The 72,089-nt window shown below is 41.7% G+C and overlaps 2 protein-coding genes across 3 annotated transcripts in view; one reads left to right on the forward strand and one right to left on the reverse strand.

Moving 5' to 3' along the window:
* Positions 1-1,121: 1,121 nt before the first annotated feature.
* Positions 1,122-25,733, reverse strand: PLEK (pleckstrin). Of its 2 annotated transcripts, none has more exons than XM_040993295.1 (9): positions 25,600-25,733; positions 16,721-16,876; positions 16,309-16,487; positions 14,818-14,909; positions 11,870-12,054; positions 10,387-10,491; positions 5,174-5,257; positions 4,281-4,350; positions 1,122-3,003 (listed from the first exon to the last, which is right to left on the reverse strand). In XM_040993295.1, the coding sequence occupies exons 1-9, from the start codon at positions 25,639-25,641 to the stop codon at positions 2,867-2,869; spliced, it is 1,050 nt and encodes a 349-aa protein (XP_040849229.1). In that variant the 5' UTR covers positions 25,642-25,733; the 3' UTR covers positions 1,122-2,866. The 2 variants fall into 2 exon arrangements, with proteins under 2 accessions (XP_040849229.1, XP_040849230.1); XM_040993296.1 differs by lacking the exon at positions 25,600-25,733 and adding an exon at positions 20,199-20,286.
* A 32,025-nt stretch (positions 25,734-57,758) lies between these two features.
* The window catches only part of CNRIP1 (cannabinoid receptor interacting protein 1), a 19,285-nt gene continuing 4,954 nt past the window's right edge, over positions 57,759-72,089 (forward strand). The window contains exons 1-2 of the mRNA XM_040993297.1: positions 57,759-58,007; positions 59,871-60,021. Coding sequence (XP_040849231.1) covers positions 57,829-58,007; positions 59,871-60,021 — 330 coding nt within the window. The 5' untranslated portion in view covers positions 57,759-57,828. The remainder of the gene's footprint in view (positions 58,008-59,870; positions 60,022-72,089) is intronic.

Below are 72,089 nucleotides of genomic sequence, written 5' to 3' on the forward strand. Positions count from 1 at the left end.
TGATGATAAATGTCTGTACCAGGCTTCACACAGGATCCAGAGGAAATGATGTTGATGCTCTGCTTAGCTTTATTTAGCATTTACTAACAAGCACAGAGAACCTATTTGTTATTTTAGACTTAGAGAGTTCCTCATTTTGCTGTTTAAAGTCATTCTGTGCGAGTGTGTGTGTGTGTGTGTGTGTGCAAGAGAAACCTAACATCCTTCCTTAAATCAGTACTGAATTCTTCACTTACGTGTATGATTCTCACTTGGCATGCCTCCTTCTGTTTTTCTCTCAGAGAGTGTTAGATCTCTTGAACTGAGCACTCTAAATATTCTGGCTTATTGTTATTCTTGTAATTCCAGAAGTCACGGTCCTCCTTTATTTAGTCACCATTGGTTGTATATTATAGTTTGTCACTCACTGTAAAGTGGAATCCTGAGTCCTGGCTGCCCCATATTTCTTTCCAGGGTCTGATGCTCCTCGCTTGGAGCTGATATGTTGTATAGTTCATTAGTCATATCATTAGTCATTCTGGGGCTCAGACTCTCATGCTTAATTTCTAGGCCAAAAATACACACAACATCCATAGCTGTCTTCCAACATTCATTTTACTAATATAACCTTCATTCCACCAGGATCATCTGTATCAGGAAGCCTTGACCACTCTGCATGCTCATCAGGTCAATATATATAAACCATAAAATGCCAGCCCCAGAGCATAGTATTTTCCTAAACTACCACGTGAGTAATGCTGCCTGGAACTGAGCACTGCACATCTGCTCATTTATACATAGCAGCCCTTGGTGGGAAACTTCCTTTCCTCCAATATAAACAGCTTTATTCATCTTTAATGTATTCTTTCACTAGCCTGAACATCATAATCATGGTCTTGTAGTAAAAAAGAATGAGTGATACTATCTGGCTGGCTGCTGTATACTTATATTCCTTAAACGTTAGCTTTACTTTCTTTATGTTTTTAGTGTTCCCCAGAATAACTGACTTTTTTTTAAAGAATCATAAAGTCAATGAGATGACATGAGATGAAAGACTGTGTTCTGTAATGTCTTCAACAAATGAAAGTGAATTATAGAAAAAGGGAGTCAATGGGAGACAAAACAGTCATCACACCAATAGCTCTAAACCCAATCACATTTATTTTAAAACATAAGATTCTGTCCCACACTAATAATATTGTTAACGGTGAATGCAGAAAACCTATTGAGCATATTCTATGAAGACAATCTGCTAAGGAATCAGAGAAAAAGATAGGTCTTTAACTGCTAAGTCACTGACCAAACAATCCAAGAGTGTTAACAGCCTGGTGAAGACTGTGAGGGAATTAAGAGAGCAAGAAAGGAATTGATAAAACCGGGAAGAACTTCCTATTCTTTCCTTACTGGGGACTTAGAGTTAAATATCTGAAGTTGGAAAATATACACACACACATACAAACACACCCCTAGTTTTATGGGCAGTATCTCAGTTTTGGAGAATTACTAGTGAGTGATCACATTCAAAAGTTGTGGTAGCCTAGTGGCTAAAGTCCTCGCCCCTCACATGTTGGGATCCCATGTTGGGGCCAGTTCGTGTCCCAGCTGCTCCACTTTCCAGCCAGCTCCCTGACTGTGGCCTGGAAAAGCAGTCAAGGACAACCCAAAGCCTTGGGATCCTGTACAGTGTGGGAGACCCAGAAGCTCCTGGCTCCTGGCTTAGCTCCAACCATTGTGGCCACTTGGGAATGAACCAGCAGATGGAAGATCTTCCTCTTTGTCTCTCCTCTCCGTAAATCTGACTTTCCAATAAAAATAGATAATAAATCTTTTTTAAAAAAAAAATAGTTGCCAGCAAATCCAAAATTTGAATCAAGATCACATAACTCTAAAGCTTAAGTAGGAGCTGCTACTACTGTGCTTAAAATATATGCCCACAACTGTTACAGTTAATAGGAGCCTTACAGCCACCTCTGGGAGCTCTCTGCAGACTGGAACCCTTTCAGTGCTGACTTTGGAGAAGCTCATCATCCCATCAACTCAACCCTCTGGCTGGGAGGAACATCCTAGTCAAGCTACCTCACTCATGGAGGAAATTCAGCTGGCCATTCTTTTTTTCCTATACAATTTAACTGAAAGTGAATCACATGGATTTGGGTCCTTCCTCCTAACAATAATAATAAATGGCACAGAATGTTCCCAAGAGGCATAAAGGGAGACTCCCCTTGCCCCTGCTAAAATTAGCCTCAAGTGACAACAGGACAGTCTGCTCTGTTGGGAGATGGAAAAGGCCATTGTCTGCTTTCTAACTTCCTTAGATCTCTTTCTCAAAAGACCTAACTTCCCAGGCCTCACCCTAAAAGCTACCACCATTTGCAATGAGTGACAAAGGACAAAGAGAGGTTCATGTCTAGTACTCAGAGTTCAGGTTGGCAAAAATGTCAAAGGGAAGAGTTGTCTTGGGTCTAATACATCTGAAAGCAACTGAAGGCCATGACATAACCAAGTAACAACATCAGCAGGATGACCAGAGACACCATTGTGTCCATAGGTATTAGAATCACAGGGCTCTATTTTAAGCAGGCTACAGGAGACCTTAGAGAGCTCCTCGTTTAGCTCCTTCATTTCCCACCAGGTGCCCTAAGGTCAGGAGCAATGAAGTAGCCCAGCTATGCCGCACAGCTGCTTGGGGGATGCAGAATGGTGGTGAGAGGATGTAGTGAGCAGTGAGGGGCAGTAAACATAGTGTAGCACATGGTAAGATACACTCAGAACTTCCTGCAGATGAAAATTTCCCACCCCAGACCCTCTCCTGTTGATGTGTCCCAGTAGCAGACAGATCCCAGATGGGGCTTCCCGCAAGAGGGGTTGGGGAGCTGCAGCTGTGTCCTCACTTCCCAGTGCGGGAAGCCACCTGAATGGCTTTGATCCACTCTATGCGTTCATTGGGGCTGGCTGCTTGCAAGAAATAATGCACTTCGTCAGCTGTGATGATCTCAAACAGGTTCTCTTTATCATTCTTCTTGGCTGGTGAAATAGTAAGCAAATTATACATATAGGCACAAGAAAAGTCATCTGTAAATTACAGATTCCTGTGGCTTTTATTGCTCTCAAAATTAAATAAGTTATATTCAAACATATGAATATTGTATGATATATAGACTTGTGGGTAAATCTATATATCACTTGTATAGGTAGGTACATGTAGTATGATTATGCATGTGTCTATGTATTTTTAAAATATAAATGTAACATTGAGGAGAAACAGTTTTTCTCATAGCTTATATGCAAACTAGGTTTCGCATGGTTTCCTACTATAGTATTTAATGAGAAACTCATTAAATTAAACTTTGTCTATAATATAAACCAATGGAGTGAAAATAATATAATAAAGGATATTTGAATATAACATAATATAATATTGCACAATAATATTCACCAGTGCCACATGTATACCCTGAAATAGCATTTTTGTTGAAAGAGCAAAATGCAATAAACTAGTCAATACTGTGACAAGTCTTAGAAAATCCATTTCAAATTTAAAAAGCAATATACTCCATACTGTAAAACTAAAGTAGAATTCTAGACGAAGGCAGGGTAGTGGAGTGGACACATCCAGGGGTAGCAAAACTCCATGCTTTTGTAGCTGTGATGTTTTTCTGTCAGCCTTTATAACATATAATCCCAAGACAGCAAAATGAAGCCCGGTTAGGGCTGTCAAAGCGGCATCTCATCAGTGACACCGGTTTTCTCTAGCTCCCAGAAGTCAGCCAACACCCACAGTTATTGCATGTGCCATATCACAGATATGTCAACTGGGGCAAGCCCCTATGTGTGGAGCAGGAACTAAGCTTCAGCGCAGTTGGTGATTCACTCAGGGACATGTGACTGACCAGCAGAAACCAAGTTACAACCAGATGCACCATCCACTCACCACTGCCTCTCTGCATGCTGTGGGCAATTCCCTGGTCTGGATAAGTAAAAGATCTCCTACTGCGGAGTCCTACCGAAGGACTGAATTACACAATGTCCATCTGAGCCAGTTCTGAGGTTGCAGATTTTACTGAACATTGTTGGAGGACATAGTCAAGACATCACAAAGGCACTTTTCATTCTCTATCAAAGCCTAGAGTGGAGCAGCCTCTGGGAGAAAATAGCTTCTGGTCTCCTTTAAGCTTTTCAGACCTTAAAATCATTCATGCATATGCCCGACTGACTGACTGATTAACATTGGCTCAGGATGCCCAGGAGTAGGAAGAGAGACAGAACAGATGCACCTCCCTCCCACAGCAATCCATTCTTACCATCTGGGTTGCTCTCCACTGAAGTCACCACACAGCCTCTCAAGCGAACCGCTCCCAGGGGATCTTCCCCCTACAGGAGAGAGAAGTAGTCAGTTATGTTCCCAAAACGCATACTATGCTGGTATAGAAACACACAGACTCATTCCAGTATAGATCAAGCGTCCCCAGAGAAATAAAAACAGATTAGCAGGAAACCCTTTCCTGATTTGTACCTTCCATATCCACTTCAGAGGACGCTTGGGAGGCTAAATGAGAAAATTCAACTGAATCTGCACTTCAGATGTGGAGGGAAAGTGGAGGGGAGGTGGAGAAGCTGAGGCCACAATGTCCCACTGAAGAGGAGCTGCAGGGGTTCGGAGCTCTTTGGCTACATGCACCAGATGTGTGAAAGCTTGTATAATCCTCACAGAACAGAATCAAAGGACCCTGCCTTCAAGCAAAGACTGGAGATCCAAACCAATCAGAATTGACTTTATGCTTTGGAGATGGTCCATTTCATCAGGGAAAATATCCTTTTAACAATTGGTAGTCCATATTACCATACTTTAAAAATGCTCTCCCTGAGCTTGGCCTAGAGGAAAAATTGAGTTGTTCTACATATCATGCCAGGGGTAGAGTGTTGGACTGCTTGAATTTCCTTGAAAGATCAAATTAGGACAAACAAAAAAGTTATGCTAAGCCAATCAAATAATAATATAATGATTTTTTTCTTCTATCTCTGAGCTCATCCTGTCCTCAGAAGCCTAAGAAATAAGATCTTTGTATTGAGAGATAATAGACAAGGCAGAGGATGTTGGAAGTAGGAGGGGGTGAGTAGGAAAGGGACGTGTCGTGAGATTGTAAACATAGTAGAAGCTTCTAGTTGAACGGATTTGGAAACCATAGAATCTTACCCCAGCAGGATCGTAGTAGTGCAGGTAGGCAGGGTTTTCTCTCAGAACGAACTTCCTCACTTTCCAGTTTTTCCTCCTATGTCCCTGTATTCAGGATCAACACAAGGAGTAATGAGTTCTGAGCATCATTCTACATGCAGAACCCACCTAAGTCCTTGCCTAGTGGCAAAAACGAAAAGAAAAGATAAAACCTGAAATGCAGAGAACCAAGTTCCAAGCCAGGGCTCTGTCAGCAAACCAGCACAAAGGTTACTTAAAAATGTGGTTGTTTTAAGCAAATGGATTAAATTATTCCTTAGATTGATGTCATTTGGGGGATATCAGAGTGGTTAAGATGTGGCACTGCTCTTCAAGGAGGTCATGACTTTGTGAAATATAAAATAACAAATGCCTAAATCAAGTAATTGATACAGAAAATGGGTTCCAAAGGAATTAAATGAAGGTACACAACTGTGGGTTTAGGATGTCAGCAAAATCTCCATAAAGATCTCAGCTCATTCATATGGGGAAACTCAGGATTCAGGAGAGTGGGAAAGAGGTAGATGGGAAACCCAACACACAAAAGCAGAGGTGAGAACACACACGGCATATGCAGATGTGAATGAATGATGAATGAGACAGTTTGGCTAGAATGCAGGGTTCACAAGGAGTAGCAAAAGCAAGATTGCAAACTTGTAAAAGTGGGCATAGTAACAATAAGACTTGGGGATGATGCCAATGGCTTTTGAGTAATAAAGTGAAAAGATGACACTCACAGCTTCGGGAAATGAATAGAATGGCAATGCACAGTGTGGACCAACTGGGGGCTGGATTAAAGGAAAACTAGGATAAAGATAATAAAGTTAAAAAGTGTCATTAGGAAATGACTCCAGTAATTCTGAAATAAAATAATTAGGGACCAACCTCAGGTAGCAGCAGCAGAAGGGAATGGAATGTAGTTGTAACAGATAGGATGAAAAAAAAAAACAGGACTAGGACTTGGCATTTCCCAACACGATTAAACACTGACATCATCTAGACTGGATTTTAAGGATAAGATTTACATTCTGCTTATCTTTGCTCCCCTGTCCCAACACTGCCAGCAGTACATGAAAGCTGCTTTGCACCTCTTTGCAACTCCCTGAGCCACTCATTTATTTCAGCTAACCTAGAATAAGTTTTAAAATGTCATGACAAGGGGCTAACACTGTGACACAGCAGGTTAATCCACTGTTTAGGATACTGGCAGCCATATCAGAATCCTGCTTGGAGTCCTGGCTGCTCTGCTTCCAATATAGCTTTCTGCTGACATAACTGAGAGAGAAGACTACAACTTTTAAAAATAATTTTGCTTATTTGAAAAGCAGAGTTACAGAGATTGAAGAGAAGTAGAGGCAGAGAGAGAGAATCTTCAAACCACTGGTTCATTTCCCCAGATGGCCATGACACTGGGGAAATGAACCAGTGGTTTGGACCAGGCCAAATCCAGTAGCCAGGAGCTTCTTCCAGTCCTCCCACATGGGTACAGGGGCCCAAGCATTTGGGCTATCTTCCATTGCCTTCTCCATACTGCCAACAGGGAGCTGTATTGGAAACTGGGACTTGAACTGGCACACACATAGGAATGACAACACTGCAAATGGTAAAGCTACAAAGCCACAGCATCAGTCCCAAGGCAGTAGATTGTTAAAAGCCACTGAAATCCTGATTCTGTGGTTTCCTACAGAAAATTCAAATCATTTAAATTATCCCAGAAGCACTGGAGGGAGAACAAGATTGGATGAGGAGAAGATACATAGCTCCTCTGTGAATGCAAATAATTTTTTTTTTTTTAAAGATTTATTTTTATTATTTTTTTATTGGAAAGGCGGATATACAGAGAGAAGAGACAGAGAGGAAGATCTTCCGTCCGATGATTCACTCCCCAAGTGAGCGCAACGGGCCGATACTATGCCGATCCGAAGCCAGGAGCCTCTTCTGGGTCTCCCACGCGGGTGCAGGTTCCCAAAGCTTTGGGCTGTCCTCGACTGCTTTCCCAGGCCACAGGCAGGGAGATGGAAGGGAAGCGGGGCTGCCGGGATTAGAACCGGCGCCCATATGGGATCCCGGGCGTGCAAGGCGAGGACCTTTAACCACTTGCGCCACCGCGCCGGGCCCAATGCAAATAATTTTTATGATTTCTAAAACACCACATATTGAAAGCACCAATGTGTGAATTTTCTAATATTTTTCATTGTGTTTGCATTGGAACAAACGAAATGTGGTTTTAGCAAACAGTGTCTTCTTCAAAAAACTATGTCAAAGGAATATAAAGGTAGCTTTTGAGAATAGGCCAAGGTGTTTTGGCCATGCATATAGTCAAGGATCTCTTTTCCAAGGAACATTTAACTTGGCTGAAGGATAGACCCAAGAGCCCTGTAAACACAGAGACTATTTCTCATTGCTGCATTATATCCTCAGTGGTGTGATGCCTCAGCTTCTGAAAGTATGAATTCCTACTCTTTGCTCTATTTAATACTACCCAAAAGCTGAGGATGCCAAAACTGCCACCCCACACTACTTCCTCCTCATCTGTAGACAGTGTCCTGCCAGCTCATGCAAATGCTGAGTGATCGCCAAGTTATCCTGAATCAGTGGAAGAGGAAGGCAACAGGAGGATGTGAAATCAGCTAAGCCTAGCCAGCCACTATATTCTCTTGAAGCCCTCACTGACATTACAAAGTGGTGTATTGCTAGTAAGTATCTGATCATCTGTCACTTTATATGTGTTTTCTGAAAATGTGAAGGAAAGCATGTATTCCTGGGTTTTCCAAGAATTGTTACTGAACTGTCAAAATCATCTACTTAACATTCAATTTAATTCATTCCACGAGTGTTTGCTGCCTGTAATAGACCAAGAAGGATACTTTTCTCTGCTGTAGAAGAGAGAAAAGCATATGTAACACACTGAGGCTCTCCATCGTCACGTGGCTGATAACTAAACAACTAGCTATTTCATTCTTGTTAGAACAGAAGGAAGTATATAATCCAAGATCCTTCATCTTCTAACTTGCTCCATTTTCCAAGTATGGTTATTTCCCCAGGGATAGAGAAATGAGAAGAATGGAGGAGGAAGAGAACCATCCTCTAGGCGAACACAACAAATTGCAATGAGGTGTAGGACACCATGTCCTTTTTCATGATAAGCTTATGTAGATTAGCTCTGGTCAAATCCTAGTAGAGAACACTACAGTGGTTCTTTTTTCTGGGACTTAAAGGAAAATAGTTATTTAATGCCCTCAGGTGATTCTGACACAAACCAGAGTTACTAACTACTGAGCTCAAAGGTTAAAAAACATTATAGGAGAATATCAACTCAAAGAAAATACATTTTTCATTTCTTCCTCTTTGTCAGCCAGAGAAGAATTATTTCACAGGAAATGCACATAGATTTTTGTTTCCCTATATGGAAAGGAAGGTGGTAAGGATGACTGTGTCAACAGCTGTATTTTGCTATTGGGACAAATTAGCTATAAAGAAAAAGGCTTGGCTGCATAGCAGATCTGCTTGGGGATTGCAAAAATCAAGAGACTCTGATTTAATTGGCCTGAGGTGCAATTATAACAGCTCCCTGTGGGATTCAAAAGTATACCAAGTGGACTAGTTAAGTCTAAATTGTACCTACTAAAGGCCAAGTAAAGTAAGGCAAAGGAAAAATGCCTTAGTTTCCTCGTCACCATTATCTCACCCACAAGAAGCCGTTCCCTCAGCTGATTTTTGACCATCCACAGTCTCTTCCTGAGGTGCGCTGTTTGGATATGATGACTTCAGTCCAGCTCAGACTTTATATACCACTTAACTAACACTTAACTCTGCCTTTTAAGAGTGGTTCTCGATTAGGGCTTATCTAAGAAACTAATTCAAGAAATGGCTGATAACATAGCATTATAGAAGGAATAAATAAAATAAGAAAACATGAAATTCTCTCTCAAATCATTCAAAAGTCACCTTCTACTACTCATAGTCAAAGAGCTGGGAACATAAAATGTTTGGCAGGACTAACGGGGAAACCACCCATGGTCAAACTCTGTCCGCAGGGTAGCTGCCTGGAGCCTTCCCTGCAATCTACTTGGCTAGTTATCTTGTCATTAAAAAAAAAAAAAGATATTAGAATAGTTCATGGGTTCTTTTTAAACCCTTGCTATGTGTTTCTGATGATCCAGGACTCAGAGTGACCAGCATCCACCCTTTGAAGTATAACTGCATACTTTGGATTCTCTTCTTACCCATCCATTCATCACTGAGACAGGTTGAGGGAGTCAAATGTCTCAATCGCATGGGGTGTATAGACTGCAAGAAATGCTCCTCAGAATGGATAGGACCTTTTCTTGTGTACTAAGCAGTGCTTCTCAGCTCACAGCATAGCCAGGAAGGCAAGGCCTTGACCCTCTAAAGCAGCATTGGCTCCTATGATAGAGCATGTTAGTCTCTGTTTCACTCTGAATATTGCCACATCCTCCTGCTACTTCCTTGGGTGAATGTTGGTCCTGGCCTCCTAACTCACTCCCTACCCTTGTGCTTATCTTACTTCTTAGGTTCTAGGGCATTAGCAGCTGGTATCTGGCTACAGCTTGTTAGCTCATGGCAGCCTCTGTCCCCCAGAAAGATGGTGGGTGTACTTGTGGACACCTTATAATTACACATGAGTTTCCCCTAAGACTGTGCCCCTGCCATCAGACTGGTTTTGACCTTTGTCTGCTGTTCTTGTGGAATTGGCCTTAGGCATTCCCTGCTTTGGGTCCCACAGTTCCCTATTCACAGTCTGGAAATGCCAAGCTCTTGCTTTCAGTGACACGAGGTATCCCCATTCTACTTGTAATCTGTTCAGATTTCCTTGTTACCTTAAAAGGAGACATAGGCACAATGTGAGTTCTTTTACCATGAAACATCTGTCTTTTGGATGGCATCTTTTAGACAATTTATTTTCTTCAGCCAATGAAATGGGCAATATTTTTCTTGAAACATTTAATCTTATGGTATTGAGAAAAGAAGTGTTTCCTATATCTAAGGGTATTTTCTGCCTTGCATGGCTTAGACTTGACACTTTGATCACACCTAGCTGTTTTCTATCTTTCACTCTGAGTTTCATTTTCTGAATGATTATTGGCCAGATAAACCAAATGCCATTTGGTCATTTAGGGGGGAAAAAAGGGTTTGGTAAGATAGTCTGGAAGGCAATAGAGATGGCTACTCACCTGCTTCAGTAAACATCCCTGCTTGATAATGACCCCTCTGAATTCTTCTTTCAGAATCGCATCATCATCACTGGAATTTTCTTCACAGAAGAACCCACTGTCTGGCTGTTGGGAAACCAGGCAGCAAGATGACTTTCCCAGTCTCCAACATATATACCATTCCCACTTCTCCCTCCCCTGCAGCCACCACAGCAGCCCCTACTTTTCCTTCTGGCTATTGTATATGCCCATTCTGACCTTTAAAGGTTATTCTCGGCTAGCTCACTGTCCCTCCTCCAGCCTCTCCCCCTAGCTGTTGTTCCTTTCAGGTACAATCTATCTTCCCAATGCCCTTTCATTGTCGAGGGTTCCTAAAACAATATTCAAAGTTTGGCTCACTCTTCCTCACTGTGCTCATTTCTACCCTGAGAGCCTTCTTTCTCTTAGGAAAGCATACCGCTAATACAGAATTTGTTTCATATACATCTTACAATGTTATCACCATTGAATCTTTTGGTACCCAGCCTTGTTCCTGCAGTTTGGGAAGACCAAGTGCAGTTGTCCAGCCTCATCTATTGTCCCTTGCTTGTATATAAATGAGTGATGAATCATACACAGAAAGAAGGGCCACCGTGATTGGTGTTTTTAGAATCATAAATGTATGAAAGGCTAGAAATATCCAGCTCAAAGTCCCCTTTCCCTCTCTCCTCCCCAAATAATACTATTGACAGTGTAACTTCCCCCCTTGAAATGAAATTGCCTAGAAGATTCACTTCACTTTTCTAATAAGGATGCTTCTCTGAAGTAGATTGTTCACTTCTATACTCTGATCCAAAATAGAAACAAAATGACCAAAATCCCCGTAGAAATCCACTGCTGCTATCATTCTCCCATGGCCCAAGATTAGATCTATTTTATGTGATACAGTGTTTCTCAATCTGCAGTCAGCAAATGGCAAGAACACAAGAGGATTATTAGAAGTGATTATATAAGCATATTTTAAATTTGCATTAAGAGTTAGATATTTTAATATGTATTTGGAAAAATACTACTAGCATGCCACACGTAAGCTTCAGGGAGATCAGATTTTCAGCACTTTATCCCTACTAATCCAGCTCCTTTTTCTAGGAGAGTGCTTACCATGTGTAAAAATAATTCATTTTCATTGCTCAGAATAAGAAAAGTATGATATTTTAAAAATCCATTTACACAGCACTGTTCAAGGGAACACCCATTTCCTTTATAAACTGAATCGCTTAGTGATGGCTGGGGCAGTAGAGGTTCAGAATGAGTCCTCCAGTTTCAAGGCTTTGAGTATTTTCTTTACCTCTGCCTGACCTCTTCCTCCCCTGACAACCCAGTCATTTCTCATCTAATAGTTCCCTTTAAGGTTAGGCTTTTTTTTTTTTTCATATACATGACTATAAACTACAGTCAACCTAGAATCTGCCCAGGGCTGCCTCCACTATAAAGAATAAATAGATGGGTAGCCTTTCTCACTTACAAAGTAGTAGAAGGCATCAGGATTATCCAGAAAGGGGTTTTCAGCAGTTCCATCCACTGCAGCCTTGGACAGGTCTCCCGCAGGCTGCAGATAGCCTTCGCTGAGCAGTGATGAGGCAACCATGAGGCCTTCCTGGCGGTTCCGAACGGACTGGTTGGATACCAGCCAGTCGATGACACAGCTACCTGGATGGGGACCATCAGAGGGAAAGTGAACTCTCCTTCCCAAGGAACAATCAATCCACTGACCCTCACCCCAGAACTGGCTGCAGGGCACATGTGTGTCTGCCTTGTCACATCTGCCCTGCTATTCCAAGGAGAAAGCAAAGAAACCTTGTAAAGATTTCTCAAAAACATTTACCCACTCCTTAAGAAAAGGTCAAAGAAACTGGTTTTGAGCTAGCTTATTTATTTATGTATTTATGTATGTATTTATTTATTTATTCCATTAGCAAACACTTATTGAGCAATTGTCAAGGTGAGTTTTGTGTCAGTTCTAAAGAGCAGAATAGATGAGGAGTATTTTAATAAGTACCCATCATTACATCAGCACACTGAACTGCTGGGTCCAATGTGGAGGTGGGGCTGGGAGGACGAAGATGGGGAGGGAGTTGAGATGCACTGTCAAGAAAACACTCATAGAGGAAGTGACACTGGGCCTACACCTAAAAAAACTGAGTAGCTGTTTGCCAAGCATATGAGGCAAGAGCTAAGAGGAATTGGCACATAGGATGAGGGGCACAGCGTGAACAAATGCATACAGGCAGCCACCAGCTCTCAGGAACAGAGAAAAGAGTTGAAAGAAGACCAGAAAAGGGGGGTACAAGGGTTGGAAAAGCTTTGATGGCAAAATGAGAAACTTGGCGGGGGACAGTCATTGCAAGTTTTTAAATAGGAAATGACACAATGAAATGTGTGTGTTCTAAATGCAAAGTTGATGCTATCACTTTTACTGGTCACTGAAGTCAACAGGGAAACCTTGGGGAGCATTTCATCAACTTTATGCCTCAAGAGATGATATAAAGGAATTAAAAATCAAATTGATCCATCAGCTGGGTTATGAGCAGACCAAAACAAAGTTTTGTGTTCACAAAAGTGTGTCCATGATGAAAGTAGCCAGAGAGATAACACAGCAGCACACCCAGGGCACTCCATGCACCATCAGTGGCTGTGCTGTCTGTAAGATCCACAAGACAAGGAAAGTATTTGGTTTGTGAGCTCTCCATAAATTTCATGTATGGAAAACTCTTGCCCATTCTTCTTTCTCTACAAGGATAAGGTAAGTGATAGTACATTTCTACTTCTACTTCTCAGAGTAATGCTGTACTAAAGGCTCAGAGAATTTAAGTGATCTCAGGCCTAAAGCTATGCTTATGTTGGGCCTTCACTTTTTAAGTCTTTTAACTCTTGAGTCCACTCTTGTTTAGCTGGGCATGTTGAACCTGAAGAGCACAATTCACTCAGGTCTCCCACTCACCTGACATTCAAGATCATCCATCACAACCTGCGCCTGCCTGGGTCCCATGTCTGCTGCAGCCTTCATTCCCCAGGCCACCTCATTCCCAGACGTAAGCTCCACTCACGGAGATTTCGACATCCTATTCTGACCTTTAGTGGGAAGCCCCTAAGATGTGACAGCCCAAAACTCTAGAACTCAGTAATACATTACACAGGAAATGAGTCCAGACTACACTGAAACCCCTTTCTTAGCCCTTTGCCTGGGACTCTGTGCTAGTAACCTTAGTTCTGTCACTTAGGGCTGTCTAGCTTTTGTTAGTTTCCCTTACCATTTCCATGGCTTCTTGGTGTCTTGGTTCCAAATATTGGCCCTTATTTTTCTGATGCTAATGGACTGTTGGCTTGACTCTCTAAGGCCATCACAAGCCACATGTTTTTTTCTTTCCCTTCCCAAATCTGACTTGATGGGACATCCTCTCAGATTCTACATCTATTGTACTTTCTCAGAACTTTCTTCCTTTGACTTCTCTTGTCACAATAAGGAAGCTGTCACTGTCGCCCGACCAACCTATTGCCAAACTGTAGGTTGCCTTTTGTGCTGTCTAATGATCCATCAGCACTGTCAGTCTGATTGTTTCTTTTCATGGGCACATATCTGTACACTGTTGTGCCAAAACTCTGTCCTGTATTCTGCCCAGCCTATTCATTAGCAATCACAAGTAACTAAATGAATTTGGGGTCAAATTTCAGCATCACCTCTTACCACCCCAATAACCCTGTGAGTTTTTTTCTCTTTTCTGAACTCACAGAATTTGTTCTGCAGACTTAGGGGATTTTTAATCATAAGAACCAAGTTGAGAAATCATACCATATAGCACTTAGTAGATGCCAAGCACAATTTCATACATATAGTAGCAAGCTGTGAAGAGAGAGCCCATGATCATTCCCTTTATAGACAGGGAAATTGCAGCACAGTATGGCTAAGTTATTGGTGCAAGGCTTCATGGATAGACAGTTGCAGAGCCAGGATTTGAGGCCAGGTGGTATGGCTCCAAAGAGTATGCTTTTAATCACTTCATACTCTGTCTAAACTCATAACACTAAATACCTCACCCTGTACAGGCTCTGACACCCCTGATATTGTCATTTAAGTCTCGCAATATATGTTTTGGTCCCTGTTTATCATAGTAAAGGTTTCATTTTACCAGTTTGTTTTCTATTTCTGTTATTTCTCAATACGGCTCTGTCTTTGAGAGGAAAGGTCCTTTGGTTGATACATTAGAACTTATAAAATGTCTTGAACAATAAAGTTCCTTTCTACTTCCTGTTTCCACGCTGAGGAAGCTCCATTCTTAGTGTCACCAGCGTGCAATCTCTGGCTTTTTCTACTCTGGCTTCATGCTCCACACACAGCACCTCTTCTGTGAGAACAAAGGGAACTCCTTATTGCTCTCCCCTGGTGTCCCACTTCAGGCTTGCAAGTGCATTTACCTGTGAAGCAGTGATTAAAAATCTTCTTGTCCTTCTCCAGATTCAGTTCTTTCACTCCTTTCTCAGCATCTTTCATGGACAAATACAGGGCACTGCACAGAGATGGAAACAGATGGATGAGTGGGGAGTGTAGAGAAAGGTTAGTGCTGTCTGCAGGTGGCCATGTTGGACAAGCTGCTCCTGTGCAAATGTTGCCAGCACTCCAGTTGTCCTGAGCCTCACTTTTCCACTAGACCATGTGTACTCAAAGGGCAGTCTCATATTAACTCTCAAGCCTGCAGCATACACTAGGTTGGTCCTTAAAATCTCTTAAACTCATTAACCTCTGTTGACTTAATTCCTGGCATCTGAAAGGGACAGTTTTTCAAAATAGGTGCCAAAGATTAACTGTTCTCAGAATCAGTTTTTAAAAATGGATCCAGTATTGTAGCACAGCAAATTAAGCCACCACCACACAGTGCCAACATGCCAAATGAGTACCAGTTTGAGTCCTGGATGCTCCATTTCCCATCTAGCTCCTACTAATGCACCTAGAAAAGCAGACGATGGCCCTTCCTTGTGTTTTTATATCTGTCCTTGAGGTAATAAAGGTCAGATAGTCTTGTCAGATACATCCTAAGCAATGAAACAGAAGGCCATGTTTGTGCTCTCTTTGAGTCCACATAGTTCAAGCATCATTCCCCCGTGACTTTGTCCACCCTGGCCAGGAATCCAGTCACGATGACTCACGGTAGCGGCTGCAGGTGGAGTCTTTGCTGGTGAGGGAAGCTTGCCCAACCTCACTGTGCTCCCTGCACATGCTTCATCAAACTGCTGTGACACAGCGAGTTTGCTAGTCATGCAGAGGGAAGTCTTCAGGACCCTCTTAAAGAGCTCTTCCCCACCCCAAAGTCCCATGGAAGTGGAATTCTTGCTAGATATTTTAGTCAGTTAGTAGGGATTCTTCCCAACAGGACTTCCGGTTTAGAGTGAGCTCAATATTCAAAACAAAACAAAACCCCACCAAGAAGGACCAGATTATAACAAAGGGAGGAGTGCATATGTCCAGAGAAGATGGGAAACACACAGAAAGGAAGGAATCCCCTTCCCAACCCCGTCAGGGGCTAGGTTCATCTGTTGGTCTCTGACCCTTCTTTATGCTACAAGAGTCCAGTAAATCAGGGCACAAATTATTTCTACCCAGAATGAGTGTTTTCCTTGAATGTCTTTTCCTGAGTTTATGAACTTATGAACTTGAACTTGAAATTTTGCTTGCTTGGGAAACTAGAGCCCCAAGCTAGGCAATAAAGAGGCCATGATTATTCCTTGGGACTCAAGCTAATATCTTCATGTGCCAAGTGTCAGTGTCAGCCCAGCAGAGTGAACACAGACTTGGGAGGCAGCCCAAGCAAGCCTTCAAGCAGCACCTTTCTATATCCCTCCCTGTAAGAAGATGGGGGTGCGGGGAGGCAAGAAAACAAACGATAGAGAAAAGCAAACACAGAAAATCACCCCAAGTCAATGGTTTCTGGTAGCCGAATGGACCTCCTGGTGGATTTCCTCGAAAACTTCTGGCCACCTTCAACACATCTTATGGCTTTCTTGATGTCCCGAACCCAAGTATCTCTCTCCTCCAGGAAGGCTGCCTGGAAGTAGATGGGTTGCTTGGCAGTAACGATCTTGAACACAAACTAAAAAATAGAAAATATCCCATTAGGATTGGTTCCTTTCAAGAGGTTGAGACCCCCTCATGAGTTAGATCCAAACCTGTTCTGCCCAGGAGAGACCCTGACTCCCTGGTGAGGAGCTGGTCGTGGAGAGCAAGACTGGCCCAGGGAGCAGCACTCATATGGCAGGCTGGGCATGGACTAAGAGGTCAACCTCTGGCAAGGGGGCTCCACAGTCGTTCTTGACATCAACTTACCATCCTTTTGCTGAATTCGTTGCAAGGACTGATCACCGTGCTTCCTTTCAGGGGAATCATTCCATTGGGGACGGCCTCGCCTTTCCCTTTGTAGAATTCAATCCCATCTTCTAATAATACAACCCACAGAGGTTTCCAGGTATTGAACACACTTCCCTGTAATCACAAAAATAGCGCTAGAGAGAGCAGGGCTCTTTGTGACCTGATTCTTCCTAACAGATAAGATTCTATGTTTCCTTAGTGTAGACTTCACTCATGTTCGGTGACACCTTCTGTGATGCTTCCTCTCAAATCAGTGATTTCTCATGATGTCATTCTCATTTCTACCCCAACCCTGTGCACAGTGAGTGAACTCTCTGAGTCTCTGGAATGTTCCTTTTCCCCTCCTTGACTAAGCTTTCTGTGTCCTCCAAGCCTCAGCTTGGCCACCTCATTGATGTTAGCTTCCCAGCACTGACTCTCCTGAGCCCAGGATCAGCCCTGGCTTTTCTCACAGATTGTCCCAGGCATCCTGGAACTTGTTATGTACGGCCTTCACTGTTCTTTAATTGTCTTCAGTGTGGTTATCTTTGCTTCTCCATGGCAATGGCATGATCAGGTACTTTCACTGGCTCATGATACTAAGCACACAGATGTTCATTAAAATAATACAATGATCATTTCCTAAACTGCCAACTGCTAGCAGCCATCATACTTCACTGAAAAGAGTGACCAGTCCTTATCATTTACTTCATCCCCACCCAGGCCCTTTCCTGCACCTCCCTTTTCATAGTTGGTTCACACCAACAACAACCACAAAGGAACCACTTCGTTTTTCTCACCTTCTGCTGCTTGTAAGAACTGAAACACACTCTGTACAACGTTTTACCCATGACCTTACAGTTTATTTTTTGATCTTTTTTTTTTCATTTTAAAAAATTTAACTGCCTATCTTGAAGATAGAAAGAGGTGGTTTTGGTTGGAAGGTTTGATATTTTTGTTTTAGAAAGCTTCAATTCTTGCAGATGTCTGTCAGTAACAAAGAGTCAAATAGTCTATATTCTGAGCATAGGAAGCTTTTTTCCTAGGATTTTTAAAACTATGATCTGTAACTATGATCGGTGGCCACTGTGGCACTGCTGTTAAGCTACCATTTGGGACAACCGTGCTCCTCGTCAGAGGACCTTGGCATGAGTCTGAGTTTCACTTCCAATTCCAGCTTCCTGCTAATGTGCTCCCTGGGAAGCAGCAGATGATGGATCAAGTAATTGGATTCCTGCCACCCATGTGGAAACCTAGAATGGGTTCCTAATTTCTGGCCTTTGGCTTCATGGGGGCTTGCAGGCATTTAAGGAGTGAGCCAGTAAATGAGATTCTCTCTTTCTCAAGTTAGTTTTTTAAAAGTCTTTAATCTCTTGCTTTTTCCCTGGTGGAATTCCATTCAAGGATCTCCCGTGAGATATATTCTGCCTCTTGTACTTCATGCCTCCTTCATCGTGGCATTTCTGAAATGCAGTGCTTTGCTTTCCTAGGAGGGAACAATAATTCTGTTGTCATACCCAAAACAAACATTAATTAGGCTTAGATCTGTAAAAAACATAGATATATTTATATATGTGTGTTGCGTGCATACATTATCTAATACAACATATGCATGTATGTATGAATTATAAGAGTTGTATACACATCTTATACATGAAGTGTTTAAGTATGATCCCTCAACTATGTCAACTATTTTGGAAGGACTGGAACCTAGCACACCATGAGAATGCCAAGTGCTCAATTTCTGGAACAAAGTGTTGTAATTAAAATCATAACATGTATTATTGAGTAGTTAAGACTAAACAATGAAGATATTTTAAAATTATTTACATAATATAAATAACAATGTGTAACAGTACTATTCTGTAAACGTTTACTGATCTAATAGCTTTGGCCAGGGTGAGGCAGATGATTAATATTTCTATGTGCAGGCCAGTGCAGCGTATGTATGCATTTGGGGAGTGATCCTGTGGATGAAAGCTCTCTATGTGTTTCTCTGTCTCTCTAATCCTCAAACAATTAAATACTTTAAAAGTTTTTAATCTGAGTTAGTGCCAAATCCCCTAGCAATAAATCAACCATTTTGACCAGACTAAGGAAGTCTGTCCTTTGAAAAAACTTTGAGCATTCTGCTTTGAAAAAGTAGAAGGTCTTTGCCTCTCTTCTCTGACCCATCATGTCACCCTATCATTACTACCAAAAAATAGAATTATTATCCAGTTCCCAGCAGATCCTGTTGCTTATCTCAAACACAAAGGGCATCTAAATAAAGGTCCAGTTGCCCAAAAGGAAGACTATTCATGCAAAAAAAAAAGATAAATAGTTGTGGGATTTATCATTTTCTTGTCCAAACATTTCCTGTTAGCTACAGAAAGTTTTTAAAATTAAAGACACACTATCTCTTTTCTGCACAGGCAGACTGACTACTCTAGACCAACACTGGTTATTTCCTTTTTTTAAAAACTGGGCAAAAATAGACACTAGGCCAACACATGAAATAATTGCCATCTCAAATGTGCTTCTGTTTTACAACTAAGACTCATATCCAGAAGATCTCCTGTAAGTCAATGGAAAAATAGGAATGTAACTTGTACAGAACAAAGAATGTGAACATGCACTTCACTACAGAAAATATTCAGAAAGTTTATGGAAAAGTCTTCAACATCATTATGTGTTAGGGAAGCACAGGTTCAAACTTCTCTGGAACATTCCTGGCTGGCAGAAGTGCACCGAGTTACATCCTATTTGGAATAGTGTTTTGCAGTTTATGTTATGCTACAGCTAACCACAAATTTGCACCAGTAATTTCATCCCTGGGCACAGATATAAGGGAAAGGAGCATATACTGCTGCTAGAGTTACAGCAAACAATGTTCATGGCACCTTTATCCAGAACTACCAAAAACAAAAGTAACATAAACAGGCGAATGGACAAGTAAATTATACAGTGTAATATATAAATTCATTCTTTATGTATTAAATTCAGATAATGGGGAGCAAGAGTTTGGCACAGCAGTTAAGATTTTGCTTGGGATGCTAGTATCTCACCAGAATGCCTGGTTTGAGTCCCAGCTACTCTGCTTCTGATCCAGCTACTTCCTGCTAATGCACATGCTGGGAGATGACAGATGATGGCTTATGTACTTAGACCCCTGTCACCTAGGTGGAAGTCACTGGTAGGAGTGCTGGGCTCCTGGCTTCAGCCTGGCCCAGCGCTTGCTGATGTGGGCATTTGGGGAATAAAATCAGTGAATGAAAGATGTCTCTCTCTTTTGCTCTTTTGCTCTGCTCTTCAAGTAAAAAATGAAAATTGTTACAATGTAATACAATTTAATGATTTTTTTAAATGAACTACTGATATAAGTCTGTACTGGTATCTATTCAATTTGTGAGATAAATCTCAGATATTATGGTGTGAAAAAAGAGACAAAATGTATTTAAAGAGTGATTTCACTTACATGAAATCCAAAAAGAGACATAACTGATAAGAAAATGAATTATTGGGGCTGGTGCTGTGACATGGCAGGTTAAGCAGTTGCCTGCAATGCTCGCATTCCATGAGGGCACCAGCTCGAGTCTGGATTGCTCCACTTCCTATCCAGCTCCCTCCTGATGTGCCTGAAAAATCAACAAATAATGGCTCAAAATCTCTGGCTCCTCCAACCATGTGGGAGACCCAGAAGAAATATCTGGCTTATGGTTTTGGTCTGACACAATCCCAGCTGTTGTGACCATTTAGAGAGTAAATAGAAGATTTTTCCCTCTGTCTCCTTCTCTCTCTCTCTCTCTCTCTCTGTCTCTCTCTCTGCAATTCTGCTTACAACTAAATGAAACAACTCATTATTTTAAAGAAATAAATTGAAAAGAAATGATAATAATGGTTATCTGTGATGGAAGAATAGAAAAGAAAGAGGAAATTGAAATATTACATGATACTGGAAATACCTGCATCTTCATCTGTGTGTTGTTCATATTGTTCACAAACGTCAATAATGGTGATATACTTTATGTACTTTTTTTGCATGTATGTAATACCTTAACTTAAAAAAATAATATTGTTCTACTTAGTATAGCAGAGGTCCTGTTGGTTAACTACACAGTGATCATTGCACCAACACCCTTCCTTTGGATTGCTTCTGTACAATAGCACTATACTTAGTTAGTTCTCTGTTTTACTCACAGGAAACATAGCTTATTTAATGCAAGTCATGGTTCTTGTCTGAATCATGCATTTTGGAAAAACACCTACGTAGGATATTTTTGAGTCATCTGGGGTCATTTGAACATAAAAAATAAAATAAAAAATAACATTGGAGCATATTAAATTTTCAGGCACAGCAGTCGCATTGTAGACATATAGGAGAATGTCTTGTTCTTAGAAGACAATGATCTAATTGGTAATATAATGTCTGCAGGTTATTCTCAGCTATCTTAACAGGAAGCTATATTAATGTGTATTAATACAGGGGTTTATAGATAGGGAAACAGAAAGCCAAAATTCCTAGCCATTATCAGTGGATGAATCTAGGTAAAAGCATATGAGGGGTATCAATGCTTTTTCCATTATTTTCTGTCGGTTTGAAATTTTGTTCAATAACTGGGAAAAATAGCAAATGAATGAAAATCTATTTGGATGATATATACTTTTTTGATTTATAGACAAATTTATTCATTAAAATTTTTAATTATCTTAAAATAAAGACACTTATTCAGTAACCTAGAAAGAAAAATTTCTATTAGGAGAGTGCTAAAATCTCTTTCAAATCTAAAAGTTAGTATTTGCCTCAGGAGTAGCTATGATAGGAAACTGCACAGTCCCTTGAGGCATTCAGCCTTGGAATGGGACTAGTTGGTAAAAGTCAGCCAGCTGGAAGTGATGAGAAGTGGAGCAGTGGGACACAAACTGGTGCCTATATGGGATCCCAGCACTCACAAGGTGGATTAGCCAACAGAGCCATCACACCAAGCCCAGAATCCTGATCTTTTAATTCCCAGTTGTGGGCTCCTTCCCTTCCCTTCCCTTCCTTTCCCCTTGGACATCACCTGCATTTTGGTTCTTGTGTAACAGAAATTCTGAAACCTGATTCAGTTTCTTTAGACCTGTAGCTAGCTATTTGATTTTAATGCTATAGAGATGTATGAGGAGCCTTTAAACAGTTCACAGAAATGCATGTTGTAAAAAGAACCATGCACAGATAGATTTTAAAACTTTTCTGCACTAAAATAAACTGATTTTTCATTGAATTCTCCACAAATGTTTTCAAGTTCCCTCGTATACACTTCTATTTGCTATGTGATTATTTGTATGCACATAAACTATATAAATATATAATATCACATATATTCATCCTTTCTGTCATAATGTGTAAAATTGCATGTTCACAGTTGGTTGTGTAGATGATGAGTCAGACTGGAAGATGCCAGTGAGAAACTGCTCATCATCATAGGACTGGTATAATTTAACACACCAGAGCCATATTGCATGATGACAAAAGGAAAAAAAAAACCTTAAAAGATGAGATATGTAACCACATAAAAATAAATCTCTGTATATGTGAAAAACTATAAAGTAACTGAGCCATGAAGATCCTGGTTAGGATGCTGCATCCAGTCTACGGCCATACCACCCTGAACGCACCCAATCTCGTCTGATCTCGGAAGCTAAGCAGGGTTGGACCTGGTTAGTACTTGGATGGGAGAGGATGCTGCATCCATAGGAAAGGGTCTAGATTTGATACCTGCCTCTTGCTCCTGACTCGCTCTTCCTGCTAATACAACCCTGAGAGGAGACTGAACCTCTAGTCCCTGAATTCAGTCTGGCTCCATCGTCAACAGTTGCACTTAGACAATGGATAATGGATGGGACATCTCTGTGTGTCTCTCAAATGGATAAATAATTTTAAAAGAGTGCAACAGCTGAAAGCCATTGCAAATGTATGGATGTGTTTAATACAGCATCGGGTGATTAAAGGTTTGTATCATTAATATATCTAACCTTTTAGGATCAACAAGAAATGTGCAAGCATTCCCAGTTTTCTAGTGGATAAATAATATAAAGCAGCAATCCTTAAAAGAAGGAATACTTGAATACAGCAAACATAGAAATGTACTGCTTCAACAGCAGTAAAAGAATTAAATAATGTACCCTTTTTCTCTAAAAAGATTTTTAAAGGATTTATACAATGCATTGGTAAAATTTGAGAAAATGGGTGTATGAACAATGAAAGAATTACGGTGAGCATATGAATGTGATTGTCAAAAAGACACTAACCTCATTGTGGGCTGTAAGTTGGAAGTATAGACTCTAAGGAAAGTGACCATGGGTTGTGCAACTGGACAACTCAGGCTCAAATCCCAGATCTGCTACATTTTAGCAATTTACTCTTGAGCAAATTTTAATCCCTGCTTTTCTACATCTGGCAAATGGGGAAAATGATATCTACTTAGGTTTGTGGAGAGACTGAAGGAACCCATGCACATTGCTGGCATCACTGCCTGGAACAGAGTAAACACTCATTAATATTCTCTATTCTCTATAACTCTGTCCTTATCATTTTGTTCAGGGACCCTCAAACTAACACATCAACAGGAGCTTTTCAAAAGATAGTCTCAGAATAGCACAATCTGTCCTAGAGAATTTTGCAAAAGAATTGACTAGGTTTTAGTAAATATGTGACAGGCAGAACAATGAGAATTGTCTTCAAAGAGGTGAAATACCCTGGGAATGAAACAGTATACTACCTGCAAGATGCCAGAGGTGGAGAATTTTTTTAAATGTGCACAATTGTAAGGATAAAATTAAATCAGTCAGTTCCCTGACAAGACAGCATGCTTGTTTACAAAATAACAAAAGCAATGCAACCCGCTGATAAGAAATTCACCACCATCCTGCAAGCTGTGGAATCCCATGTAGACACCAATTTGTGTCTGGCTGCTCCACTTCCCATCCAGCTCCCTGATTGTGGCCTGAGAAAGCAGCTGAGGATGGCCCAAAGCCTTGGGACTCTAAACCTAAATGGAGGACCTGGAAAAGGGTCCAGGCTTTGGATCGGCTCAGCTCTGGCCATTTCAGCCACGTGGGGAGTGAACCAAAGGATGGAGGATATTTCTCTCTCTCCTTCTCTTTGTGGGTCTGCCTTTCCCATAAAAATAAATAAGACTTTTTTAAAAAGGAAAAATGTAAATCTTATAATTTAAAATATAAACATGAACATGATTTAAATTATCTGATTAATTTAAATTGTAAACATGAAAATTATGGAAGATAAAAATTGTGAAATCATGAATATGATATTTCACTATATTTTATTCCAGGTGCATTTCTAGAGTAGCTTGTGTAGGCCATAATCTGGGAGGATTATTCTCACTAATCAAAAACTATTAATTTGAGCTCAAATGTTTGATAGCCTATCATCCACTGCTTTCTCAGACAGCCTCATTTATTTGAATTTTTATCTTATAATTTAGGGAGTTTAAAATATGAGTACAAAAATTTGTAACAATGATTTTCATGGAAAGATCTGTGATTATTTTAAACTTGAAAACCAACCAACCAAATATGTTTCATTTACTTGCTGTTCTGAGGGTAGTAGGCCAAGTGATCACAGAAAAAAAGTCATCATTTTTTATGTTGGTTCTCAAAGAATATTGACATCTATTACGAAGAATCTACCTAGAAGCCAGCATATTTGTGTGTGTGTTTTCTGAAATATGTTTAAGGATATAGCTGGCTGAGGGTAACTTATTCTCCAGCATTAACTCATACCTTACATACCACCTGAACACAATACAAATATGATTAAGTTTGCTTTAATAAAATCATAGGGGTCCTAAACAGATTTCAGTGCCATGAATCAGAAACCCAGTAATCCTTGTAGGTCTCTGATCCCAACTCTGTCACAGCCATGTGATGGTGGACAATCACCGACCCTCCTGGTTCCCAGTCTTCTCTTTCAAATGACACAACAAAGGCCTGACAATCTAAGGTCCCTTCTGGTCTGAAATCAAAGCAGAATCAGACAGCCATGAAGCCTGTGGAACTTTTTTAGAAGCAGATGTCAGGTTAAGTGTGAACCAAAGAGTGGCCTAACCCAGAGTTGCCTCTGGTGCTCATACAGTTAAAAAGCTAAGCATCTGAACAGATTCTGAGTTCAGTTTGCTTGTCAAGCCCTAAGCTCGCTTCTGTTGGGACACATGTGTGGGTGTGGTGTACGTGTGTGCATGCCCATGAGAGTAGGTGATTCCCAAAAGATGAAGTCACATCCTGAGGTGAAACAACTCAGCGTCCACTCACACCAAGACAAAGACCAACAGTGACAGCAAAACTCCATCTTTCTGATGCCACAGCAGTGAGACTTCAGTGTTTTTTGAGTAAACCTGAACTTCTCTTTCCTAATTTTTAAAATGGTGTGTCTCCCAAACTTGATGGCAGGTTACACAAATCTTCTAGGAAGAATGGGTGAACAAATTTAAACCCAACTAAGGATAAGGCCTTTTTATGAATCAATTATAGTTACTACATCATAACAACTCTTCTTGAATAGGGCTGTCATCTTCCAAACCCTGCAGTCTACAATCCTGGGACCCACGAGTTCCCCCTGTGCTGAAGCTTGAGCTGGGTGAGTTTACCTTTAAGAAACAAGGCACTGGTTTCCCATCTCTTCTCCACACAATCCTCATACTGCAGCCACTTCTACTTCAACATAGCATGAAGATTCAGCATGAAACATTCATGATGTCAGCATGTAGAATACTAGGCTGGATACGAATCATGCACACATGCACACACACACACACACACACACACACACACACACAGCCCGGCTCCAGTTACACCTTTGCAAGTGGCACTCTACTTACCTTCTTCACAAGGTAGCCCTCCCTGATCTGCTTTGGTTCCATGCTGGAGGCACAGGATGCTGGGAGGGTCTTAGTCAAGCTCTCTCAAACACTCAGCCTTCTCTGACAGTGAGGTGGTTGTAGGTTGCCTTTTATGCAGTGAGGTCTCTCCCACAGTTTCCTTCTGTCTGCAATCACATGATCACACCCTCTTCCCCTCACTGAGGTGGAAGATGAAAATGAGGAACTTTAGAGCTCAACAACCCATTTTTTGCTAATATTGGAAACTTATTAAAAGAGCAGTTGGGTGGAATATTTGCCCAAGGTAAATTTTTATTTCCATAAAGAAAATTATTTTCCTAAAGAGAAAAAAAAATTGAAGAAAACCTTACTTATGGAATTTGTTCTATTTAGAAAATATCCTTGAGATTGTAGAACGACTTACTAAAAATGTTAAGAAAGTCAGGACCATCTGTTGAGCAGACCAAAGGCACCTACTGTTACGAGAACGCCTGCTTGGATGCCAGGTGCTGGACCAGGTACTTTTCACCCTTCTTACTGTAGTCCTCCTAAGAAGAGTAGATTGTTATCTCCATACTAGAAATACAGGCCCAGAGAAGAAAAGTAATTTTCATTAGCAAGTGAGAGAAAAGCCTTCTACTGGACATGAGAATAACATTCCATATGGAATGTTGGTTACAAAAGAGGTCTCAAAAAGGAAGATTCTGATCAAACCTATGGGAGGCATATTAACTTACGGTCACAGCTGGGACTCCCTTTGTAGATTACCAGTTAACATCCTTCTGCCCCAAGTACTACATATAGCCAAGAATCCTATAATGGTGTTTCCTGGACCGATTAGATCCCAGAATTATTTCTGGGACAATTTCTATTAAGATTTTTTGTTTGTGAATTGAATTACATCTCACAAAAGAGAAGTACTAACCACAAGGCCTCAGCGTGTAACCTTATTTGGAAACTGGATCATTGTGGATGAGGTCAGCTAAAATGAGGCCAGAGTGGAGCAGGTGAGCCTCCATCCTGTACGATGGTCTCCTTAGAAGAAAGGGAGAGACACATGGAGAGAAAACACTTGGGTGGCAGTAGAGGTGAAGATGAAGTGAAGCATTTACAAGCCCAAGAACACTAGGAGTTGCCACCAACCATCAGAAGCCAGAGATGCAAAGATTCTCCCTTAAAACCATCATGAAGGGGCCAGCGTGATGTAGTGCATGAATCTGCCATCTGCATCACCAGCATTCTGTATTGGTGCTGTTTTGAGTCTTGGGTGTTCTAATTCCTATCCAGCTCCCTGCTAATGGTCTTGGAAATGCAGCAGAAGATATCCCAAGTTCTTGGGTCCCTGTCATCCCCTTGGGAGACCCAGAAGAAGCTCCCATCACTGGTCATTGTGACCATCTGGGGAAGGAAATAGCAGATGGAAGATCGATCTCTCTCTTTCCCTCCCTCTCACTCCCTGTCTCTCTGCAACTCCAACTTTCAATAAGTAAATGTATCTTTTAAAAAAAAAATCATGGTTGGCCTGGCACAATAGCCAGCTAAAGTCCTCACCTTGAATGCACTGGGATCCCATATGAGCGCCGGTTCTAATCCCAGCAGCCCCGCTTCCCATCGAGCTCCCTGCTTGTGACCTGGGAAGGCAGTTGAGGACAGCCCAAAACCTTGGGATCTCCTGCACCCACACAGGAGACTTGGTAGAGGCTCTGGGCTCCTGGCTTCGGATTGGCTCAGCTCCAGCCATTGTGGCTGCTTGGGGAGTGAATCAGCACACGAAAGATCTTTCTCTCTGTCTCTCCTCCTCTCTGTATATCTGATTTTACAATAAAAAATTTTTTAAAAAATCATGGTGAGCATTGCTCTGCTGACCTCCTGAGCTTGGGCTTGCAGCCTCCAGAATTGCGAGATGACAGATTTCCACTGTTTTAAGTCACCCGATTTGGGATACTTTGTTATATTATCACCAAGAAGCTATTGCAATTCTGAAAAAACTAAACAAACATTGGAAACATTAACCTGGCTATTTGGAAAGGAGCATGTTATTTGATCACTGTGTACCTCAACTTTCTCATCCATAAAATGGACCCGATGAGATCATTGTGGAGATTAACTGAAAAAAACACACATGAGTATTTAGAAGAGTGTCGGGAACATAGTGAGTGGCCTCAATGTTGGTTATTCCTTGTCTTCAAGGCAAAATGTTCGGAGTGAGTTTAACAGAGGCTGCAGACATAATCAGTGTCTGGATTTCTGCAGAGTTCCCTATCTACGGTAACTAGAAATTTGTTAGACGAGAGTGAGGTAACTCCCACGCCCCAGGGAAACATGACGACATAGGTCTCTGAAAACAAACAGGAACAAAGGCACCGGAGGGCTTCCAGGAAGCAAGACCCAAAGAACCGTGTGCTTGAGACGTGAAGACATGAACATGGCCATGGTTTTCAGGCTAAGAGACAGTCTTCAGAAGCTGGGCCCCTGATTGGCCCAGCCTGGCTTACTGTTTCTTAGTAACAAGTAGTAGAAGAGTGAAAGGGTTAGGCAAGCAGAACCAACAGATGTCCCCAAAGGCTTCAGAGGAGCCGGGAAAGTAAAGAGAAAGAAGAAGTTCTGGCCTTGGGGTTTTCTGAGAGTTTCCTGATTGGTCTCCTTCCTTCCAGCTATTTTTCTAATCAGCGGTTATTGACCCTCTATTTTTACTTTTCATTTTATGTTTATATAAATTATATGAAACTATAACTGGCATGCCATCAGTTTCTCATTGCACAGAAATTAATTCGAATTACTATAAAATGTTTGGGGAGTAGGAGTAAAGGGAACAGAACAAAAATAAATAGAGGGATGATTGGTGGTATATCTACACACAGGAATTTTGCTGCGTCTGACAGGCAGTGGAAACAGTATATAAATTTACCATGCCTATTTCCTGGCTGCATTTGTCTCCCATTGTTGCAATGACCAAACCTCTCATTGAGAATGCTTTCTCCCTCTGTCCTAGCATGTTCAGAGACTTTCAAAGACCCCCTACTTAGAAATGCCATGTGTTTGGGTTGGCTACCTTGCAAAAACACTCCTGCATTCTGAGTAATTCATTCAAGAAACACAGTACTGAACGCATATTTCATGCCCGTCCATGGAATAGATGCAGAGGGAACAACGTCTTGCCATTAAGAATCTCCCCAAAATTGTGAATCAGCAAAGTGTGGCTATTAATTGGATGTTGCCACTCCTGCACTCCACCGTCCAGATCATCACACCTGCTTAGCGACACCTAGTGGTCTGGAAAGGAGCTGTCTAAATCGATGTCATTAGGAACTTGCCTGATTCAGAGCTGGAGCAAGTGTTTCCCCGCTGTATCAAGTCCTATTCTCAGAGCAGACCGTTTGCTTCTCTCCTCTTACCTTTCCTCAGTGTGGACTTTCTAGGTTTCCTTTTAAAAAATCATTTCCTGGCCTCCTTTCAGTTCCCCCCATTTGATCCATAACCTTGGGAACATTATTGGAGTACATTTTATTGGTACAAGGAAAAGTTAAGATCTTGGAATACACATGAAAGATGACTGTGCGTTTCACTGGAAATTAGGCACTGTTTGCTGCACACTTGTCCGGGTTATCTGTTTCCATGAAGTCTGTATCTCTTTTCCACCACTGCAAATTGTGGACGACTGACAGCAATGCAAATAATTCTTGTCTACCGACATGCAAACGAGATCTCTCTGATGGAGGTTCCGCATACTCACCTCTCCCCACTTCCCAACCCCACCCCAACTCCCGTGGGGAAAAAAGCAGTTGTGTGCCTCTTGGTGGGCACACTTGGACATTTTTTTTCCTCCACATGAATTTATTTTCAAGCTCTCCTTTAAAAGTATGACATCTGGCTGAGTCTCCTTAAATATGAGGTAAATAAACTTTTAACAGACTTTTGTATATGAGTCATGATTCTATCTTTTTAAGTTTTATTTATTTTGTATTACTTTAGATGTTTTTCTTTATTTTTCATGATATGGTTTTGTAGGTGTAGAGATTCTCCCTTTCCTCCCTCCCCATTCTCTCCCCCTCATTCCTCCCCCACCATATTATTACAATAGTACAATCCTTCAGCAACAGTCACAAGTCCATCATTCAGCTATTTAAGTGTATCACGGCACTGTAGGTATAGACAGTGGTAGAAAGTCCAGTTTCCTATTGTCAAGGCATATTTTGCAGTTTTATTGGGGATCCTCTTTTTATCCCTTTTTAAAAAAATTTTTTTTTCATTCCTTAAAGTCTTAAATTGAGCTGAGACATTTCAGAATACCGCAGATACAAATCCAAATTAAAGGCAAGATATCACAGCCGGAGAAAAGTGTCAGATCTTACCCTCCTCGCACGCTAACAAGACAGCCCGCCTCCAATTAGTGATGTTGACAACCATGCAAGTCTTCCAGATTTGTTGGTAACTGGAAGGGCTCTGGTATCTCCCACACAGGAACAGAATGAGCTGCATGTTTGCCTCAGTTCCCCTTGTCCCCAGGTGCTAACCAGGGCAGACGCCTCAGGTGAATGCTGTCCATCCCGAGGATCTGCAGCAGCCGACGGACCCGGAATCCTTCATAACAAACTGCAAGCAAACCTGCCTACCCTGTCTCGGAAAGAGACATTCTCTTCACTGTGCCAGACACTGAACCCGTCTGCCTTTTGCTCCGAAAGGTTACACCATTTCTGTCCTCTACCAGGTTGTTTACTATAGAGACAGTCTTGGAAAGTGTGCTTCTGCTTGAAAGTTGTGCAGAATAACACAAAAGACCTGTGGGGACTTCTTTACCAACAAAAGGAAAGCCTTCAGTTGTTTCATCCACCTAAACCCATTAGAACACCGTAGCTGTTTCCTGGTGAGACTCCCAGCCCAAGATTGGAAACTTACACACTAAGCAACTTCCTTCCACAGAAACAAAATTCTGCATGGAGAAAATGAAAATATATGTAAAAATGTGACATCTATAAACCCATTTTCTTCAAAGAAGATATTTTCAAACCTGTGCAACTTTAACATGTCAAATTTTTTTTAGTCAAAAGAATTTTAAATAACTAAAGTCACACATTGGATTATGTGAAAGGGGTACCAGAGTCAACTAAAAAAGCACCAAACGGCCACACCTTGAACAGTTGAGCCACAAAGTAGCACTAGACTAAATACCAATGAATGAGACAGATAAATGATTGAATAAATAAATTATATTTTAAGATTTGTAAAATTGCATAGAATTTATGTAATATAAATTTTACTTTTTAAAAAATATTTATTTACTTATTTATTGGAAAACCAGATTTACAGAGAGGAGAAACAGAGAGAAAGATCTTCCACCCGCTGGTTCATTCCTCAAGTGGCCACAATGGTTGGAGCTGAGCCAATCTGAAGCCAGGAGCCTCCTCTGGGTTTGCCATGTGGGTGCAGGGTCCCAAGGTCTGGGACCCTCCTCTACTGCTTTCCCAGGCCACAAGCAGGAAGCTAGAGGGGAAGTGGAGCAGCCGAAACAAAAACCAGCACCCATTTGGGATTCTGGCATGAGTAAGGTGGAGCTACCGTTCCAGGCCCCAAATCTCACTTCTGAATTGTGCACTTTGTGTGGTGACTTCTTTTCAAATGAGTACCATATGAAAAGGAAGAAAGAAAACTAAGTTCATGGGGCAGAAACCTAACAGCACCTCACCCAGAACCAGATGACCAAGGCTAAGGGCTATAGTGATGAGTCAGGAGAATGGTATGTCCTGATATCTAATCATGAACATAAACTCAACCCAACCTCAACTGAAAAACATTCTATGCAATAACTGACCAGCACGCTTCAGGACTGCTAAGGTCTTCAAAGTCAGAAATTGTCATGTCCAAGAGGAGCCTAAGGAGACAGAACAACTACAGGCAACACGGAATTAACCTGGATGGGCTGCAGAACAGAGAACAAGCATGAAGGAGAAACTAAGTAATTCTAAGCAAAGTGTGTATTTCAGTTAACGACAGCATACCAATATCTGATTAATTAATAATGATAGATATATTGGTGTGAAATATACAAGAATTCTTCATTCTATGTTAATTTTCCTGTAAACCTACAAGTTTTCTTAAATTTAAAAGTGATTTTAATAAAAAAGAAAGTATTTCTGAAAGCCTTTTTTTTTTTAATCTGAGAGATAGGCATCCAGAGAAAGAAGCAGCTCCCACTCTTGCTCATTCTCCAACACCCACAGTGGTCATGGCTAAGCAGGCAAAAGCCAGGAGCTAGGAATTCAATCCAGACCTCCTGTGTGGGTGGAGGAAACCCAGACCATGGGTGGCCTCCCATGGTCTGCACTGGTGGGGTGGTGGAAGGAATCAGAAATCAGCCAAGAATCAAACTTGGTCACTCTGAGGTGAAATACAGGCATATAACAGCTGTAGAGGGAGACCTGAAGGCAACCCATTTCCTTATGGGCATATTCACATTCTATTGTTCAGAAAGGCTTTAAGTAAAAGTTGTGTTTGTTATAGGAACTTTGCGTAGTCTGCTCTTAACCCACCTCACCTCCATGGAGAATGTGGAGGCATCCAGGGTTGCTTTCCCAAAGATGCATCTTTGTGAACTTTAAGATTTTAATGCAGGGTTTTACTTCCTTGGTTATTTGACAATGAAAAATACTCAGATTTGATATTTTTATTAAATATTATTAAATACAGGTGTGACACTAGCAATACCCCAAAATGAAGACAATGAATCCTTTAGAAGAAAATCCCATTAATATGACCAAACTGAGAGCTCTGACTGCTGGGTGTATGGTCCAGACTGCTAAGAGTTCATTGGGAACAAACGTTCTCCTGAACATTCAGAGAAATGCAGCAAACCCAAAATAAGAGCAGGGAAGAGCGCTGCTGGGTACTAAGTGCCAGCTCATTCCTTGGGCAGAGTGCAGCTTGTGAAAGAGGAGAGTGGCTACTGCGCAAATGAACGCAATGCTACTAATGAGAGCATGTGCTAGGAGCGCTGCAGATTTACCACACACTTAGACACTTTGCTCACTGCACAATAGTGGCCAGACTGGGGTAACTGGAAGCTGAGAGCCATGCGACCTCCAGTCCTGCACTCCACTGTAAGGCAAGGCTGTGGTGTGTGTAACGGGACCCTCCTCCAGTTAGGCACTGTGCTCCTTCTTTCTTTGGGCTTGAGTGAGCAACAAGAAAAGTTCTTATCTCAATTGTAATATGGAAATATATGGATTCCTCTCTCTTAAATAGGAAAAATGCCAAGAAAGTTTCAGGGGAAGGAATCAACAGATGGGAAAAGATTTAATAGCTCCAAAGGCAGCAAAGGAAGGACCCAATCAGGTACAGTCACTAAGTACTGATTTTTTTATTGTTTCTCTGCCTCTTGCAGGACTTCTTGAGCAGATTTCATAGAATTTCCAATAATGGGCCTGGCATGATGGTGCAAGTAGCTAAATCCTCACTTTGCATGCATCAGGATCTCATCTGGGCACATGCTCATGTCCCAGCTGCTCCTCCACTTCCCATCCAGCTCCCTGCTTGTGGCCTGGGAAAGCAGAAGAGGATGGCAAAAGTGCTTGGAACCCTGCACCCACATGAGAGACCCAGAAGAAGCTCTTGGCTCCTGGCTTTGGATTGACTCGGCTCTGGCCATTGCAGCCAACTGGGGAATGAAGTGGACAAAAGATCTTTTTTCTCCTTCTCTCTGTAAATCTGCCATTCCATTAATAAATAAATCTTAAAATTCCCAGTAACTTCCAGCTTTAAAAAATACCTGAGTCACTTTGACAATTATGGAACTCTAGCCCAATATGATACAAAACACCACAAGTATTGCTTTTTTGGGGGTTTGCACTGTTTCTAAGATCTTGATTTGAAACCTGGAGTAGAGGCAGAGGGCCTCTGGCCGCTTCTTCACCTTAACCTAGCTCTCTCTCCAAGTGACTAGGTGCGCTTCTGTGTTCTCTCTGAGCTAAGCTGGAAGGTAAATATAGGGGACAAAAGCCCCTCAGGCCTGTATCTTGGATGGGCCAGCTGTCTTGATTCCAGGGCTTGGGGGAAGGGTACAGTCTGGCTGTGTGATTTTTCTCCTCTTTGTTTCTACACTGCAACTTGATTTGATGATTTCTTTTTTAAAATGTTTTCAGGCTATCACACATACCTCCAGCTGAAAAGTATGCTTTCACCTTCCCCCACCCTGCAAAAAAAAAAGAGTGGCTACTTCAGCTCAAGACTCCTACATTCTCACAAGTCCTTTTCCTTGAGATACAAATCATACAGAATATTTAAAAGACAGATCACCAACATTAAATATTTTCAAAAACTAATGATTTTTCTACTTTATCAAGGTTGTTTCTAAACATACTGGCCCATTTTTTCAAAAGATTTATTTTTATTGGAAAGTCATATATACAGAGAGGAGGAGAGACAGAGAGAAAGATCTTCCATCCATTGATTCACTCCTCAAGCAGTCACAACAGCCAGAGCTGAGCCAATCTGATGCCAGAAGCCAGAACCTACAGGGTCTCCCATGTGGGTGCAGGGTCCTAAGACTTGATTGCCACAAGCAGGGAATTGAATGGGAAAGCAGGATATTGAATGGGAAATAGGGCTGCCGGGATTAGAACCAGCACCCATATGGGATCCCAGCACCTGCAAGGTGAGGACTTTAGCTGCTAGGCTGCCATGTTGGGCCCTTTTTGAAGTCACAGTTTGTGTCTCAGTGGAAAATATGCAACGCACAGTTTGGTGCCACTGACATGATAGGTGGAAAGGCATCGGTAGTTGTACCCAGCGTCAGTTCTGCACCACTGTTGCAAAGAGTGACATAGTAAAAACAGACATGTAACATCCTGGTGTTATGATGGAAATAGCTTTCGCCTGATTGATCCCTGAAAGAGTCGTAGACCCACTTGGTTACAGCCAAGCGTCAGACTTTGAGAACTGCTCCTCTGAGGCAAGCTGACGATGGGGATGAAGCCCACACCGGAAACAGGTCAAGTCTGGCGTCCCACATGGTGAGAGGCCTGCCTGCGGCCTCTGCTTGGCTCCAACCCACAAGGTGATGGAAGGATTCCTCTCTGCGCTTGTTGTGGAGATTGTTACAAAACAGCTCTGTCCAAGCAGGCACTGGGAGCAAGATAAATGAGCACACCCAACACAGACTCTTCATCTCTGAATACTGGTGGCACCAAAAGATAAGCAGACACAGGAAGAAAAGCGTTAAGATGAAACCAGAAACAAAAGCAAACAGGCAAGCCTAAGAGAATTGTATGAAAAGAACAATGCAAAGAGCCAACAAGAAAGACTTTAGTCACCGTAATAATTTCAGAGAGGGTAGAGAATACATTCCACGAGCACAGGAAACAATGCTGTATACTAAGGGACTCCAAAAAGTTTATACAAAAGTGGAAGTAAAATTTTTGCATGCTCAACTTTTTTTGTGAAAATTAAGTGGTTAATAGTGAGCATAATTATTTCATAATTATATAAATATATGCACACATGTACAAGAATACATGCATACATGAAGACATACTTTTGGAGAGATAGGCTATTAACATATATCATAAGAATATAGTGTTTTTAATCACCTTAGATATTGTAAGATCGGAGCTCTTCATTACTTAACAGTAATTGTGTAGTGCAGGGGTTAGAACCAGTAGTTAAGGTGCCTCAGGGGATACCTGCATCCATGTTGGAGTATCTTAATTTGAGTTCCAGCTCCTGTCTCAATTCTTGCTAACACACGTCCTTAGATGCAACAAGTGATGGCTTAAGTACTTAAGTCAACAGGAAGAAAGGTTGAGAAGTGGAACATGACTGCACATGACTGGAGCCCATGTGTTCTGATATAGGAGGTGGGCTTCCCAAGTGGCATTTTAATTTTTACTCCAAACGCCAGGCATCTATGACTTTTGGAGGTGCCCACGTGCATTCTTCTGTAACCTCCTACTGTTAGTGTATACTCCTGAAGCTTGCACAGGTAAAGGCATATAGCTGTGTATGTACTCACTAATGTACAGCTCTGTATAAATTTGTCTATATTGGAACCAGTGCAGTGGTGCCTCAAGCTAATCCTCCACCCATGGGTTGTCTATATTAATACATGTGTGTGTGTCTAATTTTTTTCAAAGATTTATATATTTTATTTGAAAGTCAGAATTACAGAAAGACAGGATGAGACAGAAAGAAAGAGACATTCCATCTGTTGGATATCTCCCCAGATGGATGCAACAGCCAGGGCTGAGCTGATCCGAAGCCAAGAGCCAAGAACTTCTTTCAGGTCTCCACGTGGCTGCAGGGTCCCAATTCCTTGGGCCATCCTCTGCTGCTTTCCCAGGCCACAAGCAGGGAGCTGGATGGGAAGTGGAGTAGCCGGGACACAAGCCAGGACCCATGTGGGATGCTGACATTGCAGACGGAGGATCAAGCTGCTCTCCACACACACTAGTGTGGATGTGCACTTTACAATAATTCTGTGAACATGAGGGTGCCTATCTTCTCATACTGTGTGCATCACTTTGAAGATTTATTTTATTTTTATTTTTTAGAAAGGCAGATCTACAGAGAGAAAAAGATCTTTCCACTGGTTCACTCCCCTAGTGGCCACAATGGCCAGAGATGAGCTGAGCCGAAGCCAGGAGCCAGGAGCCTCTTCCGGGTCTCCCATGTGGGTGCAGGGTTCCAAGACTTTGCATCATCATCTACTGCTTTCCCAAGCCACAGGTAGGGAGCTGGATGGGAAGTGGAGCAGCTGGAATACAAACACGCACCCACATAGAAAGCTGGCAGATGAGGTGAGGATTATAGCCGCTAGGCTATCGCACCAGGCCCCATGTGCATCACTTTATGTTGAAAGCTGGAACTGATAGATCATGTTTCCAAGTCAACACCAAAGCACTCTACAATGTTTAGAAGTTTATTCTTTCATCAGTAGAATTCTAGCTGTTCTTCCTTTCTTTCAATAATTTAGTATCATCAGACTTTTATATATATTTGCCAATCTAGTGGATGTAAATGATAGTGCATGGTAAATCAGCTGAACATATTTTCATATGCTTATTGTTTTGGCATGGAAAGATGGACATTCTGAAAATCAAAGCAAGGTTAAACTGAGACGCATCTACCGTTCCTCATCCAATAGCCTGAGCCTAAGCCTTCCAGTGGCGCTAAACAATTCTGTGGTTTCATCTCACTGTCTATTCCTCCCCCAGTCCCTCCTTGACAGCTGCTTTCTGTGTCGTGGCCCACAGTGCCTGCTCCAGCTACCACCAAAAGTGAATTTTCTTGAAGGCTTCCCATAATAATACAGAACCTAGAATCCCCTTTCAGACATGGTTTATGGTAGTACCACCTCCCCAACGCACATCAGTTTTTGCTTTCAAAAGCAGAAGTGGCTGGGAGGCAGGATGTGGTCCAGATCAAGGCACAGTGGCGCTAGGAGAGGCAAATGGGTCCCATTAGGCCAGTATAACATGACCGTCTCACATGATGATGCAGGTGTGGGCTTGGGGTGGAGGAAGGGAGCATGGATCCTAAATAAAAATTGTCCCAGGGCCCAGGGCGATGGCTCAGTGACTAAATCCTTGCCTTGCATGTGCCAGGATCCCATATGGGTGCCAGTTTGTGTACTGGCTGCTTCACTTCCAATGCAGCTGCCTGCTGGGAAAGCAGTGAAAGATAGCCCAAAGCCTTGGGACCCTTCATCCCTTTGGGAGATCCACAAGAAGCTCCAGACTCCTGGCTTCAGATCAGCTCAGCTCTGACCACTGTGGCCACTTGGGGAGCAAACCAGTGGATAGAAGATCTTTCTCTCTCTCTATCTCCTTCTTTCTGTAAATTTTCCTTTCCTATAAAAATAAATAAATCTTAAAAAACATCTTTAAAAAAAACAGTCAGAAAATTGGGTAAGTCTCTAAGGGAGCTGCATGGACACACAGATCAGCAACTCCAGTGGCTTCTGGAAAGTTCTTCCCAAGCTAACTTTATCTCAGTCAGCCCAGTGAGCCCTTGTCTTTTCAGGTGAGGTTCTCGAGGTGGGAAGAAAGAGGCCTGGGAATCACAACATGGAAAGAACCCAGCTCTGGAATCAAACTTGCGTTCAAATTCCAGCTCCACTTCTTGCTTTGGCTAAAGGGTTCCACCTCTCTGATCCTCACTTCCTCTTCTGTAAAATGTAGACAGCGATAGTAATAACATGACAACTCTTGTAAAGATGAGCTGAGATGCTCGGCAGTGTCTGTGAAGAAGGCAGTAGTGGAAGAACAGTGACAAGCTGGGCTCTAATTCACCTGTTGCTTCCTAGTCATGTGACCATGGGCAGCATATTTTGACTTTTCTGATTATAAAAAGAGTTATTGCCGATAATATGTAAAGAATCATAACTCTTGTAGAAAATGAAATAAAAAAACAGAAAAATAGTTTCACAGAATAATTATAAGTGATCAATAAAGAAAAAATACTTGTCTGATAAATAATTAAATGTATTTACTTAAAATCTGTGTTTGTTTAATTCATTTGAAAGATAGGATAATCTTTCAAAGCGAGATCTTCCATGCTGTGGCTTACTCTTTAAATGCTTGGAGCAGTTGGAGAGCTAAGCCAGGACACAGCCAGAAGCTCAGCACTCAAATCTCAGCACTGACAGGGGACCCAAGTATGTGAGCCATCACCAGCTACTGCCAAGATTGCACGTGAGCAGGAAGCTGGATTTGGAAGTGGGAGTGGGATTCAAACTCAGGCACTCCAGGATGGATGGAATGTGGGCACTCCAAGTGGCATCTTAACCACTGTTCCAAATGTCCCCCTCAAATAAATGCAATTTAAAACAATGAGGATGTGACATCTGTTTCTCTCCTGTCACTTGGTGACAGCCCCTTGCAGATACCATTAGTGTCAGCATATATTAGTAAAACTCTTCAGGGAACAATGTGTACCTTTCAGAACATTACATTATATGTTAGCTTGTAAGATAGATCAACTGCATGCCCATAGATGATATACTTCTCACATTTGCTCATCCCAGAAAAGAACATTGATCCTTCTTAGAAGAGGCCCATTCATTTGCCAAGGTCCCACTGTGGTCTGCACTTCAAATTCTCTGATTAAAAATCTACCGTGATATTCATCTTCTTTAAATTAATAAACAGGGGTAGAAGCTGTGGTGCAAAGGTTACAGCCATCACTTGAGGCACCTTCATCCTGTGTCAGACTATGGAACCAAGTCCTTGGCTGTTGACTTGACCAAGAATCAAGCCTCTGACTGTCCTCCTGGCTAATGTGTCTGGGACATGGTGAATGACAGCCCTGATACTTCCTGCCACCAATGTGCAAAACCCAGATGAAGTTCCAGACCTCTGGCTTTGTCCTGGCAGCTGGCAGCTGGGAACATTTGGAGAGTGAATCAAGAGATGCAAGACCTCTTTCACCCCTTCCCCCGCCCGCTTTCCTTCTCTCTCTGTCACTCTGCCTCTCAAAGCAATAAACTTAAGATAACATTAACAAATATTTGTCTGCTGAACAGCAAAACTTAATCATTTTCTCATCTTAAAACAACAATCAGAATTTAATCATTTTAAAATTTTAAACATATATAAGTTCTGTGAAAGACCAGATAGTAAACATGTTCCTCTTTTTAAAGATTTATTTTACTTATTTGAGGGCACAACAAGAGAGAGAGAGAGAGAGAGAGAGAGAACAAGAACGAGACAAAGAGAAAAAGATCTTCCATCCACTGATGGCCTCAACAGCCAGAATGCTGGCAGGAGTCCAAGTGCTTGAGCCGTCCTCTGTGGATTTCCAGAAGCTGAACCAAAAGCAGAGGGGAGCAGCCAGGACTCACCAGAGCCCTGACGCAAGCTGGTGACAGGACAAGGTGGTGGCTTAACTCCCCGCCCCAGGCACCAGTCCCGTGGCACACATCACGTTTTCAAGTCTTCCATGGTAGCACAAGAGCCAGCAATGACAATGTACAAGTGAGTGCATGTGACTAGGTCCCTACAACCTCACTGACAAGGAAACTGAGTTTCATGGAATTCCCACATGTCCCAAAATATTCGTTAACTATTAAATATGTAAAGGATATTTTGAATTCACAGAACACACAAAACCAAGTGTCAATCTCGATGTGATCCACCTAATGGATGGACTCTTGCTTTCTGCTAACTGGAGGAAAGGACTAAGAAGGCTCCTTTGTCCCTAGGGGACAATGGAAAAATCCTCAGCTAAACTCCTGATGGTTTTGTGTATTCTGTAATAGGCATGACTTGACTTACAGTAAGTGTAATTAATCTTCTTTTTATTGTTTTAGGAAACAACTGACATTCCTGACAGGTTAAATAAATTCTAATTTTTTTTTATTGGAAAGGCAGATATACAGAGAGGAGAGACAGAGAGGAAGATCTTCCGTCCAATGATTCACTCCCCAAGTGAGCGCAACGGCCGATGCTATGCCGATCCAAAGCCAGGAGCCTCTTCAGGGTCTCCCACACGGGTGCAGGGTCCCAAGGCTTTGGGCCGTCCTCGACTGCTTTCCCGGACCACAGGCAGGGAGCTGGAAGGGAAGGGGGCTCCCGGGATAGAACTGGTGCCCATATGGGATCCCAGGGGTGCAAGGCGAGGACCTTAACCATTGTGCCACCGCGCCGGGCCCAATAAATTCTAATATTTTTATAAACATATCTGACGGTATTTGTGTGTGCGCGCGTGTGTGTGTGTGTGTGTGTGTGTGTGTGTGTATGTGTGAATGTGCGTGTGTGGTGGGAGGAATACCAAAATAACACAAACTTGGAGTCCAGTACGATGGCTCAATGACTAAATCCTCACTTTGCAAGCACCAAGCTCCCATATGGGTGCCAGTTCATGTCCCAGCTGCTCTACTTCCCATCCAGCTCCCTGCTTGTGGCCTGGGAAAGCAGTAGAGGATGGCCCAAAGCCTTGGCACCCACGTGGAAGACCCAGAAGAGGCTCCTGGCTCCTGGCATCAGATAAGCTCAACTTCAGCCGTTGTGGCCATTTGAAGAATAAACTAGCAGATGGAAGATCTTCCTGTCTATATCTCCTTCTCTATAAATCTGATTTACCTTTCAAATAAAAATAAATATATTTTTAAATAAAAATAACATAGACTTGCAGACCTTTCCAACATTACAGTAATGGATGAAACAGATACGAAAATGGAGCAGGATAAATTAATGTCTTTTCCATTACTATGGAGGACTCTATATTTCTGCATCACCCCAGAAGAGGTAGGTGACAGTTGCACACCTTCTTCCTTCTGTTTTGGCACAGAAGTCTCGAAGGATGCACACAAACTGTGAACATAATAAACACCAAAGTTTTCAGAGTATGGGAGGAGGCATGAGTGTTTGTTAGGGCCTTCTCCTGACATTTCGGACAATTCTGTGTTGTTTCAAATTCTTACATGTATGCATCCAAACTTTCAAGGCTGTCATTTTTAGTGTTTTTTTTTTTAAATCCCATAAGTATTTTAGTAATTTATGAAGACTTGTGAAGAGCTTGGTAAGAATGCAAACTAGTTTCATCATTTCAAGGATGACTAAAGAGTGTGTATCAAAAATCTGTCGGGGTGGGAGTTTGAAGGGGAATCCCAGTCTATACGAAATTGTACCACAAAATTCAAAAATTCAAAACAAAAATATAACAAAAAAAGAAGAGTACAACACAAGCAAAAATAAAAAAGAATGTGTATCAAAAGTTTTAGAAAAACACAAGCCCTTGCCTCAAAAATGTTTTTTCCCTAAAAAAAATAGTTGTAGTTGTTAAATAAAAATAGTTAAAAGGTTGTTCATAATGTAGTTTATAACAGTAAGATTTGGGCGAAAGTCTAAATGTGCAAGAATAAAAGATTGGTAGAATGAATTGAGAAGCATGTAGAGAATGGAATCAAAGACATGCAATAGAAATAAGGATGTGAACAAGTTGAAAACTTTCAGTACTAACTTTTTAAAAGATTTATTTGCTTATTTGAAAGGTAGAGTCACAGAGAGAAAGGGAGCAGCAGAGAGGGAGAAGAGGAAGAGAGGAAGAAAGAGAAGAGAGACTCTTGGATTAAGCTCTCCTTTCTCTGCAGAAGCCCCAGCCCGGCCCTGGACAGCCTTTGTGAGCCTCTGGGGGGTAAGCCAAGGGCTGGAAGCTCTCTTTCCCTTTAAAATTAACAAAAGATAAAATGACAATATATGCTTATTTCGATGTTTAAGTTAAATCCACACATAGCTTTTTCATCACACACATTTCCTCTGAGCCTTTTGAAGACTGCTTGAATTATATGTCATGTGTTGGTCACATGACTGGAAGAACCATGAACTGGCGCTCAAGCTTAGGCCCCCATTCTTGAAATCCTATAAAAAGGCAGGAACTAGGAACCAGTGGAAGACTGGGGCAGTACATTTTCTGTTTCCAAACGAGTGACATGCATCTTGCCGGGGCTCATGCAAATTGTGTTTGCATTCCCAGCATGCAGTTGCTGGGTCACCCATGAGATGAAAGATGTTTGCCTACTGTTTTTGCAATGCTTTGTCACATTGTGTCTCACCAATTGGATTTCCATTCTGAGACCTGGAACTCCAGCTGCTAACAGTGATGACACATCATAAAGCAAGATGAATCCTTAGCATGCCCAACAAGCTGGCCCAGGTTACACACATTTAAACAGTAAGTTAATAAACAGGTTTTGTTTTCTTTAAAAAAAAAAAAAAGACAAGGTACAAAACGGGAACAATATGTGTTACCAGTTCTTCCTGCCCTGCCCCTGTCATTCCCATCCCATGCAATTCCTTTCTCACAGATACTATGCCCTACAAATTCTAGCCAGCCTCCCCTAACTCGGACCCTGCTACTCAATTCAGGAAGTTGGCTGGGCTCTCTGTCCATTGTCCCACTGCTCTGCTGGCCTGGACTCAGTCTCAGCGCTAAGCCATGGGTCTCCCTCCTCTTGGTTTCACACTCACAGGTGGCCTAGTGACCACCATCTGAAGACAACTGTGACATGTTTTTGTCAATTTCCTAGTTATTCTTACAGGAGAGAAATTCTTTCAGGAGTTAAATTACAATGGGGAGAAGAACTTTCACTAATTTTATTTTTTGTAACTTCCCCAAGAGTGATAAAGAGTATCTTCAGTGTCAGTTAAAATGGCATTGTGGTTATGTGAAATAGAGACACACAATCATCTTTTATGCATTCTTTTGAGATATTTACCAGCTAAGTGATATAATTTCTAGGCTTTGCTTCAAAATACAGGCAAGGATGAACCTGCATGTGGCTATACTTTGGCCAGAAATTAGTAATTACTGAAGTGGGATGATAAATTCAGTCTATTCTTTTCATGGCAAAAATTTTCTGCAATAGGAAGTTTTCTTGAATCAACTCAGGAGAATCTCTGTGCTGAATGCCCTCTAAATGATTTCTGCGGCATTAACTCAGTAACAAAGCATGATCTGACAGCAGGTGTCCAGTGGTAGAAGAGACACAAGATGAGGGTTGAAGGGAAAGAAACAAATGCTAAACGGCCCATTTGAACTACTGTAACTTATCAGCCAGACAACTGCCCTCTGATAAACCCAGAGAAGCAGAACTTGGGAGCATGCTAGGCTGACACTGGTGGCAACAGGTCAACCACTGCTGAGGGCTGAGAGGTGGCAGAAGCTCTGCCCAGCTCGCACTGTTACCGCAGCCCTGACTGCCTGCTCCTTATTTTTAGAGTGAGATTTCACAAATCGCAAAACCAATCTGTCCTGACACACACTCCCAAAAGGAAACTGGATCACCATAGCAACAGCAGAGGCAGTGGAAAAGAGACTTACACTTTGTCCTAGCTACAAAAAAGCAGTTGCAGCAAAAATCAGGGAAGGTCTGCTACCCCACTGTCAGGATCCCACATGTACCACAACCAGAAGCTCTCCAAATCTTATACTTGGAGATTGTTACAGAGCATCATGATATAGGCATGATCGGCTATTAACTCAATCTCTGACCCCACCCTCTTTCCTAAGGGATTGAAAACTGGGGCTAAAACGTCCAAGCTTCTAATCATGGCTTAGTCTCCCTAGTGACCAGCCCCTCCCCCTAGTCACTGAAGGAGCTGGGTGTATATGTGGACAAGGGAGCTGTGCACAGGACAGAAACACCTGGGCTTGAGACTGGCCTTGGAACGCCAAGCAGCAGACCGAATTCCTCTGGTGCTCTCTCTCCTTTTTGCCTCCCTTTGTTTACAAAAAACAGAAGAAAGAGCCCTTGGCCTCAATACTATCTTTTCTTCTTGTTTTCCTTGAGTTTAGACTAAAGCATACTAAAACTCTGTGTTAATGTCTTCTCCCTTATTATTCTTATTTTTTTAGTTTTACTAACATAAGAAAAACTATTCTAAGAACTGCTAGTTTCACATAAGGTAAGGATTAATGAAAGCTTTTGTGTGACACCTGGGTTCTTTTGGGGTATAAAAGTCTGTATTCTAAAACAAAGTGCATTATCCTGAAAGTGTGGATGATGGCCACATATAGATTAATAAAATAATTTCTCTGGTAAGTATCTTCTCATTGTCTGTTTGATTAATCCTGACAAGTCACTTCATCAGAACAAAACACATTCCTATCAACCAGGAAATTTTGGAGGATTCAGGAGCTCAGCCAGCCGCACCTGTCCCTCTGAATCTTACAAAGTCTGAGAAGCTTCATACCAGGAACTAGTGAAATGATCAAAACCCATAATTATTGCAAATCACAACATCATACCTTCTTAGGGACCAGCGTTGTGGTGCAATGAATTAAACCACCTCTTGTCATGCTGGCGTCTTGTATGAGTGGCTACGCCACTTCCAACCCAACTCCCCGCTAATGTGATTCTGGGAAAGCAGCACAAGGTGGCCTGAATGACTGGGCCTTTGTCACACACATGGGAGACCTCAATAGAGTTTCAAGCTCCTGACCCATCCTGGGGCATTAGAACCATTTAGAGGGTGTATCAACTTGTGGAATATCTCTCTCTCTCTCCTTCTCTTTGTCTTCCTGCCCTCCATAAATATATCTTTCAAATACATAAATAAATAAACCTTTTAAAAATTTTGCAAGATACTGTGTAGGCCATATAGAACATATCTGTAAATCTCCAATTTGCATCATGTGATGTAACTTCAAGTTACTGTGTGGTCATTTGTTCCAGCAGCAAGAGAAAAAAAATTACATATATCACCATAGAAGTCTTTGGGCCCCCACTACTGCTTTCCCAGGCCATAAACAGAGTGCTAGGTTGGAAGTGAAGCAGCCAGGACACAACCCATACGCCTATGGGATACCAGCACCACAGCACAGAGGATTAGCCTTCTGTGCTACTGTGCCAGCCCCACTATTTTACTTTCAATGGTAATAATAATTAAAATGGCAGAATAATCTGCTCCCATCCCATGAGTTTGGTACTGACAATCTCAGTTTGCAACACGGACCACAAAGAGCCAAGATGAAAATACACAGGAGGAAAATCCTGGGATTCTTTTTCTAGGGATATAATAATATATATATGCAAATGAAGTGCTTCAATAGAAAAAATGAAATAATGTAAATTTGGGTCTATTTTGAATCAATGCTTTAAAGTAAAAGCTGAACTCTAACTCAGGGAAGTTGATATATGGAAAATGAAATATATCTCAACCTTATTTGGTCTCTTGTAGATTTTTTTCACTGTGTTAAGGTTTTAATGTCAGTCTCGTTGTTTTTATAACTTACTAATACTATAAATCCACTTGAAGAGGATTTTTTTTTTAAAAAAAACCACATTCAGGATAATATTCATTAAATTACTCAATGTACCCTACATAAGATCACACACGCAATCTTTCTCTTAAATTCAGTGCCAGGAAAGCCTTATTCCTGTAGAAAAATATCAGTCTTTATCAGACTAAGTAATCCATAGGTTTCATGTCTCAGCTTCTTTTCTTAACTCCCATGAACATTGCACACACACAGTACCACCAATCCTAGGTGCTTGATCTCATCTCTGTCTTTAAGAGGCTTTATGAACTTTTCATTCCATATTATAAAAGGAGTACATATTCACTGTTCACTATAGAAAAGGTAGAAAGAAAAAATGGGGGGAAGAAACCATTAACTTTTCAATCTTGTGTATGTTCTCAGATTATACCACATGGAAAATTGACCCTAACTTAGCTAAACAACAAAAAGTATTTATTAGGAGCCTGGAGAGCTGACAACATTCAAGCTGAATCCCAAGCTTTAGAATGTACAGGAACCTTGGCAGCCTCCAGCCCCAGCTCCCAGCAGTGAAAACCGCAGACGATCTCTCTCCGACTCCACCACTGACTGACTCATCTCTGAACTACTCTTTCCCGAGTGCTGACTAGCATGGAGAGTGTGTTCAGCAATTCCACTGAAGCTGCAGGCAAGAGGGCCAGACCAATCAAGGGGGTGGTTCTGTTGCCATATTTTGGGGTGAATAAATGGGGGCAGGTTAAACTGCTGAGCTGGAAAACAGTTGGGTTTGGCATTTGCCTGTTACAGTTCTCCCTCCTCTGGAGTCATGGCCAAGTGTTCAGAGTGTATGGTAGCCCACATTACAGCCACTGCTGTGAGACAAAAACTCCCAGACAGGGAGGCAAGGAGGCTCATCCTCCTGATGGATTTCCTGGGTGTTCCTCAGGTTCTGAGGCTGTGGCTGACTGCTGTCTCCATGTTCTTGCTGTCCTTCATCCCGCCAGCAATGCTGTGTCATCAGAGAGAAGAGTGAGTCCACCTTGGGCAGAAGGCCTTACCTCCCTTGAGTTTATTACATGTAACTGGAGCAAAATAAAGGTTGATTCTGTTTATGCTAAAATGCATAACAGATGGTGTGATTCTGTTCTGATCAACAGACATATTACACCCTGTTACGAATTTCACACAGCATTTCCCCAGTACTTCTGGGAACACTCACTCCAGGAATATTACTGCCCTGCATGATTTATTAGCACTAGTTTTGAGGGAACGGTTCTGGCAGTTGAGAGACATTTGGAAAGCAAGGCATATTATATCTTTTGGAAATGTAACAATCACTGTATTAAGCTTCAGACTCTGCCCTATCATTTGTTCACTTGTGTGCACATAAATATATATGCTAATATTTCTAAGTTCTGAATTGTCCATAGTTATTTGATTGCAGATTACTTCTCATGGAATATCTAATAATTCTTATGGTGGTCTGCTTAAATAGTTTATGACACATTGGTTTAATATGACAGAAACACTTAATATTATAAAAATTCAGTGTCACTAATAAAGTTAGTTATCCACCTATCTGATTTATGTATTTTAACTAAAGATTTGAAGCAGAATGAATAACAGACATTAAATGAGTGACATCCCTTTTCTCTTTGGTTACAGCTCAGTAGAGGCTCAATCTGAATGCATACCTCAGCTATAAAATAATGCAAACCTAAACTATTTAACAGATGTCAGTGTCATTTAAATAATGCTTACAACACAATTCTTTCCACCATATGAAACATTTTCTTAACAATATACAGAAAGCATTGTTTGTGGGGGAAGCACTTGGTGTAGCAGCTAAGTGACCACTTGGGACTCTTACATCCCGTGTTGGGGTGTGTGGTTCCAGTTCTGCTACTACGATTTTAATCCCCACTTCTTGCTAATGTACACCCTGGGAGGCAGCTGGTGACGGCTCAAACACTAGGGTTCCTGCCACCTGAGAGACTAGGAGTTCATTTACTTATTTGCAAGTCAGAGTTACAGAGAGAGAAGAAAACTGACAGATCTTCCACCAGCTGATTCACTTCCCAAACAGCTGCACTGGTGCGGGGTGGATCAGGCTGAAACTAGCAGCTAAGAGCTTCTTCCACATCTCCATGGGTAGCCAGGTCATCTTCTGCTGCTTTTCCAGGCTATTAGTAGGGAGCTGGGCTGGAAGAAGAGCAGCCGGGATACAAACCACTTCCCATATGGGATGCTGGTCTTAGGCAGATTTACATGCTGCATCACAAAGCCAGCCACAAGAGCAAGATTGCATACCAGGTTCCTGATTTCAGTCAGGGCCAGCATTGGCTGTAAGACCTCTCTCTACTCCTTCTTTCTTGCCTCCTCCTGTTCCTCTTCTTCCCTTCTTCCCCACACATGTCTATCAAATGAAATGAAAAGTAAATGAGAGCCCAGTGCAATAGCCTGATAGTTAAAGTCTTCACATTGCATGAGCTGGGACCAAATATGGGCACCAGTTCATGTCACGGTTGCTCTGCTTCCCATCTAACTTCCTGCTTGTGGCCTGCAAAAGCAGTGGATGGTGGCCCCAAGCCCTGGGACCCTGCACCTGCATGGGGGACCTAAAGGAGGTTGCTGGCTCCTGATTTCAAATCAGCTTAGCTCCAGCCATTGCAGCCACTTGGGGAGTGAATTATCAGATGAAGAGCTTTCCCTCTCTATCTCCTTCTCTTTGTATATCTGCCTTTCCAATAAAAAATCAATAGTTTTTTTAAAAGTAAATGAATAATAATTTTAAATTCTACTTTAAGAAATATTTGGCATTGTACATTACATTACATTGTAATTTGTAATGTTACATTCACTAGATAATAGGTAAAGTTGAAAACCAAGTTTCCTGTCAGATTTTTCAAACCTAAAAAAGAATGATAATCCTCAGCGTTGTGACAATTATACTAGTAAAAATGCTAAAGCTTTGGTTGTAGAGCAGTCTGACAAAAAAAAAACGAGTAAAAGTTATCCAAGCCTCTGTGGATATTCACCATACATATAAAGGGGTAGAAGCACATGGACTAAAATAAATAATTATCCTTGGTGTAGGTACAGGTATGGATATTTTGTCTTTGTTTCCTTGCTATTGTATTCTGATTTTTCCATAATTTATATGAACAGACAGATTCAGGAAAAAAAGTTAGCTTAAGAGGTTATGCAAAATAGATGGCCATTTAAAGATTAAATGTTTCTTAAATACAAAAACAGAATTTGCTCTATCACACATAGAAAGCATTTAACAGCACCTCCCGTCATCTATTAAGATACATCACATGGTTCATTAAACATGGTGAATGGATGTAAGAATTTCAAATACCTATACTATTCAATATAATATTGCCATTATACAACTGTTAATTTCTCATATTCTATCATCAATTTAGTTTTGCATATTATTTCATGATTTATAAGTAACAGCAACATCATTTCAAATGTTATTTTAAATCATGGGTTAGCAATCATTTTTAAAAATATTTATTTTTTTATTTGAAAGGCATGTTTTGCAGAGAGAAGGACAGGTAGAGAGAGAAGTTTTCCATGCTCTGATTCACTCTCTAAATGGCAACAATGCTCAGAGCTGAGCTGATCTGAAGTTAGGAGCCAGGTCTTCCTCTGTGTCTTCCACATGGGTACAGGGGCCATGGACTTGGGCCAACCTCTGTTACTTTCCCAGGTCATAAGCAGAGAGCTGGACTGGAAATGAATCAGCCAGAATGCGAACTGGTGCCCATATGGGATGCCAATGCTGCAGGTATAAGATTAGCTTGCTATGCCATTGCACTGGCCCCAGCAAGCGTTTGATGTAAAGAGCCAGAGTGCGTATTTAGACTTTGCACATTGCACAGTCTCAGTTACAATTCCTTAACCACTGTTTCAGTGAAAAATTACTCATAGGCAATACCTAAACAAATGCGAGTGTTTTCAATCAAATTTTTCAGGGACACTGATATTTGAATCATGTTATTTAATACTGTGATTTTTCTCTTGACACTTTTCCAAACTGTTTAAAATGTAAAACCACTTTGAGTTCACAAGCCATACAAAAATGGACGTAGTCAGATTTGGCCCAAATCTCATTTACTAACAAACGTTTTAAATATTTGTAGTGTAAAGATCATTTTTTAAAAATGCTGTTTGTTCCACCTAAAACATTTCTGTGCTCTTGAGCTTCCTCCTCAGGAAATTTTCATATATGACCTGGAATTTTCTGGAGACAACAATCTTAACAGGTACTTTTGCATCTGCAGTACCCAATCTCCAGGGCAGCCTGCAGTAATTCTCACTTCCTTGCAGCCACCCAGGCACAGTCAGTTTCTTTACACCTTGAGGCAGCACAGAGTGGAATGGCATTATGTCACTTCCAGAAGTTTAGCATAAAGACTGTAATTTCTGTCTTGAGTGCACGCTATTCCTCCTCCCTTGGATCTCTACCATATTGTGTGATAAGGCCCAGGTGACAAGGAGCTAAGGCCTCTAGCCAAAGCCAGAGAAGAGCTGAGGTCTCCCACACCTTGGCAAGTGAGCATAGAAGCAAACCCACCAAGTCCATTTAAGCCTGAGGATGACAGCTCCCCTGCGTAAACCGTACATGCAACCTCATGAGAGACTTAAGCAAAACCACTCAATTAGACTGTTTGGGACTCTGAACACCCTACATCCAGAAACTATTGGATAATGAATATTTGTTGCTATAACTGGCAAATTTGGGGTCATAATTTATATATCCATTGGAGAAGTAACCGTGCCTATGTTAAACCAAGACTTGTTGGATTTTGAATACTGACCCCTGACATTTCTGTTTGTATTTCAATACTGTGCCCTTTCCTGAGTGCCCAGGGCCTGAGCCCTGCTACACCAGACACTCCCTGAAGCCCAGACTTAACTGCAGCCTCTGGACTCTCTGCATTTATCACATATGGAACTAGTAAAGGACAAGGGGGAAATTCCCTGCACATTATTTTCCACAAAACACGAGTCAGATGTTCTAAATCTAGTAATTTAATAACACCATTCCCTCTCAAGGAGAAATACAAATAAAAATGTTTTCTCTGATTCTTAACCTGCCTGTGTATCACTCCTTCTCTCCTCATTCATGCTTTTCAGTAACGTTTCTGATAGAATGTTGCACTCCACATGAAACAGTTTGATCTTTGGTTTTCAAGCAGCCACCTGATTCTCCTTTAGAGTGAATGACTGTTCCACGGCTGCTGCTCTTTACTTGCCAGCATCACAGGTCCTGTGATTATTCAAGAATGACATTTTGGAAAAACATAAGGCAGGAAAACAAGAAAATTGTGGTTGTGCTGCCAAGCCAATCACATGATGTGACAGAAGTTTGGAGCAACGATAGTCAGCATTAGCAGGAAAACACTGCACTGCATTCTGTGATTTCATTTTTAATTGAAAAATGTATTTATTTGAAAGAGTTATAGAAAGAAAGGGAGAGACAGGAAAAGATAGGGAAAGAAAAAAAAATAGAGAGAAAGATCTTTCATCTGTTAGTTCACTACTGAAATGACTGCAATGACTGAAGTCACCAAAGCCAGGTCCCAGCCTCTTCCAAATCTCCCACATGGGTGTCAGGGGACCAGGGGCTTGGGCCATCCTTAGCTGCATTAGCATGGGGTTGGATAGGGAGTGGAGCATCCAGGATTCTAACCATTCAAACTGGCACCAGTATGAGATGCTGTCACTCCTGGGAGCAGCTTAACTCACAACACCACAGCAATAGCCCCAATATTCAAATTTCTTAATGTCTCAAATACCTTCTGTCCATTGATAAAACACCTGATAATGATCTCTCTGTTTCAGCTGAGCGGACTTCAGGCACCAGAGTACATGAACATGTGTGTACACAGTGGTGGTCTGGAGGTAAGGAATAGTGATGCTCTCAATTCCCTTACTTAGTTTGGTTCTTAATGAACTGCAGAAATGTATAGTTAGAACAAAGTTCAAGTGATAATTAAAATTCCCTTCTGGGGACCTGGCGTGGTAACCTAGTGACTAAAGTTCTCATCTTGCACAGACGGGGATCCCATATGGACACCGGTTCACGTCCCGGTGGCCCTGCTTCCCATCCAGTTCCCTGCTTGTAGCGTGGGAAAGCACCCAAGGATGTCCCAAAGTTTTGGGGCCCTTCACCATCATGGGAAACCCAGAAGAAGCTCTTGGCTCCTGGCTTCCGATTGGCTCAGCTCTGGCCATTGCAGCCACTTGGTAGTGAATGGAAGATCTTCCTCGCTATGTCTCCTCCTCTCTGTATATCTGACTTTCCAATAAAAACAAATCTTTTTTTTTAAAAAAAAAATTCCTTCTGGTCTTTGAACTCTGTCCTTCTACAAGATCAAACAGTACCATGGATGCTATACAGCATGAGATGAAATTGACTAATGTGACAGAGGGTATCAGTGACACTCACCTTGCCAGGCATGATGCTCAGACTTCAGGCAATGGAGTGGACCAGCTTGGCTCAAACCCTGCCCCTGGCATTTATGCTTGCTTGCTTGCTTTCATTTCCAAAACTTCCCACTGGTGGCCTCTTTAAGAAACAGCACACAGAAGTTGGGAGTGAAATGATTCTCCATCCCAACCACTTGAGTCTAAAAGTTCCAGCTTCAGGCATTCCTGAGGTCCAGCGAGCTTCCCCTCTGGGTTGCTGTAGTGCTTTCTTTTGTCATGTAACATGCCAAGGGCTCAAACAGTTGAGCCCTGGATACTCATGTGGAAGACTTGACTTGAGCTTCTGGCTCCTGACTTTGGCCCCCATCCAGTCCTGGCCATTGTAGGCATTGCAGGAATGAACCTCTAGATGGGAGTTTTGTTTTTCTTTCACTTTTTCTCTCTCTGTAAAAAAAAAAAAAATCAAAAGCAATATTTGTGAAAAAATTGTTAAAATCATTAAAATACCTATGTATTTATTTAAAACCACATGCTAAGCATTAAACTCCTTAAAAATCAGTTATAATCAACCAGACTGACATTCTGTCTGTCTTCTGTGACAAATGGTGCTATACATGAATTGCTTAATATCTAGAAGTGAAAGTGGGGGAAGGCACAGTGCCTCAACAAGCTAATCCTTCACCTGCAAGCACTGACATTCTGCATGTGCGTGTGTTTGTGATTCAGCTCCCTGCTTATGGCTCAGGAAAGCAGTGGAGGACAGTTCAAGTCCTTGGGTCCCGAAACCCACATGGGAGACTCAGAAGAAGCTCCTGGCTCTTGACTTCAGGAAGGCTCCACTCTGGCCATTGCGGCCATTTAGGGAGTGAAACAACAGATGGAAAATCTTTCTGTCTCCCCTCTCTGTAAGTCTGCCTTTCAAACAACAATAAATAAATCTAAAAAGAAAAGTTTAAAGTGTAATTAAAATCATCTTAGTTGCAGCCGTTATTTGGTGAAACAGTTGAAGTACTGCTGTGGATGCCTGAATCCCAGGTAGAGTGCCTACATCCAAGCCCTGGCTCTTCTGGTTCCAGCTTCCTGCACATCTTGGAAGGCAATGGTGATGGCCCAAGTAGTCCTTGCCACCCATGTGGGAGATCCAGGGTGAGTTCTTGGCTCCTGGCTCTGGCCTACTCCAGGCCAGACATGTGAAGAATGAGCCAGTAGATAATCTGTCTTGGTCTCAGTCTTTCAACCAAATGAAAATAAAGAAACAATAAAGTGAATAAATAAAATAACTGTAGAAAACAAAATGTCACATCTCTACACTGAAGAAGACATTTCAAATATTTGAAGAATGAAAAGGATGGTAAGAGAGGCAAATATTAAGCAACTTGGATCCTTGTTATTTAATGGAGTAAAATAATAAAAGGATCATGGAGAATCGGGCTTTTGTGAGAGAAGGAGAACTTCTTTCCTCCAGGAGAAGCAGGGAATGACCTTGTTCTTGTTTTAAGCTAACCTGAACAAAATACTTTGCAACCTGGTGAACAGAAGAATTAAATATGCCTTCTTGCTTGATAACTATATTCATTAAAAACCATTAGTTTCCCATTAATCATAATAAAGAAAATGGCAACAATCAACAGTTTCAGTGTCATTCCTGGAAACCTTGTTTGTAAAAAAATAAATGACAGCTTTTTGAAAAGGTTTCTTTTTGTGAAGATGGAAAATGATGCAGAGAGCAAAAACCTGTAAGCAATATCTTTAACAATAGCTGGAAAAGAGGTGCCTCTAAAAAGACACATTTCTATTTCATGGGCTTTATCATACCACTTGAAAAAGAAGATGAGGGCCCAGCATGATGGCTCAATGGGCTAACTCGTTACCTTGCAAGCATGAGGATCCTATGTGGGTACCGGTTAGTATCCCAGTTGCTCCACTTCCCATCTAGCTCCCTGCTTATGGCCTGGAAAGGCAGTAAACCATGGCCTAAAAGCCTGGGACCCCTGCAGCCATTTGGGAGACCCAGAAGCTCCTGACTCCTGGCTATGGATCGGCTTAGGTCCTACCATTGCGGCCATTTGGGGAGTGAATCAGAGGATGATAGCGCTTTCTCTCTCTCTCCTTCTCTCTGTAAACCTGACCTGCCTTTCCAATAAAAAAATAAATAAATCTTATAAAATGTGCTGCATTGTTGTGCTGCCATTTGTAATACCATCATCCCCTAATTTGGGGGGGCGTCAATGGCCACTTTCTCCTCTTCCAGCTTTCTATGACCCCTAAATACTTCAATTAATACTAACTGTACAATGACTAAGATTTCAAAGGAAGAGAGTACTGATGAATATGGGACTAGTCAGTAATAGCTTCAAGAAGGCAGGGCTTGACCTGAACCTTGATGAATGGAAAGAATTACATACAATTTTGACACATTCTGGTTTCCATTTACTCATTCAACAAGTCTCTGTGTTAGGCAGCTCTATTCACTAGGCCGGGTTTTTTTGTTTTTGTTTTGCTATTATTTATTTATTTTTAAACATATTTTACTTTGCTTTGTGACATGGTTCCATAGGTTCTGGGGTTGCTGGTGCTCTTCCCCAAGGTCCACTAGGCTTGGTTTTAACAATAGCAAATATATTTATGAAGAAGATAAAATCTCTTGCCCCATAGGCATTTATATGCTAGTAGAAGAAACAGTGTGCAGGCAGGCAGGTTTGTTTTTTGCTTCCAGTTAGTGATAAATGCTCTGAAGAAAAATGAAGTAGAGGGAGGACAAGGAGCATGACGTGGAAGGGCTACTTACAGGAGAGCGTGGAGGGAAAGAGTAGAAGCAGGAAGATCATTGGCTTGACCCAATGTGCCACAAGGCTGGCGCCAACACCATCACCATACATATGAAAAACCTGAGCTCTGAGAAACTAAGTAGCTTGCTCAAGGTTCCCAGGATCGTAACTAGTGCTTCTGGGCTACAAACACTGCTCCATCAGACTCCATGCTTATATTCTTTGCACATAGGTGTCAGTATGAGAAATTTCCCAATTACTCTTACATTTATTACTGTACTCTAAGACATGGACTTGAAAACATTAGTCCTGATAGATGTTGCCTAGCATCAATAACATCTCGCATTTTAAAAATAACTGCTTCCATCTTCTCACTTCATTTTCACAGTGTTGAGAACGAAATATTTTAATGTCCAATTAGTGGACATGGAGAAACAGAGATGTTAAATTCTCTGCCCAAAGAAAACATTAAGTGACCAATTCAGGTTTTAACAGTAGTCATTATAATCCAAATCCAACATCCTCAATACAGAATGCAAGCTGCATGAAACTGTGGGACTGTTGAACTAGAGGCTGACATTAATTTTCTTTTTTTTTTTAAGATTTGTTTATTTTTATTACAAAGTCAGATATACAGAAAGAAGGAGAGACAGAGAGAGGAAGATCTCCCATCTGATGATTCACTCCCCAAGTGAGCGCAACGGCTGTTGCTGTGCCAATCGGGAGCCAGAAGCTAGGAACTTCTTCTAGGTCTCTCACACAGGTGCAGGATCCTAAAGCTTTGGGCCGTCCTCCACTGCTTTCCCAGGCCACAAGCAGGGAGCTGGATGGGAAGGGGAGCTGCCGGGATTAGAACCGGTGCTCATATGGGATCCCGGCACGTTGAAGGTGAGGACTTTTGCCACTAGGCCACGCCACTGGGCCCGACATTAACTTTCCAAAGGCTTTATAATAATTCCAAAAAGGATATGTACACCCTTTCCACTACCCCTCCACCAGAATAACAATATTAATTTTAGTGTGTACCCACTCATCATTTTTGAACTACTAATAAAAAACACACACATTTGTTTGGCTTTTTCATTGCTGCACAGCTTTAAAAAAAATTATCAATTTTTATTGGAAAGGCAGAACTGCAGAAAGAAGGAGAGACAGAGAGAAAGATCCTTCCATCAACTGCCTCATTTCCCAAGTGGCTGCAATGTTCAGAGTCACACTGACCTGAAGGCAGAAGCCAGGAGCCTCCTCCAGGTCCCCCACACAGGTGCAGGGTCCCAAGGCCTCGGGTCTTGCTTTCCTAAGCCACAAGCAAAGGGCTGATGGGAAGCAGAGCAACCAGGACATGAATCAGTACATACATAGAATACATGCAAAGCAAGGCTAGGTTCAAGCCACTGGGCCACTGCACTGGGCCCTGTTTCATGGCTTTAATACACTATACATAGTACCAGCAAAGATTTCTTTCTCTTTATATCACTCCAGGTAAATCAAATGGACCTAACTAATTCTAAAGATATATGAAAATTCACACATAAGCATGTTGGAAACAAGAACAGAAATTCAATTTAATAAATACTTATGAAGTTAGACTATGTGACAGGAACTCCTCTGTACTTACAAGAGATACAGTAATGAAGAGACAAGCACACCTTCCTTCAGGTTCCTCCAGCATACCAGCCATCCCACTTCTGTCCTAAGTTTTATCATAAGGGCTTGCCAATCCATCAGTCATTATTTTAACAGTTGCATAATACACTATAATTGATAGCACATTATGGTTTTTTTAAATGTTTGCAACCAGCGCTTAACTGAACACCAATATTCCATCTCTCTCTTTTTCTTTTTCTCTTGCACACTCACTGGTATTTCCAATAAGTTCATGGAAAATGGATTAAAAGCAAGTTTATTTTGGTGCAAAAATCTGAAATTCATGCATATGAGATGTGCTTTTCTCAAATTGATAAAAATGTTATTTATGATAGAGCATTGAACGCAAATATTTTTGGCCCCAAGAAACCTTTTAAGTATTCGTTTTTCACTAACTTTTTTTTAACCTGCCTATCATATTATGGTTTCTAAGGATACCTATTCTAGTCTGGTGAACTCATGCTACCAAACCAACCTATGACTGCCCAGGTGTGCGCACAGGCTGTGGTACTATCCACCTAGCTGGTGCTGAAGCAGGTGCTCCCAGCGGCTATTTGAAGCCACTCCCTGGGCCGCCCTAATGCCCTTGATCTCCCCTTGCTTCCAAAATCTCCAGCTGCCTATGGACTCTGCCATGAAAACTCTCTAATCATACTGGATATGCAAATCCCAATTCTGTAGCATCGCAGTGCATGCCCTGCCAATACGCTTCGGACCTGTCCCTCCTCTTGGCTGCTGTCACAGCCATGCCGTTGGCACACGCCATTTGCCTTTCGCAGGGGTAGCAGTTTCTTCTTCAAGGTCGGTGCAAATGCCTGATTTCTCACACTCTTTCACAAGGCTATGCACAATGTTAAAACACGCCCACAAGAAGCTGTGGCTCTTCAATATGGTTTTTTCTTTTTCCTGCACTTATTATGAATCCACTGTGGCTCGCTCTCCATGCCAGATATAATCCGCCCTTTGGCCATATCCTACGAGCTTTGCAAAGACTATTTCCTGGCCTTTAAATCACTGGCTAGCGGTTTCCTGCCCCACTTCCGTCGCCCTTTCCTCTTCTATGCCTTCTCCTGCCTGGCCCGGGCGATCCTCAACAATAGCTCCTCCATCCCATAGCTGGCTGGAGGGTAGGCAGAGGCCGAAATGGGGACGGGGGCACATCGCTGGTGCGGTTGGTGCCAAACCTCAGCGCCGCCACCCTCCCCTGCCAGCCTTTGCTCCCGCCCGAAGCTGTTCTAAGGAGGAGCCTAAAGGTCCGCTTCCCCAGTAGAAGGGGATTGTGCTGAGTAAACAGGATTAACTCCCTCGTCCCCAGCAGCTCTGCTTTTCTGCGCCGCGGCCTGAGGGGCCAGAGCGAGCCCTCGGGTGCTCCCAGCGCACCGCACGGGGAGCGGGGGATGGGGACGCTAGTGCCTCGGGAGTCGTCTCTGCGGCTTGCTGTCTGGCCGTGCAGGGCTGGAGGGCACAGCCTCCAGGGGTGCTGCTCAAAAACCAGGGCAGACGACGGCGCCAGCACGGACTCCTAGAGGCAGCCTCCCTTCCACCACCTCCCTCTCCCTCCCCGCGCTTCCTCTCCGCCCACCGCGCTCCAGCCTCTCGGCTGCCGCCCGCGTTGTCCCTGGCCCCGGGAGCCACCGCTGCAGCCCCTCGTGCAACCATGGGGGACCTGCCCGGCATTGTACGCCTCTCCATCGCACTGCGCATCCAGCCTAACGACGGTCCGGTCTTCTTCAAGGTGGATGGGCAGCGTTTCGGCCAGAACCGCACCATCAAGCTGCTCACGGGCTCCTCCTACAAGGTGGAGGTGAAGATTAAGCCCACCACACTGCAGGTCGAGTGAGTGCGGGGCGCGTCGCGGCTTCAGGGCCGCGCGCGGGGTACCGGAGCGGAACCGATGTCCCCGGACATCCAGAACCTCCCCGGGATCCCTGGAACCTTTAGCCGCGCCCAGGGGACCCGGGGGGGTGGGTAGAGGGGATCCCTTAGGCACGTGTCCACTTCCCCACTCCCACGACGGTGATCGCAAACGGACTGTTGAAACCAGCGGCAAGAATCAGGTGTGAATGTGTGTGTGTGCTGGACAATTTCCCCCCTGTCCAGCCTTGGGCGGGGAACCCCTGGCTGCCAGGGCGCGGCGGTTGGAAGAAGCCGGCCACAGGCTTCACCTACTGGGATCCGCAAACGCAGTGCTCTTCCGGGCCCCGCGGCGTCACCAGGATTGGAAACGCTGAGAAGCAGGATTTAAGAGCAGGGGAGGGGCGGTGACCCGGGCTTCCCAAGGGATGCTCCGCGTCGCTGCGTAAACCCTTTTTTGGCTGGAGACCCAGAACCTGGAGCAGGACTACAGCGTCCTGTTCAAGCCTGGGTTTCACGGTTCTCTGTGCCTTAAGCCTCCCCACACAACTGCTCACCCTCTTCCAGAATTGTCTTTTTCAGCCCAAAGATGGTGCCTAGGATTAGCAACATCCTCATAACAGGAGGATGTTTTGGGGTTTATTGAGGCAGGGATTATCTCTTCCCTGCTACTACAGGGTGAAGCGCCTAGCACACAGACCTCCAGGGAGAGTTAGGGTGGGAGTTCAAGAGCCTTCTGGGAAAAATCATGGGTGCAACCCTTTATTTCTCAGGTTCCACCTAAGCGTTCTTGGAAGGCTGGTAGGGGAGAAGGAAATAAACTATCAGGTTCACCGTGTGCTCAGCCTTGTTGGGGGAATGGGGCTCTGGAGCCATCATACATTTTTGTAGTTTAAGCTTAATTCAGTGAACCTGTTTGCTCTCTAGGTGCTTGGCCATAAGGCAAGAACCTGGAACCAACCTAGACGGTTCCCAGTGCTCCTGGCCTACCTGGTTGTTAGCAATCCCTTATTGCACGCACATCCATTGCCCTCCCATTTTCTGGTGCTCTGCACCTGATACACTGCAGGCTTCTCCTTCCTCCTCTTGAGTTAGTTAACTCTTCTATGTCCCTCTCCACCCACTACTCCCCCGCCTCCTTGCCAGGGTCTTTTTCTACTTTTGAAGCTAATCTAAAAACCGAATTTGTTAACAAGAAAAACATTCTTTCTGGTTATGCTTTAATTTAATCAACGATTTTTTTCCAAGTGGCCTTTTTCAGTAGTCTGAAACCTGTGTATGCAAGAATCACCTGGAGGGCTTAAAATACAGGGTTGGGACCTGGGTGAGGAGTTTCTCACACTTAATCTTAGCCAAAAGGCCGAGAGGCAATAGGGTGAGGAGTTTCTTCTTCACTACCCCTCAGACAGTTGGCAGGTGATGAAGATATTGCTAGTCTGAGAGTTCACTTTGACACAAAGGCATAGTGTCGAAGATTCTGATGGTGTAGCTGACTGGAGGAATAGCATTTCCCAATCATGGACGGATCTAGGGATCTAGGTTTAGGTAGGATTTTCGCAGCACCACAGGCGACTTCTAGGAGTCACTAAACCACAACAGACCAACTGGGCCCTGGAAGAATAGTCAGTGTGAAAATACTGAGGTCACTCCAGAGAGACAATGTCCACGTCACATGGCTGACCAGGCCTAATTAGAAAAGCCAAATCCCCTGAACTTACAGAACTTTCCTCCATTCCACAATGCTTCTACTAGCCAAGCTCCACAGATTTCTATTCTAGGGTTCTGTTCTAAAGACAGGGGTTTAAGCTGACTCCTGCCACAAATCTCAATTCAAGTCCATTGCAGGAACATTTCCATTGGTGGTGTGCTGGTCCCATTGGAGCTGAAGTCCAAAGAGCCTGATGGGGACAGAGTTGTTTATACTGGAACCTATGACACAGAAGGTGTGGCTCCAACCAAGAGTGGAGAACGGCAGCCCATCCAGATCACCATGCCGGTAAGGTCTTCTCTGGGGGGTGGGGAGTGGCGGTCAGGGACGGCTGGGGGATGGGAGTGTGGTGCCTGGGTAGATGGAAACCATGGAAACAAAAAAACAATCACCATCTCCCTTTTACAAAGGTGTCTCAGGAGCCACTTCCTATGGAAACTGAGCTGAACTTCCTTTTCGGATCTGCTAGGGATAGCCCTTATGTAATGAATGCTCTTTTGCCTCATAGACTGATTTTATAGATGCTTAAAGTCACTGTGGAAGACATAGGATATACATTGCCATTTCCCCTGTGTCAGGATTGGGTTAGAAAATTACCCCTAAAAGGTTTCTGATTCTTCAGTGTTTTGGTTATGAAAAGCATGATTTGCATGACATAGTACTACTTAAATCTACTTCAAATGGAGGGATCCAAAATGCCAAATGCAAATAAAAAGGAATAAACCTCTTAGTGTCTGACCTTGCCAATATAATATATAATAAAACAGGCACTTATAGTCAGGCAATGTGAGCTCCTAAGTGGAAAAAAATGTTTAGTACACAGGATAGAGTGGAGAAATGTGTCTAACTGTGTGTGCAAACACAGTGATGAAGTAAAGTGCTTAAGATATAAGACAGGAAAGGCTCACCTGTACCTCTGCCTGAAAACTGGGCACCATTTTCCTTCTGAAGAGTTCAAGCACAAGGTTCAAGACCAACCTTGAACTGTCTGCCGCTAGCTATGTAGGGAAGACCTCAGAGTGCTTAAGAACACACTGGGAAGTTTGTTTAAAATGCCAGACTTAGGAAGCACCACCAGTGATTTTTAGTTTAGTAGATCTAGGGTAGGGCCAAAGAAATTGATCTTTCAACAAGCATACTGGATGATCTTAATAGGGATGGTCTGCGGGATGCATTCTGAGAAATATAATCTAAGAACTAATCTAGAACCTAAGTGCCCAATACACTTGGCTCTGCATGGATGTGGTGACCACATCCATACTGAGGTTTGAAGATTCTTAATTGCATCTATTCTGAATATGTGTACTTTTTTTCTTATTATTCCCCCCCCAAATAGCAATGGAACTATACACAGCTTTTACATTATATTCAATATTTTAATTAATCTATAAATGATATTAGTATACAGGAAGATGTGCATAGGTTACATGCAATGACTATCGCACTTTATATCAGGGACTTAAGCCCTTTGTTAACGACCTCCCTTGGATACCAAAGGATGACTGTGTGCTTAAAATAGTCACACCAGTAACATCAAGAAATAATCTAGCAACCCATCCTTTGTATTGTATATTTAAATTATTTTGGAAAAGAGTTCTATTTCCCATGAAGGAATCTTGAATAGGGAAAAATGAGAGAAATACATAATTCCTGCAAGAGACAACTACTGTTAACATTCTGGTGAATATTCTTAGAAAGTTGTTTCCATTGTCATTGAATATGCGTATCTTATGATAAGATCATTGAATATGATTTTGATTTTATGTTATACACATCTTTAGAACTTAAATATACATCCAAAGATGTATATGTGGAAATACAATTTTAAACTCTGATGGATACTCTAGCATATCAAATTATTTTCCCTTCATGCTGATTCTGTATCTCAGCATTATAAAGAGAACCATATTAAGAGAACACTCACTTTTGCACAGGTGTCCAATATTTTCTCGAGACAGAATTCTAGGGGGAATGTACATGTTTTGACATTTTGTGAATACCACCTAACTGACCTCCAGAAAGATGAGCCAATTTATAAAACTATCATCTGTATTTAAATCTCCATCTCCCCTTATACTGAGTATAATTAGTTCTAGATGTTCTTAATTGATAGGTAGAATATTTTTATTCTTTTAGTTGCTACTAGTTTTAAATCCTGACATATTTATTTACCATTTGTATTTCTTTTATAAATGATATGTTCATAGATAACTTTTACCCATTTTTCTACATAAGTGTGTCTTGTTGAGTTTAAGCAATATCAATAAATTAAGGACAATCACTTCTTTTATCTCATCTTGCATATACTGATTTACCATTTTCATTTTAACTTTGTTTATAAAGTTTAAATTTCCATATAGTTCAGTGTATCAGTTTTTTCCTTTATGATCTGAAGGATCCAGCCTTGAAAGTCTTCACTAATTCCACCATTAAATGCATGCATGTACAAATATTAATACTTGTATATACTGTTAAGTTCCAGATGAATTAAAAGTTAAATAGTATTTCAATCCATACTTCCAAGTTGGATATATATAGCTATAATGCCCTGATACAATTACTTAAATAATCCATTTCTTCAGTGATCACTTTCTTTTTTTCTTGTTTTTTCATTTGCTCACCAAGTTGCACACTATTATTATGCAAAAATGACAATCGCAGCCAAGGAAAAACAAAAAATAAAACCCCACTTACAAACAGGCCCTAAAAGCACCCCTCCAAAGTGACCAAAACCAACATGCATATATATGCATAAATTGTTACCATTCAACACAAATGCTATCTCTAGAAGGATTTAAATACATAGGTCAAACAAAAACAAAACAAAAACAAAAACTGCAACATCTTAAGCCATTAAAACACCAAAGCAAACAAACAAACAAAAAACCCAGTGGTCACTTTCATAGTAATTTTTCATGTGACAAAAATTATAGGTCTTTTTTCTACACTTACAAGCTATGATATGATCTGCGTATTCATACAATACTGCATTGTTTAAGTACACTGTTCTTGGGCCCGGTGTGGTGGCACAAGTGGCTAGGGTCCTCGCCTTGCATGCCCGGGATCCCATATGGGCGCCGGTTCTATCCCGGCAGTCCCGCTTCCCTTCCAGCTCCCTGCCTGTAGCCCGGGAAAGCAGTCGAGGACGGCCCAAAGCTTTGGGACCCTGCACCCGTGTGGGAGACCCTGAAGAGGCTCCTGGCTTTGGATCGGCATAGCATTGGCCGTTGCGCTCACTTGGGGAGTGAATCATTGGACGGAAGATCTTCCTCTCTGTCTCTCCTCTCTGTATATCTGCCTTTCCAATAAAAAAATAATAAAAATAAATCTTAAAAAAAATAAATACACTGTTCTTATAGTGAATTTTCACGTACTTTGGACCTCACAACTTTACTGAATGCATTAGGAAGCCTTTTATTATTATAATGAAAAACCTGAAGGCTGACTACTTTATAAAGATATAGGGATACTCTTAGGTATATTGTTAGTGTCAATATTTATTATGTTAAAACAGCCTTTCCAGGGTCACCAAAAGGTTTTTTTTTTTACTGGAAGATATTAAATTTCGTTTAATCTCTTTTCCCAATATCTCCTTTGAAATATATATATATTTTTAAATAATTATCTGCTTATTTACCTGAAAGGTATGGCAACATGCAGAGAGAACGATCCGTCTACTGGTTCACTTACAAATGGGCTGCAACTAGGTATGGGCCAGGCTGAAGCCAAGAGCTAGGAATTCCACCCCAGTCTCCCAGAAGGGTGGCATGATCTCAAGTACATGGGTAATCCTCAAATATCTACCTGGATTGTAAGTGGAGCAGCCAAGATTCCAAATAGCACTCTGATATGACATGCCTGTGCTGTAAACAATTTAACACACTGTGCCACAATGCCAACCCATCTCTTTTGATATATAAATATGATGAATTATATAATACAGTTAAAAATATTGGGCTACAATTTACATCTTAAGGTGCTATATTGATTTTAGCAAATTACTAAATTCAATACATTAAAATTTTATTTAGAAAGTTTAGACATTTTTTGTTTGCTTTATCAGCAAATAGTTGAAAATTTCCTATAACTATGGGAAGAGTGGAAAGCAACATAGAAACCCCTGGATTCTAGAAACTTCTGATCTAGAAAGGAAAGGCACTTCATCCATAGCTACCAGTAATAGGTAAACAATTGCTATTATAAGAAGTACATGTGCTAGAGATCCCATCCTTGGAGGATAAATGCAAGAAGGCTAGGGGAAAGATAGAACCCAAGGAAGGAGGAGCCATAGGAACTGACAGCTGAAAGAGAGCACCAAGGGTTCTGATGCATGTGAAATGCCCAGCATGGCTGGAGCACAGTGAGACACAGACTGGTACAAGATTAAACAGAAGAGGTAGGTGGGTGTGACATGTGCTCAGATGATACAAGTGTGTCCCCTAAAGGTTTGTGTGCTACAAGCTTGGCCCCTGTGTGATAGTATTGAGGTAGTGGAACCTTCAAGAGCTGGGGCCTAGTATGAGTTCATTAGGTCATGGAGCACCACCTAAGAAGGAACTAGTACTCGTTTTCAGAATGAGTTCTTTAGAGAACTGGTTGCATAGTAAGCTTGTCTCCTTCTTTATGCGGCCTTTTCCCTTTCTGCCAGGGGTCCCTCATCAGAGGTCAAACAGATGGAGCCACTCAGACTTAGACTTAGCAAATCTCTCTTTGCTATAAACTGTCCAGCGTAAGTATCATTATAGCCACACAAGCCAAACTGACACATAGTACCTTTTACTGGAGTTATCCCAGTGCCTTTAGGAATTATTTGAAAGTTAAAATCAGCTTTGGAATATGATTTATGTGTATAAAATGTACCCATTTTGTATAGTTATGTAAGTTCTGAAATAGACAGTACTATATAATTACCACCCCCAATAAACACATATAACACTGTCACCCCACACATTCTCTCCTCCTCACTGGTAGTCACTCTCCCCACTATGAACCCACCCTATGTATCCTAACTGACAGATTAACTGTTGGGCCAAACGCCTGCCCCTGCTTCATATTTTTTATTTATTTATTTTTATTTAAGGCAGACTTTACAGAGACAGGAGAAGAAACAGAGAAAAGGTCTACCATCTGCTGGTTCACTCTCCAAATCACCACAACATCCAGAGCTGAGCTGATCTGAAGCCAGAAGTCAGGAGCTTCTTCTGGATGTTTCACATGGGTGCAGGCTCCCAAGGCTTTGGGCCATCCTCCCCTGCCTTCCCAGGCCATAAGCAGAGAACTGGATCTAAAGTGGAACAGCTAGAACATGAACCAATGTCCATATGCAATACACCTTCCATGGGGTGGGAGATTAGCATGCAGTGCCACAGTGCTGGCCACCGTTTCATAATTTTTGATACTAACACAAGTGAAAATTTATTATTTACAACAAAAGTAAGACTGATTTTCTGCATATTGGTCTTGACTCCTGAGACCTTGTTAATTTCACTTATTAATCATAGCAGCTTTTTTCAGTAGAGTTCCTAGAATTTCCTAAATGCAGCTTTTTTCAGTAGAGTTCCTAGAATTTCCTAAATACATTATCACATAATCTGTAAATACACACAATTTTTCCTTTCTTTCCAGTAAGCTTTTCTATGCATGGCCCAATTGCAATGGCTGCTACCTTCACTGTGATGTTAAATAGGAATGATGAGATGTGACAATGTTGTCCCTCAACCTTGAAGAGATACATTCAGCTTCTTGGCATTAAATGATGTTAACAAGATGGGGTTTTTTAATTATAAAATATTTTTTAAAGATTTCTCTTTTTGAAATGCAGAATTATAAAGAGGGAGGACACACACACACACACACACACACACACACACATCTTTCATTCACTGGTTTATTCCCCCAAATCTCATAATAGCTAGCTCTAAGACCAAAGCCTGAAACCAGGAATTCCACCTGGGTCTCATGAGGCAGCAGGAATCCAGTACATGGATCATCAGCCACTGTCTCACAGGTGCATGAGAAGGAAACTGGATCAGAAGCATTGGATGGGTGGACCTCTGATAGGGGATTCAGGCATCCAACCTAGCAGCTTAAATCACTGTGCCTGCTTCTCTATGGAAATATTTGACTGAGGTATAATACAACCAAAATCATATCACAAAATGATGTCTTTGAATATTATAAGGTTCTGTTTTTCCACAGTTCGGCTGCAATGTACCTACTGTTTTTCTGAGTATCTTTTCTTTAGGGAAATTGTTGGCTTTCTTGAATTCTTTGAGCTGTTATTAACCATTACTTTGTGAAGATATTTTCTACTTCATTTATTTTATACCACTGGACTCCAACTAAACATATATTGGAAAGCTTGGTATTATCTCACAAAACTTTGAAGTTATTAAACTTTCTTCAATAGTTTTAAGGAATCTCCATATTATTTCTTGAGTTCATTTATTCTCAAGTTCTTAAGTTTATTTATTCTTTCTTCTACTTCCAGTCTTATATTTATGCTTGTATTCTAAATTTTTTCTATCACTGTTACTTTTCCACTTCTGAATTTTAACCTGTATTTTTTGTAGTTTCAATGTCTTCTTGAGATTCCTTGTCCATTTTCATTGAAGTCATTCCCCTTTGTTCAGGAATTCTGTTGCATGTACATCATATTACATGTCTGATAATTTTTGTCTGGAAACTAAACATTGTAGATAATATTGACTCTAGTTTTATTTGTTTCTTCATTCTCTGTACAGGTTGTGTCTCTCATTTGAAGTGCCTGAAATCAGAAGTGTCTCAGATTTCTGAGGTGTTGAGAATGTTTGCATTACCTAGTCCAAAAAATCCAAAACCTCAAAAGCCAAATCTTTTTGAGTATCATGTCAGCATTCAAGGGTTTGGATTTTGGACTATATAAAATCTGGCGATTTTTGGTTAGGGGTATTCAACTTCCATTATTACCTTTCTGTGTCCTAGCAGACAGTAAATACTCCTGGATTCAGACTTCAAATTCTGTCTTCCCAGCAGTAGATAGCAGTCATCTGTGTTCAGTTATTTCTAGTTCCACTTGATGCCTTCCTCGCCGGGTTCCTTTCTGTGACTGAACTGAATTTTTTGTACTGAGATCTTGGGGACCCACCCATCCCCTATGCCAACTGCTCCACTATTCCTTAACCCTTCATTTTGACATCTCAAGCCAGTAAAGCTACAAACTTTTTAGCTTTCAGAATGGTTCAATCAAAACAAAACAACAGGGAACATACTGAGTACAACTTTATCTTCTAGACATTGAGTCATTACTAGTCTGCTTTTTCACTGCGTTGTCCTCCCAACTCTCCCCAGAGGTGGTGACAGCATTACAGGAAGAGTTGGGGTTTCACTTGTTTTTCCAGGATTTGCTATTTAGTTCCAGCTTCTCTGTCAGTCTGAATGCTGTCTGTGATTTGCAACAGATAAGGTTATCAATGTCTCCTGCCAAACTTAAAGGGACTGAGACACACCTTCAGGCCAAAAAGCCAAAACCAAACTGTTTAGCTGTTGGCAGTTTAGGTCTTTCAAGGGTGGTTCTGCTGTGGCTCCTGTACTATTTCTGGTCTCTTTCTAAACATTTCAGACATTTTTTATCTGCATGGTGTCAGTTTTTTTTTTTAATATTTTATTTACATCAAAGGAACAAATTTCATGGTACAGATTTAGGAGCATGGTGATACTTTCATCTTCCTCCTTTTTTGTTTTTCAATTTTTACGATGACATACTTTCATTTCACTTTGCAATCACCACTTTGCTTAACACCACATTAGGTAGCTAAAGACAGAGTCAGATTCTGTAATGATCTGTATATGCTTCACCCAACAATTACATTCTATGATTACTCTATTAAAAAAAAAAAAACTCCATGTAGTTCCTGGTATTATGATAGGACTGGTATGCTATAATTGTTTTTCTTTTTCTTTAAAAGGATTTCTTTATTTTGACTCGAAAGGTAGATTTACAGGGAGGAGAGACAGAGGGAAAGATCTTCCATCTGCTGGCTCACTCCCCCAGGGCCGCAATGGCCACAGCTGACATGAATGAGGCCAGCAGTTTCTTCTGGGCCTCACACATGGGTATTGGGTCCCAACTACTTGGACCTTCTTCCATTGCTTTCCCAAGCCATAAGCAGAGAGCTGGATAGGAATAGGGCAGCCAGGATGTGAACCAACGCCCATATGGGATGACAACACTTGCATGCTGGCTCCTGAAAGGGAGGAACAGATTATTGAGCCACAGCGCCAGCCCTGGCATGTTATATTTTTAATGATTATTTTGAAATTTATTCTATGTGAATGAAATGGTCATCTTTCCACTCAATTATTGTTTATATCTCTTTCCTACATTCCTGCTAAACTAAGGTCTTTTTCTTTTATCCTGGTTAAACTTTTTATTTGATGGAGGAGTACTTGACTATAAAGCAGTTTTAAAATATGTTGTCTAAAAAAAAGAGAGAGCAAAAACAAAATGTTGTCTCAAAAACTTTAAAAAGAAAGGGAGGAAGAGAGGGGCAGGTGGAAAGGAGAGACCTGGAAGTAGGAAGACAGGAAGAAAGGGGAATATCATAAGAATTTTATCTTTAGGGACCCAGTGTGGTAGCCTAGTGGCTAAAGTCCTTGCCCTGCAAGCTCCAGGATCCCATATGGGCGCCAGTTTGTGTCCCAGCTGCACCACTTTTCATCTAGTTCCCTGCTTATGGCCTGGAAAACTAGTAGTCAATGGCCCCTGCACCCATATGGGAGACCCAGAAGAAGCTTCTGGCATCAGATCAGTTCAGCTCTGGCCTTTGCGGCCATTTCAGGGAGTGAACCATTGGATGGAAGATCTTTCTGTCTCTCTGTCTCTTCATAAATCTGATCTGCTTTTCCAATTAAAAAAAAAAACCCAACTATCTATGACCTATATTGAATGTGTTAAATATTTTAAGAAATAAACAAATAGCTCAAGTGGTCAATGTACAGACTGGATGGGAAGACAAAGAGTAAGTAGGGGGGTTTTTGCAGTCTTTAGTTTTGGAGTCAGGACTAACAGCTTTGCAGAACGAGCTAGAAATGCTCATAGTTTATGCTCTGGAACAATTTACGTAGCATTTAGCCTTGGCTATTAGTTAAGGAGATGACACAATTTTTCCATAAAATGCAGAACAAAAATATTGGGAAAAATAGCTTTAATATTCTGTTTATTCCATGCTTTTTGCCTTTGGGAGTTTTATTGAGTAATTCCGCTTTTCTGAAGAAAGCACCATTTCTGAAGAATTTTAACATGTATGTTTAGATCTATAGGAATATAAAATACTATTGACAGCAAATCAATCTCTTCTCCTTGGATTCAGATGTGGTGTCTTCCATATTTCTTGAGAAATAAAAAAAAAAGTACCTAAAAGGCTGAGTGTGTTGGGCCTAGTATTAATAAGCCAGTTAAGCAGTCAGCATCCCATATCACAGTTCTTGGGTTTAATATTTTTTTGTTCAATAGTTGGCTTCTGACCCCAATGGTCTCGGTCCCTTTCTCTTTCCCTTTTCAAGCGATTTTTAGAAAAAATTACTCTGTGCTTACATCTTGTAAGAATATAATGTCCAGGCAGTCTTAGCTCGCCCTCTATAACCTAATATCATAGACTGAGTGACTTAAAGAATATTTCACAGTTATAGAGGTTTAAAGTCCAAAAATTAAAGCACTGCTTTTCTTCCTATTTTACGCCCACTCTCTGGCTGTGTCCTCATATCGGCAGAAAGATGGTCTCTCATAGATCCCTCCCTGTAACACCACAAAATCCCACTGTTGAGGGTTCCACTCTGCTAACACCCCCATGGACTATCACATTGCATAGGATCATGAAAGGATGGGAGACAAGAAACAGTCCTTAATGTGTCCCAACGGTTCCACTTGTGGCAATTCATATAAGTTCTCAAGGAAAACAAAAAACAAAACTCTCCGCTAACATAGCCCTTTTATTCAGACAATGTGGTACAACTGAAAATGAGAAGACCTAAGCTCTTTTCTTGCTCCTACCATTTGCTAGCTATGGGGATCTGGGAGTGGTCTTTCTTTCATCTAGGAAATGGAGATGACAAAATGAAGTATAATATCGAGGTGGAATGATGTCATGGCAGTATCATGTAAAAATAAAGGATGCTTGTGGATGTCGTGGTGGCAGTGGGGTAGGCCACCACTTGCATTGCTGGCATCCCATACGGGTGCCAATTTGAGACTTGACTGCTCCATTTCCAATCCAGCTTAATGCTCTTGGGAAAGCAACAGAAGATGATTCTAATGTTCTAGTCCCTGCACCCATGTGGGAGACCCAGAAACATCTCTGGGGTCCCAGCTTTGGCTTGGCATAGCCCCAGCCATTGTGGCCATTTGAGGAATGAATGAATGGAAGACATATCTCTTGACCTCTATCTCTGTAACTTTGCCTTTCAAATACTTTTTTTGAAGATATTTTATAGAACTAAGCCTATATATAAGTTGCATCCCCCATGGGAGCCTGCTTGGGTAGATTTTTCCTTAGAAAGCACATATTGGGGCCTAGCATGGTAGTCTAGCGGCTAAAGTCCTCATCTTACATGTGCGAGATCCCATAGAGGTGCCAGTTCATCTCCCAATGCTCCCCTTCCCATCCAGCTCCCTGTCTGTGTCCTGGAAAAGCAGTAGAGGATGGCCCAAAGCCTTTGGACCTTGTACCCATGTGGGAGGTCCAGAAAAAAACTCCTGGCTCCTGGTCTGGATTGGCTCAACTCCAATCATTGCAACTACTAAGGGAGTAAATCAGCGGATGGAAGATTTTTCTGTCTCTCTCTCTGTGAATCTGACTTTCCAATTAAAAAAAAATCTTTAAAAGAAAGAAAGAAAGCACAGATGGGCTGAGAGGAATAGAAATTCTAATATAGTTTCTTTTGCTTATTAAGAAGAATGTTAGCTTTTGAGATCCCATCTGTTCTCAGCCAGATTATGAGCTAGATGGTGAGACATCCAGGAACTAAAATGCCAATGGAAAAACAAAGCAACAACAATAATAACAAACAGGAAAAAGGCCAAGGGAGTTACAGACACCTAGATATAGGACCAGGAAAAATGTGCATTGTACCAGCATTTAAGTTAACCTCATTTTGACCTTGAATCCAACATTAACCAAAGAGAAGCTAAAACAAATACAAGCACCAAACATCTATCCATCTGTGTAGCTATGACTGTCCTTGGCAGATCTCTGCTTTGGTCTCCTGAGTCACAGAAAATCATTACATAGAGACTACTTGTTTTTTTTTTTTTAAGTTTGTTCAGGCAGTATGGTTTCTTAAGTTTTTTTTTTTTTTCCTAATTGTGACCATTATTGTTTGGGCCCGTTATTTTAATTTTATTTTTCTTAATTTTCATTTATTGATTTTCATGAACTTGAAAAGCAGAGCAACTGCCCCAATGCTACAACAACTAGGGTTGAGCCAGGCTGAAGTCATGAATTCTACCTGGGTCTGCCTCCTGAGTGACAGAAGTCCAAGCTAGCATGTTCTGCCTCCTGTGATGCAATAAGAGGAAGCTGGATTGAAAGTGGAGGAGCCAAGATTCCAGCCAGAATTCTGATATGGGATGTGGGCATCCAAGCAGCATCTTTTTTTTTTTTTAAAGATATATTTATTTTTATTGCAAAGTCAGATGCAGAGAGACAGAGACAGAGAAGAAGATTTTTCGTCCCATGATTCACTTGCCAAAAGCCCGCAATGGCAAAAGCTGTGCCGATCTGAAGCCAGGAGCCAGGAGCTCTTCAGGGTCTCCCACGCGTGTGCAGGGTCCCAAGGCTTTGGGCTGTCCTTGACTGCTTTCCCAGGCCACAAGCAGGGAGCTAGATGGGAAGTGGGGCTGCCAAGATTAGAACCAGTGCCCATATGGGATCCCGGCACATTCAAGCAAGCACTTTAGCCACTAGGCCACCACGCCAGCACCCCCAAGCAGCATCTTAAGCCATTATTCCAAAAGGGCTGTCCTAGTTTATTTTTTACACCCAACTTTCACTTATTTCAAAAAAAAAGACAACATTGCTTCTCTTGCTTACATAGGAGGGTTTTAGGTTCCTTTCTTCAAAAGATTAACTGGCTTTGGCAAAATAATAAAGTGTATAACTTATAAGATATATTTATAATTTAATGTAAATATTATCATTGAATTTTTGAATTCAGTTGTACTTAAAACATGCAGTGCCCTATGCTGGTAAAAAGTTATACTAAACTCTTAAGGAAAGTCTGGCTGATGGAGTGAATGTTACCCAATGGTTAAGAAGACAGTTACCTACGCAATATCAGATTGCCTGGATTTAAGACCCAGCCTGGACTGCAGCTTCGTG

This window comes from Ochotona curzoniae, unplaced genomic scaffold (genome assembly GCF_017591425.1).
Source record: "Ochotona curzoniae isolate NIBS_2020 unplaced genomic scaffold, NIBS_Ocur_1.0 contig_883, whole genome shotgun sequence".
NCBI lineage: Eukaryota > Metazoa > Chordata > Mammalia > Lagomorpha > Ochotonidae > Ochotona > Ochotona curzoniae.

Bases quoted from the DNA above. Each gene is read 5' to 3' on its own strand.
- PLEK (XM_040993295.1), bottom strand. From the start codon at position 25,641: ATGGAACCAAAGCAGATCAGGGAGGGCTACCTTGTGAAGAAG. The intron at 14,910-16,308 runs GTGATTTTCTGT...ATCTCTGTGCAG, and splicing joins CCAGAAACCATTGACTTGGG to TGCCCTGTATTTGTCCATGA. The intron at 4,351-5,173 runs GTAAGATTCTAT...TCTCTCCTGTAG, and splicing joins ACTACTACGATCCTGCTGGG to GGGGAAGATCCCCTGGGAGC.